This window comes from Zingiber officinale, chromosome 10A (assembly GCF_018446385.1).
Source record: "Zingiber officinale cultivar Zhangliang chromosome 10A, Zo_v1.1, whole genome shotgun sequence".
Taxonomy (NCBI): Eukaryota; Viridiplantae; Streptophyta; class Magnoliopsida; order Zingiberales; family Zingiberaceae; genus Zingiber; species Zingiber officinale.
This window is the reverse complement of record NC_056004.1, coordinates 90,036,278-90,108,366: the sequence shown is the minus strand read 5'-3', so window position 1 is coordinate 90,108,366 and position 72,089 is coordinate 90,036,278.

Genomic DNA, 72,089 nt, shown 5'->3' with positions numbered 1-72,089 from the left:
CAAATCAATTTCAAAATGATTTTAAACCTTTTAATTTAGGATCATAATCTTAGGGCTAAATGTACATGACTTGTACACAAGCTTTCCCTATGATCCTCCATTTCTTGAATTAGGCTCATCTAGGTACAAGAACTATGCACCTTGATCCTAATATCTCACACATATCTAAAGTGTATCAAACACATCCATGGAAATTTTGATGTGAGATATGGGTTTAGGTATCTTAGACTAAGGTCTCATGCATTTTCTAAACACAAATTTGATCTCAATATCAAAATGTGTTTTTCATCCTTAAATCAATTCAATTGATTATTAATGCAAGAGATGATGACATGACATATAATGATATCATAAGTAAAAACATGTGCCAATGTCATGATGTCATGGCATAAAGTTTGAAAACTTAAATAAAGCATGACATGTAAACTAGCCTAAGCATTATCATGACATTTCAAATGATAATAAAACTAAACATGATGTCATGACATGTGAGGGCAATCAATCATGGCAAGATTTAGCATAAATAAATATACCTAGATTACCTATCTAAGTATCCTTAGCCACTTTGCTAACCTAAAATTTAACCCTTGATTGCCCTAAAATGCCAAAATCCTAATTTTGACACTTCTTGAACTCTAGATTAATTCATGCCACTTAAAGATCAAATTTATCCTCAAAACTTGGCATGTTTCATTTTTCCTCGAGAGTTCTCTAGATTTTCCCAAATTGTGCCAATTAAAATCATTCTTTTCCATAATGGCACATTTTACTCTTCCAACGAGTAAATGATAATTCCATTTCATTTTCAAAGGTTCACAAAACCTTGAAAATGCTCCTTGAGTGTCAATTTCCTCAAAGTTGGGTTATCTACCCTTCTTATTGGAGTTGACACTCTCTAACCCATTTATGGGGTAGAGAAGATGCTCCTAGGAATCCAATATCTATGTGAGCTCATTGGGTTCACTAAATATTCACTAGGGATGACTTCCCTAGCAACCCTCCTAATGACCCTCTTAGGCTTTGAAGCCTTGGTCATTTGGGACTCATCAAGATCAACTCTAGGGGTGACTCCCCTTGTGACCTTGGTGATGGTCTTCCTAGCCCTAGGTTTTGTTCCATAATCGAATGGAACACTATGATAAGTGGGCTTGACCACTTGGGACTTAGGTTTGTGACCCAAACCTTTCTTGTCCTTGGACTTAGGTTTTTGACTCTTAAACCCTAGAGATGACTTCTCCATGTTTTTAAGAGCCTTTTCTAAGTTATCAAGTCTTGACCTCAAGACTTGATTTTCCCTCTCTAATACCTCAAGTGTTAATTTGTCATTTTCTCTTGAGATATTCCTAGGCATGTGTCTAGTCTTCTTGGGATTTCTACCTAGGTTTTCCTTAACTTTAGAAGCGTTAATCCTAGGGTTGGTATTTCTAGTGTTATCCTTACCTAGGCTAACATGTTTAGCTCCTAAGCACATGTATTGGTTCCTAAAGTTAACATGCTTATCATTATTAACAATTGCAACAAAACTACTAGCATGAGTTTTATTAGAATTGCAATAATGAACCTTAGAGATTACCTTAGGGTTTGCCTTAGCCCCCCCTATTGATGTGCTTGGTTTCTTGTCCTTGTGAGGTTGCCTCCCCCTCGGACATTGGCTCCTATAGTGTCCCCTTCGCTTGCATTGGAAGCACACCACGTGCTCCTTGCCTTTGCGTATCGGGCCTCCGGCTTCCTTGACCTTAGGCGCCGGTGGAGTCTTCCTAACTCTCTTTGGACATTTGCTCTTGTAATGTCCATACTCCCTACACTCAAAGCATAATATATGTAATTTGCTCGAAATTAAAGTGTTTGAGTTACCTAGGTTTGTGGATGGAGATGAGCTTTCTTCTTCATCCCTTCCGGAGGTAGAATCTTCTTCTTGCTCCGATCTTGAACAAGAGGAACTCTCCTCCTCTTCTTCCTTGGATGTTGAGTAGCCCTCAACTCCCAATTCGCTCCCTCCATGATGTGAGCTACTTGGCTCACTAGGCTCCTCTTCATGGCTTGAAGTGGAGCTCTCCTCATGGTACTTGGCCAAGTTATCCTATAATTCCTTGGCATTGTTGTAACCTATCTTACACAAGATGTTAGTAGGCAATGAAAATTCAATTATTCTCGTTACCTCTTCGTTGATTTCGGATTTGTGAATTTGTTCTCTTGTCCACTCCTTCTTCTCAAGTGGTTTTCCTTCCTTATCCACCGGAGGAATAAAACCTTCTTGTACACAAAACCAATTCATTATGTTAGTCATAAGAAAGTACTTCATCCTTACCTTCCAATACGCGAAGTCACCGCATTCGTAGAATGGTGGAATGGTGACATCTTCTCCGAGTAGATCCATCCTCTAGCTCGTGCTCCCCGGGTGTTAATCCGATGAAGAGCAAACCTTTGCTCTGATACCACTTGTTAGGATCGTTCGTACTCGGCTAGAGAGGGGGGGTGTGAATAGCCGCCCCAAATTCTCGCGTTCTTCCTACAATTAGGGTTAGTGCAGCGGAAACTAAATGCAGAAAGAAAACAGGAGAAGAAATCAAACCTCTACGCAAGGATGTAATGAGGTTCGGAGATGAAACTCCTACTCCTCGGCGTGTCCGTAAGGTGGACGAAGCCTATCAATCCGTCGGTGGATGAGTCCCCAGAAAACCGGCTAAATCAAACTCCTTGTGGGTGGAGAAACCTCGCCATAATCACTTGCAACAGCAAGCTAAGAGTACAAGAGAATAGCAAGAACAAAATACAACAGGAATGTAAACACAGCAGCTTGCCTTCTCGTCGACTGGGGTCCCGGATGAAGTAGCAACTTCACGGACAGATGTAACAAGCAACTCAGCAGCAGCTGATCCAGTAGTGGAATGAAGCTCACGCGAAGCTTCGACAAGGAGGAGCTCAACAAAGCTCAAGCACAACAGCACTTCGCAACAGGAAGGAAGAAGAAGTAGTAATCGCAGCAGCAGCCCTCGACCCCTTTATACCTGCGAAGAAGACACAGCAGAAACTAGCCGTTGCTACGCAACGGCTAGAACCTGGACCGATCAGGCTTCAGCCTGATCGGTCGCGGGGACCGATCAGGCCCTGTGCCGATCAGAAGGCTTCACAGAGAGTTGCCCAACTCTCTGTGTGGAATCTGATCGGTCCCGGACCGATCCAGCGTCCTGATCGGTCCCGGACCGATCAGGCTCCATGCTGATCGGTCCCCAGACCGATCAGTAAGCCTACAGAACTAGACCGATCCAGATACCCAGCGTATCACTGGATCGATCCGCAGACCGATCCAGAGCTTGGTTTTTGCCCAAACCAAGTCCCAAACCTTCCAAACCAATATCCGGTCAACCTTGACCTATTGGTACTTCATCCCTAGCATCTGGTCATTCCCTTGACCTGCTAAAATTCCTCGCCAAGTGTCCGGTCAATCCCTTTGACCTACTTGGACTTTCCTCAACACCAGATGTCCGATCATCCTTGATCTATCTGGATTTTCCCTTGCCCGGCTTCACTCACCAGGACTTTCCACCTGGCTTCACTCACCAGGATTTCCACACTGCCTAACATCCCAGTTAGGACTTTCTCACTGCCTGGCTTCACTCACCAGGACTTTCCAACTGCCTAACATCCCAGTTAGGACTTTCCCACTGCCTGGCTTCACTCACCAGGACTTTCCAACTGCCTAACATCCCAGTTAGGACTTTCCCATTGCCTGGCTTCACTCACCAGGACTTTCCACACTGCCTAACATCCCAGTTAGGACTTTCCCACTGCCTGGCTTCACTCACCAGGACTTTCCAGCTGCCTAACATCCCAGTTAGGACTTTCCCTCGTGCCAAGCTCCCTGCTTGGACTTCTCCGTGCCAAGTCTCCATACTTGGACTTTTCTAGTGCCAAGTCTCCATACTTGGACTTTTCCCGTGCCAAGTCTCCACACTTGGACTTTTCGCGTGCCAAGCTCCCTGCTTGGACTTTTCCAGTGCCAAGTCTCCACACTTGGACTTTTCTGTTGCCAAGTCTCCATACTTGGACTCTTTCCCGAATCAGGTCAACCAGATCAACCTTGACCTACGGTTGCACCAATAATCTCCCAAACATCTATTCTTGTCCCATATCAAGAATAGAACTTCTCTTCTCGTCAAACATCGTCAAACATAACTCGTCAAACATCAAAACACAACTCGAGTCAAGTCAACTCGAGTCTGGTCAACCAGGTCAACCTTGACCTAAGATTGCACCAACAATTCACACCCTGTTTGAAAATAATTTAAGTCATGGAATTGAATTGAATTCCATTATGAGTTGAATTTCATAAGGAATTAAATTCAATTCTCATGTTTGGAATGAATTGCAATTTAAGTTATGGAATTCTTATGTTTTATCATTTTATCCTTCTCTCTTTTTTCTTTTCTTTTTTTACAAAGAAGAGAGAATGAGGGCACAATGGACATAATATGGAGAATTGAATTCCCTATCTAAATCACACATAAAGAGGTGTGATTTACTTTTGCCTTGTTTGATGGAATTAGAATTGAATTCCATATCAATTCTTAGCTAAAAAATCATTCCAAAGTATGAAATTCAATTCCAATTCTTAAAGGAATTGAATTCCATATCATTTCAAACAGGCTGTCAAGGGGCCACTGTTATTTTTTATCATCACACTACAGAAAAATTCTTACAGTATATAGTATATCACACTTAAAATTTAAAACTTAAATATCTAATTAATCATTTGGAGAATTTAATCGTGCACCATAATATCTAATTAATCATTTGTAATATAGAAATGACTCAAGTCGTCTCCCAAAGAATGCAACGATAGGATGATAATCCATGATTACTTGTTATTCTTATTTTTGAGATTTTTAATATGAAAATGGGGGTTTAAATTTTGATTCTAAACCTAACAAATTAAATGTAGAACAAGTAGGAAACTAATCTAATGTTTAAATGAAATTTAACTAAGTGTTAATAATTAATCCACAACGTATTATCACTTTCCACTATGATTTCACCATCAACACAATTAAACTAAGGAATGAAATAGTAAAACATTAAATGAAACCTAATCTAGTAAATGAAAAATAATACAAGTCATGAGAGCTAAGTCTGACCTAACTACAATTGTAGAAAATAAAAGATAAAGCATCAATGAAACTAAGCATAGAACGAAACCTAGAGCATGTAATGAAACCTAAGCTAATCTAGCCTAATTACATTCAAATGAAGAACAAACATCATGGAAACATAAATCACTAAACTAACCAGCATTGCATGGAATTAAACTAAAGAAATTGCATCAACTAAATTTTATCTAATGAAAGAGACAATTCGTCAAACACATTGTAGGTATAAATTGAGTTGAACCAAATGCGGGCAAAGTAAACATGGAAGATCAAGTTTGATACAAGCATTCAATAAGAAACATCAACACAAGAAAATTGACACAATTAATAAACATCAACATGAATAAAACTAAGTTACCACTCCACAATCCACACATCAACTTTCAATTCCAAAACTACCCTTGCTATCACACAAAAGCCTAGAAAAAGAACTCTTAACTTTGGTGAACAGTAGCACACTGTCTATCGGCTGCTTACTTCGACAACGATGTTGATACGAATCTTCCACCGAAGGACCCCCTTGGATGGAAGTTGACAGGACTATGGATGAACTGTCATCGCTACCTCCTTGCTCTGCCGCCTGAATCCCAGAAGATAGAAGTTGTCGGAAGGAAGTCGGAAGATGGAGGTCACACTGGAGAAACCCTCTCCGACGAGATGGGTTGGTTGGAGCTCACTGCCGAAGCTCACACAGAGATAAGGTTAGGATTTTGCTGAGACTCTGTGACTCCATAGTATGTCAACCTTGTTTTCGGTGAACAGAGTTTCTAGGAAGAAAACACCGAGAACTTAGAGAGTGCTCCTTCTGGGTGACATTCATTTTCTTGTTCTTCAACTGTGCTCGGATTTCACAAGAAATACAACTTAAAAATATTATGGCTCGAAAACAAAAAAAAAAAAAAAAGTCGTGCTGCTGTGTTTATAGTTGATGCTCGGAATACATGCAAACAGAAAACAATGATAATAATTGAATAGCAAAGAAGGAACACTAAAATTAATTTAAATCCAATTAAGGACAATTCAAGAAAATTGTCTAACCTCCATCAGCTTAACAAGTTCAATTATGGTGTCTAAGCCTAACTTACAATTCTAGCTGGAAGATCCTAAAGTGTATAAATCAGGAAGAATTACCACTGTGACAACACTATCAACACAAGAGTACCAAATGATTGATTTTGTTAAAATGCAATAGTTCAGTTAATTGCATATACACTAACCTTTAGTCTGCTAAATCACTTGATTAGCTCACAACTTCCCATGAAAGACTGTATTAGGGAGACATAATTGTGGAGACAAAAACAACTCCTGTCTCAGAATCACCCGCAATCAACAGCTGTGACATTAGACACCCAGGCCCAATGATGGATGTGTAATCACAATGACATCCCTTTCCAAATATCTAATCATGGATCCCATTAGGTCCGTTCCAAATACAAATTGTCACAACTCACTTTGATAGTGAGTCAAAACACTTACTCATATTGTTAGTTTCAATCAATGGACCAATACTCAAGCTAACATTGAGAATATCACACTCAAGTGATTATTCTAGAAAGCTTTTTGTCCACAATTCTCTCTATGAGACTAAAGTAGGGTTTCAAAAACATAGATTCATATCAAGGTTAAAAAGGTACAACGAAGACATAGCCTTAACCAACTGGTTTTTGGTTGCATCTTTTAACATGCATACAAACAAAATCAATATCAATATCATTATGGTTAACTATTTGGTGGTGTTAAGAAAGAAAATCAAGCTCAAATGGATAGGTTTTCCCCATTTAAAATTCATTTGATTAATTGAAATTTTGGATACAAGACACCATATTAAAACCCACTCATACAACATTCTTCATATTGGGTTTGTCTTGATGGGATCCACTTCAAGAGAGATGGAATGTGAATTTTTAAGACCCAAAAGAAGATTAAATTCTCGTTATTGGTCGGCAAGCCCAAAATAGAAGGCACTTATGCCTGTAAATTACTTGGTAACCAAACATTATCATGTGTCCAAAAGTTAACAAATTACTCAATTCAATTGGCAAACTAAGCAATAATCAAATTAATTATGTTGCACTGTCATCTAACATATTTGGTAAGTATTAATTGTTAACATTTTGGATCATGGAAAAATTAAATATTGATTTTATTGACATATGCTATCATTTTTCCGGTGCTTATAGTTCAATAATGAGAGTTCGACTACCAAAGTCCAAGGAGTAACCCTTAACTTAGTGGGATGTCAGTGCCTACTATGACAGTAACACTATAGCTCTCATAATCTTACATATAAATGTTCTTCTACAAGTGTTGACAAAGGGTCGAACATTTAAATCTGAATATATATATTTCAAGACCTTAGGTGAATGAACAACATGTGGTCAAGGTCTTGAGCTATATGGTGAGGCCACATCTAATGAGTTGACTATACTCCACCTTGACATCCATTTGGTCAAGGTCTGCTTTTTTGTGGGTTATATATCCCGATATAACTTAAATATTGATTTTATTGACTTATGCCCTGAGGGTGTGTCACTTGATGTGGAGAAGATAGAGCTAGCTACATATCACTTGCGAGATCATGATATTACTTAGTGAAAATTTTAGAAGATGACTTACGAGAGATAGAGAAAATATTTCTTTACCCTTTTGTGTATTTCGTCTTCAGGAGTTCTTGAACCATAAGTGAGGTGACTATAGTATTGGGATATACCTGATACAATGTGTGCTAAAACACATTTCATAAACATGCGCAGCGAAAAATAAAACAATAATAATTCATAAATTATTACATCACACGCACCATATGCATACAAGGATACAACATGTCAAACATGATCGCATAATTAAATTTTTTACGGAAAGTAAATTTACGCTAGGTTACCTTACGGATGATCTGTAACGAGAAGGGCATCAACCGTAATGACATTGTCGAACCTCGTCTCTATTCGTATCCATGCCAACCTCCTCAATACAACTCCTTGTGTACAAGCTTTTCCTTTGAAAGTTACTAGCCTCGAGCGAAGAAGAGGGATCAAGAGGAAGAGAAAGAAAAGCACACAAGGAAGAGATTTCTTCCTTGTGGTGGTCACGACAACAAGGGGAACGGCTTCCCCTTGTTGGCGTTGGTAAAGAGAGAGAGGAGAGGGAGAGGAGAAGAGAAATTGTGTTAAGATTTTCCAAAAACCTTACAACTCAATTAATGATCTCATGTGTATAATTTCTTCTCAACCATATCAATATATAGCATTCATTAATGAGTTGGATTAGAAAGGCCAAATCCAATCCATTATCCCTTAACCAAAAATTAGCTCATTGTCCCCTTCGTTTGATTCACAACTAAACCAAGTTGGTTCATGACTAATTCATGATTAAACCAAATATGGTCCAACTTATCCATAAGAGATGTGACCCATGCATGCTTCCATTGCGACAAATATTTTCATATTTATCTTATGTATGCTCCAACCAAATATTTATCTCTTGATCTAAGAATCCTATTTTTTAACTTGTTTTATGTCTTTTAGAGACTCGTTAGTGCGTGTTGTTGGATCGAGAAGCGCTAGAGGGGGGGGAGGGTGAATAGCGCTCGTGGCTATTTCAGTAATTTAAAACTACGAGTAGAAACGCAGCGGAATAAAGAGAATAATCAAACACAGAGACACGAGGAATTACTTCGTTCGGAGCCTGTGACGACTCCTACTCGAAGGCCCGCGATCCTTGATCGCTTTCCGTGGGCAACAACTATAAGCTCGATGAAATATACAGAATATGAATTACAAATGAGTACGATAATTAAAATTATACCGAACGACAGAATCTAGAGTAATGGCGCTCCGGGTCGTCGGGATCTTGAAACCGCACGTTGAGGTCGTTACGTAAGCAGCTTGTAGCAGAAGGATCGCTTAGAATCAATTGTTAAGAGCTGCTGGTCGAAATCCTCTTATAAAGGGTGTTCAAGGCGCCTCCATCAGGCTCCAATGCGCCTTGAATCCCTAAGTTTTATCCCGGAAATGACTCTGCGATGAAACTTTGACCGCTGCCTTTTATCCATCTCAAGGCGCCTTCATCACTGTCCAAGGTGCCTTAAACCACCTGTTTAAGGCGCCTTGAGCTTCCTTCAAGGCGCCTCCATCCCTTCTGGACATCTAGCTTTGGCTCGCACCCGAGGCGCCTCTAAGCTCCATGGAGGCACCTCGATACTGTTCATCCGAGGCTATTCTTTGCACTTTGGTCCCTGCAAGATACATTAATCCCAAATATACCCTGCAGCACAAAGTTAGCACATAAAACATAATAATATAAGTGAACGACAATCATCGGACTGTCCGAGTCTGACTTCGGGTTTCCGACCGGAAACCCTAGGTCGACTCGACGCCTACTGTTCCCTCTACGAGGAACGCGTGCTCACCTACTCCACTCAGGAGATTTACCTGATGCCAGTGCGATCTTCCAGATCGACTGGACTTTTGCTCGGTGTTCAATGCTTCCGGACTTTCTGCTGGACTTTCGCTTTCCGGCTGGTCTAGTCTTTCACCTGGTTTGCGACACCAGGACTTTCCACCTAGAGTTACCCCCCCTAGGACTTTTGCCTGAAGCACTCGACCCACCAAGACTTTCCGCATAGGGTTACCACCCCCTATGACCTAGGGTTACCACTCCCTAGGGTTTTCACCTTGCCTAACCACAGTTAGGGCTTTTGCCTAAGTACACTTAGGACTTTCCTGCAATCTCATTCAGACCGTTAGATCACCAACCACCTTAACTTTGACTTTTTCCATTATCAAAACTCAGGTTCGATCGTCGGATGCTTCCCGCACCAACAATCTCCTCCTTTTTTTATTATGACAACCGAAATTCAAAGTTAAGTAAAACAAATGCATAAGATACTTAAAAAGTGTAAGTAAGCAAGCTTAAGTACATAAGTTCAAATACAAGCATAACTTAAGATAACACTTAAACTTTGTGAAACTCCCCCTTAATACAGGGCTTTCTTTTTGAATTAGACTGTCTTTTACTTTTTGAATTCCCTACTCTCTCCCTTTGCCATTTATAAAAAATAAGCCAGTTTTAAAGAATTTTTAATTTTTCTTTTTGAAAAACAGATTAGGCTTTGAAAAACGAGATAAGTGCTAAGTTGACTTCGAAAAAAAAAATTTCACCTAAAATTTTGAAAGCAATGAGTTAAAATTTTGCAAAACTATAATTTTTAATACTTTTAGCGAAGTAAAGAATGAATCTGAAAGGTAACTTAGGAAAATATCTTAGCAAGAATTTATAAAGTTAGGTTTCAAGGTTGGCTAAGTTTGAAAAAGTTTGAAAGTTGCTATATGAATCACTTAGGTAAGCCTTTTGCAAACATTGAATTTTGAAAATATAGCTTAAGTGAAAAGGTATTTAGCTTAATTTGAATAAAATAATACTTATTTTTGAAAAATTAGGAGTAAGAACTTGTTAATTTTTAGGATGAAGAGAGAGTAGCTAAAAATTTAATTTAGGTTATTTTTTTCAGTTGGTCCTTAAGTTCAAGCATGAGTCAAGTTAAATAGCAATCAAATTATCTAATTGGCTTTGATTAGGTATCAGAGCCCTAAAGTACAAGCATGCTTAATCTTAATATTTCCATTTCCTTCACCAACTATCTAACCTTTAGCTACTTGCTGATTGCCTAGAGGGCAACAACTTTCACTTGGTTAGTCAAGTTAAGTCATTTAGTCCAGTTAGATTTGACTAAGGCAGGAAGACTTGACTTGATTACTGTTAATAAAGTATTTAACACCCAGACTCATATTGATGCACAGAAATAAGCATTCTTGAGTTCAGGCTGTACCCTATGCATCTCACACCATTCTATGTTTTTCAAACACAAGCAAGGTATACCTAGGTGTTTGTGAGATGCTCTGGCTTAAATATAGGGGAACATGATTTCTAGGGGGAAAGCCTAGGCTAAGTCCATATATGAAAAATCTAAGAAGTCAGGATTTTGAAAAATATATTTGCCTTAGGATTTTCAAAACAATTTTAAAAGCAGTTTTGAAATTATACTCATAATTTTGAAAGTTGACAAATAAGTGCTGAATTAAGGCATAAATTAGCAAAATATAAGATAATTAAATCCAAGAGTATGATAATTTAGATCCAGATCTACTATACAAGCAAAAGAGTGAGTGACATATCCAGATAATCTAAAAAGATAGAGTGTCAAGCAGGGGGATTGCCAGCTGGAGGATCGGCAACTAAGGGATCATCGGCCGGGGGTGGTGCTAGGGGATGCTCGAGTGCATACTATGGCTGTCCCTGGCGTCGGATCTCATCTCGGAGAGAGGCGAACCCAGCAGCCATCTCGGATCGAATAGATCGAAGGAAGCGATGGCTATCTAGCACAGCTCGTCGCGTCTGAGAGGACTGGATCTCGAGCCGAGTGAGTCTGTCCTCGACAGAAAGTGGTGCCGAAGATGAAGGCCCGACTGATGTGGAGGGCCCGGCTGAGGAAGAAGGATCTGTGAAAAAATCCTCGGCTAAGAAGTTGGCCCACTCCTCTCTCTCGCCTAGTATATCCTTGGCCTCTGGAGCGATAGGGGCAGCGGCTGGTTGGGGTCGACCTGTCCAGGCTAGAACTCCATCAGCGTTGACCTCAGCATGGGCTAGTCTACAACTGCGTGACCCTAGTTCGTCGTATATGGTTAAAGGGATAACTGTCCCTCTGGTCACATCTATGCCCTCGATGGTAGAAAAGATGGAAGTCAAAATATGGCAGTAGGGCATATGCACTATACGGGATGTGACTGTACTAGATGTTGAGATAATGTTCTGGATCATGTGTAAGGCTATATGGTATTCTATCATCTGGATCGATGGGTGACAGAACTGACTAAAAAAGAGCATATTTAGGTATCTAGGTTTGATAGGGTTAAATGTGAAGCTAGCAAATGTAGCCCTAAGTTGTTCGGTCGGGAATCTGAGGTCGGCTGATGGGAGTCTAGTCGGATTGGGATCGACTTGATGTCGTTTCCTATTTTCAATGATTTTACACAAAAATTGGTAAAATAAGCACAAAGATTATGTAAAAATTGACTGGGAAGTGATTAGAGTTTACCTAGGAGGCATTGTGGGGTGTAGAAGGGGAGGAATAGAATGAAGGCGCCTTAGATTGGGAAGAAATCGCACGAGTATCTCGTGCTTGGCGTCGGCAGAAAAACGAACAGAAACGCTTCTGTTTGGTGTAATATAATGAATTGAAGGCGCCTTAAACAGGAGTTAAGGTGCCTTATAAAGATATTGGAGGCGCCTCGGACATGATCCGAGGCGCCTTAGTCTCAGGCGACGGGAGTTTTCCCGCCACTTTCTAGGGCGCCTCCCATGCATGGGAGGCGCCTCCGACAGGTGCCACGTGTTCTGTTTTTTTTTTTTGTGATAAAAAATGTGTAAGTTTAATTAATTTGAAAGAGTGTGATTAATTAAGGAAAATAATTAAGTTTAATTAATTTGAAAGAGAATTAAGTTTTATTTGAAAAAATAATTAGGTTTAATTAATTTTGAAAATAATTTTAAGTTAATTAATTTTGAAAGTAATTTTAAGTTAATTAATTTTGAAAATAATTTTAAGTTAATTAATTTGGAAAATTAATTTTAAGTTAATTAATTTTGAAAAAAATAATTTTAAGTTAATTAATTTGAAAAAATAATTTTAAGTTAATTAATTTGAAAAAATAATTTTAAGTTAATTAATTTAAAAAAAATAATTTTAAGTTAATTAATTTTTGAAAAATAATTTTAAGTTGATTAATTTGAAAAATAATTTTAAGTTGAAAAAATAATTTTAAGTTAATTAATTTGAAAAATAATTTTAAGTTGATTAATTTTGAAAAATAATTTTAAGTTAATTAATTTTGAAAAATAATTTTAAGTTGATTAATTTTGACAAAATAATTTTAAGTTAATTAATTTTGAAAAATAATTTTAAGTTGATTAATTTTGAAAAATAATTTTAAGTTGATTAATTTTGAAAAATAATTTTAAGTTTTAAAAGATTTTTAAAATGATTTTTCAAATAATTTTGAAATTAAGTTTTTTAAAAAAAATATTAATTTCGAATTTAATTTTGAATTTGAATTTCAAATTTGATTCTCTTTAATTTTTTATTCCTTAGTCATCTCACCCGATCTAAATTTTCAATCAGGTAATCCTACAATTTTTGTGAGATGAATTAGTTTCAATTTAAGAGTTTTGTTTAACTTTGTGTTAGATTTAGATTTAGTTTTGGATTCAACAAGTAGGCGTTCTTTGGATAAACTTTTGGGCTATGGTGAGTCATAAGGATATCATTAAAGTAACCATGTCTTCGAGGTTTTCCAAATAGTCCTACCCATTGAACTTAGTACAAAACCTTGGTCTAACTGGTTAGGATCCATAAAGGGTAGCTTCGGTCAGTTCCACTTAGCCAAATGCACCAGGTCGAAGCCATATCTTCCTAGACATGCGATGACTAAGTTTCCCCAACGTACTATCATCTAATACTTCACCAGTACCATGGGTCAAGTTAAACTTAGCCCCTTTTTAATCTACCCTTAATTACCCTACCGGGTAGTCTACTCTTGTTTATCCTTATCGGGTGGATTAATTTCGGAGGTGCCAGCTATTCTGGATCCTTCTTCTACCTTTATTTGATTTAAGTTGAATTTTAATTTAGAATTAAATTTCAAATTTTTAATTAAATTTTGAATTTTTAATTTTTAATTTAATTTTGAATTTTTAATTGTATTTTGATTTTGAGTTTTTTAATTTAATTTCAAATTTAATTGAATTTTGAATTTTAAAATTTTTAATTTAATTCCAAATTTAATTGAATTTTGAATTTTGAATTTTTTTAATTTAATTTCGTTTTTCTTTTTTGCTCCCCCTGGATCATAGCCTCGATATGGTCTATCGAGGTAGTGTATTTGATCCTTCGGGATCCAATATTGACCAAGTCCAACTTGATTAATCAATTTGGACTTGGGGACCCATGCTTGGACTGTTTTTCTATTTGCTCTTTGTACAAGAGATAAATAAGATTTATATTTTTTCTTTGGTTTAAATCCTAGACCAGTTCTATTGTAAACGACTCTTTGTGTCCCAAGAATTAGGTCAAGATTCTTGGAACCTAAAGAAAACCATTCTAGTGTTTTCTCCAGATCCTTGACTTGAGTTTTCAGACTGGAATTCTCTTCTTCAAGTTTATGGACTTGAGTTGAGTTTCCAGTTTGAACTGGTTCAATCAAAGATTCGGAGTTAGTCACTTCTTTAAGGACTTCTACTTCCTTTAGAAGTGACTTAACTCTAAAGTTTGATTTAGCTAACTTTCGCAATAAATAATTAACTAGATTATTAAGTCTAGAAATACTCACAGCGGGGTCTGGCCCTTCGGAAACGGATACGGATCCGTGGCTTCGCTTGGACTCAGCCTCCGACTCACTCTCGCTCTCGGACACATCGATCTGGTCCCGGGCCATCAGTGCGAGGAGACTCGTCTGATCGAGTTCGTCGTCGGTATCTTCTTCTGAGGATTCGTCCCATGTCACCTTCAGGGCCTTCTTCTTTCGCTTCTTTACATCCTTCAGACTTGGGAAGTTGGCCTTGATGTGCCCCTTCTGGTTGCACCCGTAGCAGATAACCTCGAACTTACCCTTCGAACTCGGTTGAACCTCCTTGGATTGTACTGCCTTCTTTAGATCTCTCTTGTTGAAGCCCTTCTTCTTCTTGTAGAGCTTCTTTACAAGGTTCACGAGCTCGGTTGTTAATTCATCGTCTTCAACGTCTGAGTCGGGTTCTTCTTCCAACTTCGGTTCAGTTCTTCGTCGTGATCTCGGTTCGCGTGTTCGACTAGTACCTGCAACCAAAGCAACCCCCTTCTCGGTTGGCTGTGCATTAGTATGCTCGTGAAGTTCGAATTCCGAAAATAATTCATCTAATTTAATATAAGATAGATCCTTAGAGACTTTGTAGGCATCTACCATTGATGCCCACAATGTACTCCTTGGAAATGAGTTAAGAGCGTACCTTATGATATCCCTATTTTCTACCTTCTGCCCGATTCGGTGGAGGGAGTTGAAGATGTCTTGAATTCTTGCATGCAGTGAACTCACCGTCTCACCTTCTTGCATCTTTAGATTATACAATTTATTAAGCAACAAGTCATGTTTACTTACTTTTGTGTCGGAGGTTCCCTCGTGGAGTTCGATCAGCTTCTCCCAGAGCTCCTTTGCTGATGTGAACGGGCCAACTCGATTGAGCTCCTCTTTGGTCAGTCCGCATTGGAGGGTGCAGGTCGCTTTGGCATCAGCTTCCACCTTCTTGATTATTGTCGGTTCCCATTTTTCACAGGGTGTCGGCTTGCCGTCTTCGTCGGATGGGAGTTGTAGTCTAGTCTTGACGATCATCCAAGTCTCGAACTGGGTTTTGAGGAATGTTTCCATTCGCTCCTTCCAGTACCCGAAGTCTTCCCCGGTGAAGAGCGGGGGACGAACGATGCTATAACCCTCTTGATGGGCCATTTGAACTTCTGCACGACAAAAACAACGAAAATATGTTCCAAGACTAAGTCTTGGATTAGTAGTGCGGGAATAATTTAAAAGAAAACGTACTCGAGTGGTGTTGCACCAACTTCGAGCAAAAATCGATTTGAGAAAAGAATTAGAATATAGCTATAAGCTAAATTCTAATTAACTCCGAAAAATCTGAAAATACCACGAAAATTTGTTTTGAAAGGTGGTTGCACCGATTCAAAACGACCCCGCTCTGATACCAATTGTTGGATCGAGAAGCGCTAGAGGAGGGTGAATAGCGCTCGTGGTTATTTCACTAATTTAAAACTACGAGTAGAAACGCAGCGGAATAAAGAGAACAATCAAACACAGAGACACGAGGAATTACTTCGTTCGGAGCTTGTGACGACTCCTACTCGAAGGCCCGCGATCCTTGATCGCTTTCCGTGGGCAACAACTATAAGCTCGATGAAATGTACAAAATATGAATTACAAATGAGTACGATAATTAAAATTATACCGAACGACAGAATCTAGAGTAATGGCGCTCCGGGTCGTCGGAATCTTGAAATCGCACGTTGAGGTCGTTACGTAAGTAGCTTGTAGCAGAAGGATCGCTTAGAATCAATTGTTAAGAGCTGCTGGTCGAGATCCTCTTATAAAGGGTGTTCAAGGTGTAGGACCGTTAGGCCGGCTAGAAGGGGGGGTTGAATAGCCATGCAAAAATCAAAACACAAACCAACCCTTCTCGAACTCTTAAACTGACACTTGTAAAATAATCAAAGCAATAAACTAAGATCAGAACAGAAAACGAGGCACCAGGTTTTGACTTGGTTACAACCTGGGAGGCTGTTAATCCAAGAAAGATGATCGTACTAGAATTTCTCCTTCAGGCGGAGAAGCCTCTTACAAAGTTGAAGCGCACAACAGAAGCTAACTACAGAAAGTGTACAAGTGTTTGAAAGAAATGCGTGAGTTCTGAATTGATGAAAAGCTTCTGGACTAAGGCTATATTTATAGCCTTGGTCGGGGTGCCTGGAAGGGTCCCGGGCGCCCTGGGGGGGATAAATTTTATCCCCCAACGTTCAGATCGAGTTTTGACTCGATCTGGTGAAAATACTGGGTCCGGGGCGCCCGGAAGGGTTCCGGGCGCCCCGGGCTGCTCCGGGCGCCTCGGACTGTGCCGGGCGCCCCGGAGCCCAAAGTCAACAGCCGTTGACTTTTTCGTCCGGGACCTCTTCTCTGGTTTAGTCCCATCTCGGTCCGGTTCTTCTCCTTCGGATCCGTTCACTTAGGTGATCTCTGCCATCCGGAAAAGGGCTCACCCGAACCCAACTTCTGGTCTTCTCGAGCGGGCTTCCCTCCGGCTTCTCGTCCCTCGGAATCGCCGCGTGTTTCCTTCTTGTCCGCCGGCGTACTCATCCGCAGTCTTCGTCACTCAGACGCACCACGTGCCGTCCTTTTCGCTAGCTGCGTCTCTTGCTCCCTGAGCAATCTTCCGCTCCGGCTTTCGTCCCTCGGAACCACCGCACGCTTCCTTCTCGTCCACTGGGGTACTCTTCCGCAGCACCTCGTCCCTCAGACTGTCGTCCTTCTCATTAGCTGCGTCTTCCGCTCGACTACTTGTGTTCCTAAGCTCCTGCACACTTAGACACAAGGTTAGAAACACACAGGACCTAACTTAACTTGTTGATCACACCAAAACAACCTTCGGGTTCCAACACAAGGTGCCTCCATCAGGCTCCAATGCGCCTTGAATCCCTAAGTTTTATCCCGGAAATGCGCCTTGAGCTTCCTTCAAGGCGCCTCCATCCCTTCTAGACAGCTGGCTTCGGCTCGCACCCGAGGCGCCTCCAAGCTCCATGGAGGCGCCTCAGTACTGTTCATCCGAGGCTATTCTTTGAACTTTGGTCCCTGCAAGATACATTAATCCCAAATATACCCTGTAGCACAAAGTTAGCACATAAAACATAATAATATAAGTGAACGACAATCATCGGACTGTCCGAGTCTGACTTCGAGTTTTCGATCGGAAACCCTATGTCGACTCAACGCCTACCGTTCCCTCTACGGGGAACGCGTCCTCACCTACTCCACTCAGGAGATTTACTTGATGCCAGTGCGATCCTCCAGATCGACTGGACTTTTGCTCGGTGCTTGATGCTTCTGGACTTTCTGCTGGACTTCCGCTTCCCGGCTGGTCTAGTCTTTCACCTGGTTCGTGACACCAGGACTTTCCACCTAGGGTTACCCCCCTAGGACTTTTGCCTGAAGCACTCGACCCACCAAGACTTTCCGCATAGGGTTACCACCCCCTATGACCTAGGGTTACCACCTCCTAGGGTTTTCACCTTGCCTAACCACAATTAGGGCTTTTGCCTAAGTACACTTAGGACTTTCCTGCAATCTCATTCAGACCATTAGATCACCAACCACCTTAACTTTGAGTCTTTTGTCATTATCAAAACTCAGGTTCGATCGTCGGATGTTTCCCACACCAACACTTGTAACCCAATAGGGTCCCGATTTATCTTGGTCATCCATAATTAACTATTTAATTATAGAACGATCATGAGTGAGACATAGTAGTACATCATGATCCCCAATTAGTCAAAAAATTATAGTTGATCTTAGAATTAATTCTAAACCCTTCAGAAGCTACAGTGAGTCGTGCCTTGTTCCTTTCACTCATCTTATACCCACTTGGTTCAGGACATGGTCTATGTGTCTTGTCCCCACTAGGTTGATTATGTCACACCTAGCCTAAGTAATACTTCCTCATTCTGCGGATTCAAATTAATCATACATGTGTACAAGAGTCTTGCACTCTTAACATGTGATGTTTTTGCCAAAAACATTGAGTAATAATCATAACGAGTGACCATAGGTTATACATCTCCTCGCAAGGAGCAGTGAATCCTCTGTGGGCTATCCAAACATCTTTGGGCACTTCAACTTATACCCAATCATCCCGGATTCACACCTCAATGAGATGCTTGCTTAAGATGTCAAAGTATAAGTCTCCATGACCAAGATGACTTGTATACCTCAAGTCAAAGGAAACTTGTACTCATGTTCAATAAGAACTTCACAAACATATCTATATATATGTAGAGAACCATATGAAGTGTTACAGTGAATCACTCCAATGAACTAGTTACCATAACCAACATCCACATTTAACTCTCGACATCCCAATGTCTCCAGCTAGTGAGAAAACAGCCGCTTGGCCAAACCAAGGAGTATAATCCGTGCTAGCCTTACAGAATTGATGATGCCTGAATGCATCAATTCGACGACTAGGAAAATTTCAATATATTCATAATTACACATGTAGAGATAATCAATAGTTGCGATCCAATCACAAATTCTCTCATGCTATGAATTATATTACAGACATTCAGTAAATGAGTTTAAGGCAATCAAACATATAATATGTACTCAAATAGTGAATCTATACTTATCAAATAAATAGAAAAAATTGTAAGACGAATCGCCTTATGACAACTCTCAAATTCTAACATATAGTATAATGGACCATAAGGCAGAGTTTAGTCGACTCGTCGAAAAGCTGCCCCCACCTAGTAGATCAAGATTGAGACCTTTCTCTTGCTCCTATTTTTTAACGTAACAAGGCCATAGTATTAGATAACAATTAATTAAAATAAAAAATAATAACATAAAAAAGTAAGAAAACTAAGGAATTTTTACTTAGTTATAATGTAGGAGGTCGTTAATCCAAAATAGTTGAAAATCTCTACTAAAAATCTCTTTCGTGAAGGCGGAGTAGCCTCTTACCGATTTTGAAAGCTCAAAATCAACTTAGAAGATTAATACAATGATTGTTATTGAACTCCTAGCTCTAGGGTACTATTTATAGTGTTTAAGAAAAAGTTACTGTTTGCTAACGTGAATTGGAGACGCCTCCAAAAACATATGCTAAGTGGATAAAACATTATCTCAATACAATGGCTACTGTTTATTGGAGGAACCTTTGATAAGCTATGTTAGAGTGTATACTAAAAGTCTAGATTTCTCTATAAATAATTATTTTGAAATAAGAATCACATTGGTCAAATGTCTACATTTATGCTAAGTGTAGTTGTTCATTTAATTTATATTGTAGATAACATAGTGTGAGGAGACACATAAAAGATCATGTTATCAGTTCTTTATAAATTATAAAAAGTTACTCACAACCAATATGGAATGGGGCAAACCATTAGAATGATTATAGTGTAATTTGGTATTAGTTTATCTTAATTATAAAATTACACTAGTACACTCTGAGTGTATTGAGCAGGACCATTTGAGGTAGTTTCTTTTTATACTGATTATATAAAAGAACAAAACTTCTGTTATTACGGAAGTACGTACTCTTAATCATAATATAATAACAAGCACGTATACTTAATATTTATTTATTTAATTTATCAAAGGGTGTGATTTAGTTTGATAAATCAATATATCCGATAAATTGAGAAATGATATTATTTATATAGTGTGTTGTTGATTATAGAATGAAATTATGTCCTAGTAATCTAGGTTGATGATGTCCCCTTGAGGAGGTCATAAGGATTGTCATGTAAACCCTGTAGGTGGACTTAGTCCGACATGACAATAAGGTTGAGTGGTACTACTCTTGGAGCTAGATATTAATTAAGTAAGTTGTCATTAACTCATTTAATTAGTGGGCATTCAATATCTTAAACACAGGGAGACTAACACACTCATGATAAAAAGGAGCCCATATTATAATATGGGATTGATGCGGTAGTGCAATAATAACTCTTTAGTGGAATGAGATATTATTGGTGAATTTGAGTTGGGTGTTCCGGGTGAACACGGGAAGCTCTGTAGGTGCAATATTCCCCAGGTCAAGGTTGACCAAGTTGACTGAGCTTGGACTGGGTCAAGCTCGAGTCTTGATGTTTGGGTTTCGATGTTTGACAATACATGTAGACAACACATGAAGATTGCAGGTGCAATTGTTCATGTGGGAAGATTGTGAAGGAAAGTCAAGTAGGTCAAGGTTGACTGGATACTTGACTGGAAATCCTAGTGAGTGAAGCTAGGTGAAAGTCCTGGTGAGTGAAGCCAGGCAGATGGAAAGTCCTAACTGGGAAGTTAGGCAATGGGAAGTCTTGGTGAGTGAAGCCAGGCAGATGAAAATCCTGGTGAGTGAAGCCAGGTGAAAGTCCTGGTGAGTGAAGCCATGCAATTGGGAAAATCCTGGTGAGTGAAGCCAGGTGAAAGACCTAGTGAGTGAAGCTAGGTGTTAGGACCTTCGGATGGCTAGAGAGGGGGGGTGTGAATAGCCTCCTCTACGACTCAATCAATTTTCTCACAAAACTTTGTTAGCACAGCGGAAATAAACAAAAAGAAACTGATGCAAAGAAGGAAAACAATCACCACTAACAAAACGATGTACGAGGTTCGGGGATAACTTGCCCCTACTCCTCGGCGTGTCCGTAAGATGGACAATCCCTTGATCTTTCGGTAGATCACACCCCGGACAAATTCCGGCTAAGTATTCCTCCTTCTCGGTGGAGTAACCTCTCCACAAAAGTCACAGAATAGATTTGAAAGTAAAGCACAATGACTTACAGAGTTCAGTGGCTAAAGGATTGAACAAATGAAACTTACAGCCACAAAGCAAAGCGCACGCAAAGACAGAAGGAAGTCTTCAGCCAAGAGCTCAACAACACACAGCCTCTTGCTTGATCGACAGAGAGAGTTTTTTCAGAGCCTTAGCAAACCTCTCTTCTTCCTTCTTCTTATTCTGCTTTCTCACTGTCCCGAATCACTGTCACCTGTGTCGAATCGCTGCAACCAACTCAGGCGTCGCCAATCACTCTTCCTTCTCATCTGGTTCTCTGAACTCACACCAATACCATCCATGGTCTTCACTGGTGTCTCTGAGCTCGAACCAATGAGCAAGAGTCCAACTGATCGCGGCCAGTGAACGTTGAAGCTCGAATTGCATCACTTGCAGTGAAATACAGCATAAAGGGCACTTGTTCTTATTCTTCTGATGGAGCTTCATTTGAAATTAACCAATGGCACGATACCTGCAACCTGTAACTTAAAAATCTCACAGCAGATGATTTGATGAGGTGAATCAGAAGTGAATCAGAAATGTCAGAGAAGCAGCAGAAACAAACGACATGTTGTGGATCGGTCAACAGACCGATCAGGACTCATCCTGATCGGTCTGGGAAGAGTCTGGTCTGTAGACCGATCAGATAACCCACAGAATGCTTCTGTGTGGTTACTGATCGGTCCCCAGACCGATCAGATAACCCACAGAGACTTTCTGTGTGGTCACTGATCGGTCACGAGACCGATCAGGTGACTCATGTATCACTGGATCGGTCTGCCGACCGATCCAGACAACCAGAGTATCACTGGATTGGTCAACAGACCGATCCAATGTCCTTGTGTTAGTTTTAGAGCCTCCCAGCCCTAAACACTAACGTCTTCCTGGTCCAGAGAACGAGCTCCCAAGCCCTCTCTGTCCTAGTCCGGAGAACGAGCTACCGAGCCCTCTCCGACTTTGTCCGGTTCAGAGAACGAGCTACCGAGCCCTCTCCGACTTTGTCCGGTTCAGAGAACGAGCTACCGAGCCCTCTCTGACCTAGTCTGGAGAACGAGCTGCCGAGCCCTCTCCGACTTCGTCCGGTCCAGAGAACGAGCTACCGAGCCCTCTCTGACCTAGTCTGGAGAACGAGCTGCTGAGCCCTCTCCGACTTCGTCCGGTCCAGAGAACGAGCTACCGAGCCCTCTCTGACTTTGCGTGCCAAGTATCCGTACTTGGACTTTTCCTCTCCTCATGATCATCCTTGATCATCAATCAGTCTGAGTTTAATTAATATCTGATACAAACTTAAATCAGTGTCAACATCAAAATAACAGCCAGGTCAGACTGTATCAACAATCTCTCCCTTTTTGTTGTTTGACAACACGATTTAAGTTTAGACCAGACATGTTCATATTTCCATATTTCCCTAATTTTAGGGGAATCAAGATCCTCCCCCTAAGACAGATACAACACCATGTAAGGATAGGGGAATCAAGGTCCTCCCCCTAAAGCCAAACTTTCATTTATCTCTAAACTTAGGGGAATCAAGGTCCTCCCCCTAAAGCCAAACTTTCATTTATCTCTAAACTTAGTTATTCTCTCCCCCTTTGTCAAACACCGAAAAGGTACAAATTAGGTAAGAAAACTTTAAAAAACTCCCCCTTAACCCATACTGTCTTTTTCTTAATTCACCTAGAACACCCTCTAAATGTATTATAAGACAGTGATAAAGAAATAAGAGACATACAAGACATGGCATATGAACAGCATATTAAAAACCAATAAGGAGTGAAACATAAAGAAAGAAAATAAACATCATAAATAGAAGAAATTAGTAAGTATCCAGGACAGACATACATATCCAACAACCAACATCCAAAACATAGACAGTCAAAATGACATCATAGAACAATGTATATCAATCAGCCTCCTCATCATGAGGAGCATCAGCATCATCAACGGGAGGAATGGGTCCCTGAGGTGGCATGTCGCTGCTCGAGGATGGATAGCCCGGGAAATCCTGCGGAGGTGGGTATCTGGCCATCCAACCCATAATCGCCTGATGTGTCACCAGCTGCTGACTGCGTAAATCATCGTAGCGCTGGTCAATCCAGACGCGCAGCCCGTGAAGCTCAGCAACCAGCAGCTCATCGTGCCGATCAAAGTGACTCTCCATCTCGGCGATCTGCCAGCGCAGATCAGGATCGGCCTCTCCATCGTCAGCAGCAGGAGGAGCAACAACAGGAGCAGCTGCAACCTGTCGTGGAGGTCCCCGTGGTAACTCACCTAGAGCTCTCCCATCCTTCCACCAAACATCCCCATTTTGTCCTATGATTCCAGACTTGGAAAATGCCCGCTTCCCAAGTCTGCAATCTTGTCTGACCATCTTGACTATTCTACCCTTAGAGACATCAATCTGAAGGGTCTCGAGCCAATCTGTAATTATATGCCCATAAGGCATATAAACAGTGTAGCCGCTCGGCTCACTATAGGAGATGATTGAAGAGTAGATGCTAGATATGATGTCAAAGTCGAGACGCCGACGCAATCCATAAAGCATCAGGCAATGATATGGTCGGATCTCAGACAATGGTTTAGATGTGATAGGCAGAAGGCAGTTTGTGACAATTTTAAAAAGAATGTAGTCTTGAGGAGATAATCTCAAGGCTGCAAAAGTAGGAAAGTCAACATCTAGCTCATCAAGGCCACCCGGTCTAGGATGTCTGAAGAAGTACTCATAAATATCGTCAGATGAGATATCAAAGGGTGGAGGTAAAGGATCTAGTAAATCAGGAAATATCGAAAAGACATTATCGGAACACCTCCGACAACCGAGATAGTCAAAGAAGGATGAGAAACTGAAATCAAGAGTCCGCTTAGCAACTCTTGTTTTATAACCTACATCATTAGTCTGATGAAGGTTGTTATAAAACTCAGAGACCAAGTCATAGTTGATATCCTGTTCTAAGTAGACAAGTGAGTCAAGTTTGTAGTAGGCAATGATTTCAGACACAGTTGGACAAAATTCATCCATGAATTTACGATCTACAGACCTACAAGGGAGTAATTTAAAGGTTCTTTGTCTAAAGGCTTCCTCAAAATTGTGGTTCGGGAATCTCCCAGAAACAGATGGTTGAGGTCGGGAAGGAGCCTTAGACTTCGACTTCTCAGTTGACTTAGATGTCCCCTCACCCACTGGTTTCTTTCTAAGAGTTAACAAAGTGATATAATGGGGCAAGTAAGTGAGCACCGGAGCCACCCGAAACAAAAACCACAGATATGGTGAGAAATGAGACCGAAATGCCAAGTTCTAGAGAAGTAGGAGTTACCTTGGTGCCATTGAAGTTTTGGCTAGAGCTTTGGCTAGGGTTCCGGCATGCAAAGAGAAGAGAAGAGGTGAGGTGTAGGGAAGAGTCGGCTAGGGCATTCGCGTGAAGAGGGAAAAGAAAGGATCGGGAAGTTTTAAGGGTTTTCTGATGGGTGTACAGTTGATGAAATGATCGGACGGCTGTCCGATCAGGAGGTATCAGGAGCCTCCTGATCGGTCCATGGACCGATCCAGGAACATCCTGATCGGTCTGTAGACCGATCAGGAGACGATTAGTACTCGCTGATCGGTCCCTGGACCGATTATGGAACTCCCTGATCGGTCTGTAGACCGATCAGAAAGTGATCAGTAGCGGGCTCTGCGTGCCAGGCTGACCTGATCGGTCCGTAGACCGATCAGTGTCTGATACTTAGATCTCTCCAGTAATTTCAGTAACTGAAATTAGTAATTTCAGTAACTGAAATTCATAGAGATGTTCGATAGTTCGTGGAAGTTTCTCTAGGAAAACCTCCAAGTTCAGAACCTAGAGCCTGGAGGATCTACAAGCATAACGATTACCTAAAAATTATGGTTTGAACTTGTTTATAGCCCTAAAGTTGCAGACATTTAGAAAACAAACAACTTAAGACCTGAAAACTAAAATTTTTGACCTTTGTTATGTTCAGTTTCAAGTTTGTCAAAATATAACCAACTTGCTATCATTCTTTCAAGGACTTGTCCTAGTATCAATCAAAATCATGAAAAGCATCGTTCAAGTGTATCAAACAGTCCATCAACCAAAGTTTCATAACTTCTAGGTAAAGGTCCAACCAAGTTTCCTTGGTTGGAATATATGAGTAAGATCTAGGAACCAAATACACATGAATTATGTAATGGTCTTCCCCATACTCAATTTATGTCTCTTCAACCTAATTATTCAAGGGATGCATGATACATTTTGAATAATTCGGCTGATCCTAGCATCTCACCCCATTTCTAGCAAACAAAAATCATTTGTTAAACCTTATAGTTTGTGTGAGATGTTCCCAAGTTGCCCAAATTAATTTCCCTATTTCTCTTGTTGTTTTAATTGTCCTTATTGATCATGATGAAGTCCTAATGGCCTATTGAGCCAAACACATTCCCAATTCTCTCCTCAAATGACTAAATTCATTTTCCGGAAGAGGTTTGGTGAAAATATCGGCTAGGTTTGACTTTGACTCAACATAGGTGAGTGCAATGTCTCCCCTAGCTACGTGATCTCTAATGAAGTGGTGACGCACTTCAATATGTTTGGTCCTTGAATGATGGACTGGGTTTTTTGTTAGGTTTATTGTGCTGATGTTGTCACACAACACTTGCACTCCCTTATACGAAAGTCCATAATCTTCTAGAGTGTGGATCATCCACAACAATTGTGATACACTCTCTCCCATGGCAATGTATTCAGCCTCGGTCGTGGAGAGAGCAACACAATGTTGATTCCGACTTGACCAACTAACTAATGATGAACCTAAAAATTGGCAACCCCCACTAGTGCTTTTCCGATCCAATTTTCACCCAGCGTAATCGGAGTCGGTATAACCTATCAAGTCAAAAGACTCCGTGCGAGGGTACCATAGACCTACTCGAATTGTGCCCTTAAGGTATCTCAGAATTCTCTTAACTACAATTAAATGAGATTCCTTGGCACAGACTTGATATCTAGCGCACATGCCCACAGCAAAAAGTATGTCCGACCTACTAGCTGTGAGATATAGAAGACTACCAATCATGCTTCTATATTGCGTTAGATCAACTGGTTTTCCACTCTCATCATTGTCAAGGTGAGTGTTTGTCGCCATTGGAGTGGATACTTCCTTAGAGTCATTCATTTTGAATTTCTTGAGCATCTCTTGAGTATATTTTGTTTGATGGACATAAATGTCATCTCGAGTTTGTTTGATTTCAAGTCCAAGGAAGAATGTCAATTCTCCTACCAGACTCATTTCAAACTCACTTTCCATGTGAGTGATAAATTCATTCAAATAACCCTTGTTATTTGAGCCACAAATTATGTCATCGACATACACCTGGGCTACAAATATGTTTTCACCATCTCTACGCAGAAATAGTGTTGGGTCTATTTGACCTCTCACAAAACCCTTTTCTAATAGGTAAGTTGACAACCTTTCGTACCAAGCTCGAGGTGCTTGTTTAAGCCCATAAAGAGCTTTCTTGAGCTTGTACACGTGGTTTGGAACTTCGGTATTCACAAACCCCGGTGGTTGTTCAACATAGACCTCTTCTTTAATGAAACCATTTAAGAAGGCTGATTTGACGTCCATTTGATAGAGCTTGAAGCCTCTATGTGCAGCAAAAGCTAGCATTAAGCGGATGGATTCTAATCGAGCCACGGGAGTATAAGTCTCATCATAATCGAGGCTTTCGACTTGACTATAGCCCTTGGCTATGAGTCTTGCCTTGTTTCTTACTACTTCTCCCTTTTGGTTTAACTTATTTTTGAAGACCCATTTGGTTCCAATAATGGTGGTCTTCTTAGGTCTAGGAACTAAGTCCCACACTTGGCTCCTTTCAAATTGACCTAACTTATCTTGCATAGCTATGATCCAATCAGGATCGTGCAATGCCTCATCAACTAATTTTGGTTCGATTTCTGAGATCAAGGCGACCTCATTAGACTCATTTCTAAAGAATGACCTAGTCCTAACCCCTTGTTGAATGTCTCCCACAATCTGGTCTTGGAGATGACTAGAGGCTATCCTAGATTGCCTTGGTGTTGGCGGTGCCTCATGAATGGTCTCACTAGACACAGGCAAGGTCTCAGTATCAGGTAAAGGATCAGACTGAGTCCTCTCTTGCCTTTGCTCATCGTCATCGGAGTCAACTTCGACTCTTTCTATGTTTTGATCATTTAAACTTAGCTTTCTAAGTTCAAATTGAATTTCTCCTACATCCTTTGATTGATCATTCGATTTAGGGATTTCTTCAAATGCTACATCCGAGGACTCTTCAATCAACTTAGTCCTAGTGTTGTAGACTCGATAGGCTTTGCTGGTTAGAGAGTACCTGACTAGTATCCCTTCGTCAGCCTTAGCCGTGAACTTTCCAAGATGATCCTTGGTGTTCAAGATAAACACCTTACAACCAAACACCCTAAGATGTTTAATTGTAGGGGGTTTCCCAAACCAAAGTTCATGGGGAGTCTTTCCTAAAAACCTATGTATCAAGACTCGGTTTTGCACAGAGCAAGCGGTATTTACCGCTTCAGCCCATAAGTAGCTCGGTAATGAGTACTCATTGAGCATGCTTCGTGCAGCCTCTTGCAAGACTCGGTTCTTTCTCTCCACAACCCCATTTTGTTGTGGGGTCCTTGGAGTAGAGAACTCATGCCTATATCCTTTTTCTTGACAAAATTCTAAAAATCTATGATTTTGAAATTCTCCACCATGATCACTTCTAATTGTTTTAATTGTTGTCGATTTTTCATTTTCATTTTCAGTTCTTCTACAAAAAGAAACAAAAACATCTATGGTTTGATCCTTATTTTTCAAAAAGAAGGTCCATGTATATCTAGTAAAATCATCAATGATCACTAAACAGTATCTACTCCCATTCAATGAAATAACATTACTGCAATCAAACAAATCCATATGCAATAAATCTAAAGCAGTAGATGTACTTACAACACTTTTACCTTTATGAGCCGCTTTTGTTTGCTTACCCTTTTGACATGCATCACATAATTTTGTCTTTTGATACTTGATGCTTGGTAAGTCTCGCACTAATCCTTTGTTGGTCAGCTTTCGAATATTCTTCATGTTTACGTGGGCCAATCTTCTATGCCACAACCATGATTCTTCTTCTTTTGACATGAAACACTTAGCAGAGGCATTAGTAGCACTTTTAAAGGATACTTGGTAAATGTTATCTACCCTTGTGCCTACTAGTACCGTGTCAAGTGTGTCAATGTGTTTGACTAGACATTGACTTGAATGAAACTCAATTGTGTAACCCGTATCACACAATTGGCTGACACTTAGGAGATTAAAAGTCATCCCCTTGACTAGAAGGACATTTTTGATTTGGAGACATTCGGATATTTGAATATCTCCAACTCCTATAACCTTAAGGCTACCATTATTACCAAAAGACACATTACCTCTATTTTTGTTTTGAAGGGTGGTAAAGAGTGACTTGTCCCCGGTCATGTGCTTGGAGCATCCACTATCAACAAACCAAGTTGATAGATGCTCCCCCTTGACAAATGCCTATAAGACACGAAAGATAGATGTTTTAGGTACCCAAATCTTGGGACCTAATGCATCTACAATGAAAGACCTAGGAACCCATGCCTTGATCACACCCTTCCTAGTCTCATGAACCCTAGAAGCATGTGATCTATGAAATTGGGTTCTAGACACTAAGGAAATGAAACTAGACTCCTTAGGTTGGTATCCTAATCCAGCCTTGTTGTAGACCGCCCTTTGGGCATTTAGAATCATATCTAAGGTCTTAGAGCTAGTTGAGAATTTCTCAAGCATTTTCTTGAGTTTTCAACTTCACTCTTTAGGGCATTATTTTCATCCTCAAGAAGCTCTTGATGAAGGTCATCAACCTCATCTTCCCTAAGAGTCTTCAAGTGTTCTACTTCTTCTTTTAATAATTTGATTTCAGTTTTTGATTTCTTAAGCAGTGTAGATAAATGAGCAATAGTCTTATAGCATTTTTCTAAATGTGGAGAGGTTACCTCTTCATCATCTGAAGATGATGAAGCCGCGGCTGATGTATCACTTCCGGAGTCCGATTCCTCCCTTGCCATGAGTGCTAATTGACGAGTGCTTTTCTCCTTCTCTTCCTCCGATGAGATTGAGGAGGATTCATCCCAAGAAGCTTTGAGAGCTTTCTTCTTCTTGGCCCTTTCTTCCTTCTTCTTGAGTTTCGAACACTCGCTCCGATAGTGTCCTTTCTTGCTACACTCATAACAAGTAACGTTAGTCTTATCAATATTTTGATCAATAGACTTACCTTTCCCTTTGTATCTTCGGCTCCTTCTCATGATTCTTCTCACGAAGTTGGCCATCTCGCTTGATGATGATCCTCCTTCATAATCGGACTCGGAGGAGGATGAGGATGTAGGAATTTCTTTCTCCTTCTTCTTTTCTTTCTTCCTCCTTCCATCCTTGCTCTTTTCTCCTGCAACTAAAGCAATACCTTTCTCTTTTTGACCCTTGTTAGCAAGCTCATGAAGTTCCATTTCATAAAAGAATTCATCTAACTTAACAATTGAGAGGTCCTTGGAGACCTTGTAGGCATCTACCATAGATGACCACAAGGCATTCCTTGGAAAAGCTTTGAGAGCGTACCTTACGAGATCGCGATTTTCTACGCGTTCATCCACGGAATGAAGACCATTGATGATCTCCTTGAACCTTCCGTGTAGTTCACTTACCGTTTCGTTCTCCTTCATGGTGAGATTTTGTAGTTGGTTTAGGAACAAGTCTCTCTTGGCGATCCGAGAGTCTCGAGTTCCTTCTTGGAGCTCGATGAGCTTGTTCCACAAATCCTTTGCACTCACGAATGGACCTACCTTGACAAACTGATCTTTGGCTATTCCACATTGTAGTGTGACCACCGCCTTGGCATCGGCTTGTCCTTTGCGAGTTTGCTCGGCGGACCACCTCGACGACTCTAGTTTCTTACCTTCTTCATCCTTCGGAGGTGTGAAACCTTCCTTGACCTAGAACCACATGGAGATGTCGGTCTTGAGATAATACTCCATACGACTCTTCCAATATTGGAAATATGCTCCATCGAAGTAGGGTGGGCGATTGGTACTAAAACCTTCCTTCATAGCCATCTTCTTGCTCTTTAGGGTGTTAATCCGGATGAAGAGCGCCTTGCTCTGATACCACTTGTTAGGACCTTCGGATGGCTAGAGAGGGGGGGGGTGTGAATAGCCTCCTCTACGACTCAATCAATTTTCTCACAAAACTTTGTTAGCACAGTGAAAATAAACAAAAAGAAAACTGATGCAAAGAAGGAAAACAATCACCACTAACAAAACGATGTACGAGGTTCGGGGATAACTTGTCCCTACTCCTCGGCGTGTCCGTAAAGTGGACGATCCCTTGATCTTTCGGTAGATCACACCCCAGACAAATTCCGGCTAAGTATTCCTCCTCGGTGGAGTAACCTCTCCACAAAAGTCACAGAATAGATTTGAAAGTAAAGCACAATGACTTACAGAGTTCATTGGCTAAAGGATTGAACAAATGAAACTTACAGCCACAAAGCAAAGCGCACGCAAAGACAGAAGGAAGTCTTCAGCCAAGAGCTCAACAACACACAGCCTCTTGCTTGATCGACAGAGAGAGTTTTTTCAGAGCCTTAGCAAACCTCTCTTCTTCCTTCTTATTCTGCTTTCTCACTGTCCCGAATCACAGTCAACCTACCCAGGCACGCCAATCACTCTTCCTTCTCATCTGGTTCTCTCAACTCACACCAATACCATCCATGGTCTTCACTGGTGTCTCGAGCTCGAACCAATGAGCAAGAGTCCAACCGATCGCGGCCAGTGAACGTTGAAGCTCGAATTGCATCACTTGCGGTGAAATACAACATAAAGGGCACTTGTTCTTATTCTTCGATGGAGCTTCATTTAAAATTAACCAATGGCACGATACCGCAACCTGTAACTTAAAAATCTTACGCAGATGATTTGATCGGGTGAATCAGAAATGTCGAGAAGCAGCAGAAACAACGACATGTTATGGATCGGTCAGCCGATCCATAGTTCTGGCAGCTGATCGATCCACAGACCGATCAGGAAAAGTCCGATCGGTTTGTGGACCGATCAGAGATGAGATTGGTCCACGACCGATCCCCTATCACTTTGAGTCCATCTTTCGATCGCTTTTTCGACCGATCAGATAACCCAGAATGCTTACGTGGTTACTAATCGGTCCCCGACCGATCGGATAACCACGAGACTTTCAGGTCACCGATCGTCACGAGACCGATCAGGTGACTCATGTATCACTGGATCGGTCTGCCGACCGATCCAGACAACCAGAATATCACTGGATCGGTCAACAGACCGATCCAATGTCCTTGTGTTAGTTTTAGAGCCTCCCAGCCCTAAACCCTAATGTCTTCCTGGTCCAGAGAACGAGCTCCCAAGCCCTCTCTGACCTAGTCCGGAGAACGAGCTGCCGAGCCCTCTCCGACTTTGTCCGGTTCAGAGAACGAGCTACCGAGCCCTCTCCGACTTTGTCCGGTTCAGAGAACGAGCTACCGATCCCTCTCTGACCTAGTCCGGAGAACGAGCTGCCGAGCCCTCTCCGACTTCGTCTGGTCCAGAGAACGAGCTACCGAGCCCTCTCTGACTTTGCGTGCCAAGTATCCGTACTTGGACTTTTCCTCTCCACATGATCATCCTTGATTATCAATCAGTTTGAGTTTAATTAATATCTGATACAAACTTAAATCAGTGTCAACATCAAAACAACAGCCAGGTCAGACTGTATCAACACTAGGCAGTATGGAAAGTCGTGGTGAGTGAAGCCCGGCACGAGGAAATCCAGATGGATCAAGGCTGATCGGACATCTGGTGTTGGGAAGACCAAGTAGGTCAAGGGGATTGACCGGATACTTGGCATGAGGAGGAAAGTCTAAGTAGGTCAAAGAGATTGACCAGATATTTGGCACGAGGAGGAAAGTCCAAGTGGGTCAAAGGGATTGACCGGACACTTGGTGAGCGAGTCCTAGCAGGTCAAGGGTGATCGGATGCTAGGCATGATGAACCAACAGGTCATGGTTGACCAGATGTTGGTTTATGGGACTTTGGACTTGTTTTTGGGCAAAAACAAGAAGCTGGATCGATCAGCCGATCGATTGGCACATGCCCAATCGATCGGCCGATCGACTGGGTGAGTCCCCGCTACAAGCTTTCTCCTAATCGATCCACCGATCGATTGGGGAGAAGTATCGCGTGAACAGAAGAGCTCTGGATCGATCGACCGATCGATCCAGAGCCCCCAATCGATCGGGCGATCGATTGGGAGGTGCGATTTCTCACGATAAGGCCTGGATCGATCAGCCGATCGATCCAGGCAATTCCCGAGAGCACAGAGGCGCTCTGGATCGATCGGCCGATTGATCCAAAGCCTCCCCGATCGATTGGGAGCAATCCAATCGATCGGGATCCGACCGTTGGCGTTGGATAAAGCCGTTGGCGTGCGATTCCTTCGAAAGGGCTCGCACTGTTCATCTCCGATCTTCACAGCAGCTTCTCCACAGCATTTTCCACTCTCACCGCCAGTTCTTGAAGGATCTTGGAGAGACATCCAAGTCAAGAGGCGTGACTACAACAAGAGGAAGAAGCTAGGGTTAGAGTTTTCACTGCATATCTTGTAAGATATTTCTTGTATTTGTCTTCCCTTATTTTCTTGTTGTATTGAGAGTATCGTAGGACTTCTCCGCCTTTGGTAGTTACCATAAAGGAGTATTTTTCATAGTGGAGGGTGTGTGAGTGTGTGGATCCTTGGATTAGTCACCTCTTGTGAGGTGGATACCAAGTAAATCCTTTTGTTAGCGTTGTATGTGTGTGTTTCTTTGTATTTTCGCTGCATATCCGTGAAGAAACAAGCAACGTCGAGCACATGATCGTGAAGAGCTATTCACCCCCCCTCTAGCTACATAATCGGTCCCAACAAGCTCAAGCTCATCGGGAGACCAAAACCAATTCCTCCTCTCGGTCCCTATTGTAGCCTCTTATTTATAAAGCCATATATCCACTTAGAGCCAAGCTTCTTACCCATCTCTTTGTGGCCGGCCAAGCCAAGCTTGGAGCCCAATCTACGGTCGGCCAAGCCAAAAGATGGAGCCAAGATTAATGGTCGGCCAAGCTTAGAGCCCAAGCAAGGTGGCCGACCACATCATATCAAAAGGGTGTTTTAATTTTTAAAATCTTTCCTTTTGTGGAAGTCATGGTTTTAAAAGAGAGTTTTAAAAATTTTAAATCTTTCTTTTTATAGCTTTCTACAAAAGATTAAGAGAAAGGTTTGATATCTTTTCTTATTTGTAGTTAAAAGAAATATTTTAATTTTTGATAAAACTTTCCTTTTTGTAACCATCCACATGTTTTAAAAGAGAGATTTTAATTTTTAAAACTTTCCTTTTATAACCAACAAGGGATTTAAAAGATAAATTTTTATTTTAAAATTTTTCTTATCGGAAATAAATAAGGAAATTTTAATTTCATGTTTAAAACTTTCCTTGTTTGGAGCAATAGGAGTGGCCGACCATGACAAGAAAAAGAGAAAGTTTTTTTTTTTTTGTTTTAAAACTTTCCCCTTTAGTCATTGGAAAGGAATATAAAGAAGTTTTAATTATGTTTAAAACTTTCCTTTTTTGCCAAGACCAAGGATTATAAAAGAGGAGGGGGTGCCTCACCTTAAAATACATCTTCTATTCCTCTCTTCCAATCCTTGGTGGCCGACCCTTTGTCCTTCTCTCTTCTCCTTTTGTTTTCTCTCTTGGTGGCTGGCGGCATCTTGTGTGGGGATCTCTTGGTGGCAGGTTGCTTGAAGGAGAAGAAGAAGAGAAGGAAGCTGTCTTGTCTAGCATCCCTTGGAGGTTGGTTGGTGGCCGAATCTTGGGAGCCTTGGAAGAAACTTGGGTGGATTTCATCTTGGAAGACCGTTGCCCACACAACGTCTAAGAGAAGGAGAGGAATACAATTGAAGATCAAGAGGTCTATAAGCTACAAAAGGTATAACTAGTTATTAGTTTTCACATCATGACTAGTTCATCCTTTTGTATAGATCTTAAAAAACCAAACACAAGAGGTTAACGGTTTTAGGTTATCATTTTTGTTATCGATTTTATTGTTCGATTTCATGTTTTGATATTGTGTTTCTATTGAGGTCTCTAAAGTTAAACCTAGTTTACTATAAGAAGTTAAATATCTGATTTCTTTATGAGGCTTTGTCTAGGAAGTGGTGGATGATCCCATACCCAAGAAGTCCTAGTACCTCACCATGTTTAACCTGGAAGCTGATCATAGAAATAGATATTTGATTAACTTCTGTAATATGGTTTAACTTAGGAAGATCACATCAGTTAAACTTGGAGTAAAAATGTTAAGTATCGTTTTCAATCCAAGTTTAACTTCTGAAGGATAATTTGGATTAATAATGTTAAGCATCGGTTGCAATCCAAATTTAACTTTAGTAGAGCACATGGGTAGCTAGGATAGTTCTATGCTTGTACAAATTTTTGTACAGGGGAACTAGGACGGTATTCTGAGTAGCAACCAACAATTAGTATCAAAGCTAGGTTATACCTCTATGTGTTTGGTTTTTAGTTTAATTATGCACATGTCATATATATTTTAGGCAGGATAATAGTAGGATGTACAAATAGATTAACTCTGTGATTGCAGGCTCCAACTATTATGGCCTATTGTGATTATGTGTGATTGGACCCTCGGACATGTCGAGGTCATTTTATGTGTGTGCATGATTGTATATATTAAATACAGCAGGTGTTGTATTAGTTTTATGATTTTACATTTTGTTCAATCTAGACTTTATGTACATTCCTTTGTGGAATATAGGATCGATATTGTAACACCCATAGGATATCTAGCAAGTTTGCATATTTTTACCATGGTTTAAAATAGGCCTTAGGTGGAAATTAGTAAAAATAATAAAATAGAACCAAAAAGAGATGACCAAGGTTTGAACCTTGGACCTCTTACTAGATACATGTATGTGATAACCAATGAATCAAGAGAATGTATTGTTAGGAAAAGAAGGGACAATATAGTTAAGAGTAAGAGAAGGTTTCTTTCATTTAGGAAGAGAAGTTGGAATTGCCTTCTCTCTCTCAAAGGAAAAGATGATTCTTACTCTCTCTTTTCATTAAGGGTTGAGTAAAAGAAAAGAGAAGGAAAAATTCATTTTCCCTTCTTCTTTTCATGAGGAATAAAAGGAGAAAAGAAAGAGAAAACATTCATTTTGCTTCTCTTCCTCCTCCCTCCTCCTCTCCACCGAAACCTCTCCTCTCCCTCACCATTGCCAAACCAAGCCAAGAAGAAAGCTCCTCTCTAGGAAGGCTCCACAAGCAAGGTTTCTTCCCTAAGTAAATCAAGCAAGGATGTGAGTATCCCCTCACTGCAGTACAAGTAGTTGTCGGTTTGTTTTTGTATGAAAATGTTTTTTTGAAATCTTATAGTTTTCTTGTAAGCTATGGCCAAGATAGATTGGTGATCACCTAGGATTAACAAGTTTACAAATTATGATTTATGTTGTACAAAAAAAAAAAAAAAGAGTTTAGAACCTCACCTTGAAGTTTCGGCCAAGACAAAAAGAGGTCTAGGGCAAAGTTTCTTTTGGTAACATGCTTGCTTATGCTCTTATATGATGTAGGATCTTTCATATGTTGTTAGTTTAAGTTTTAAGGCTTTATATGTTATTGAAAGATTTGGAACCCTAACCTAATGTTTCGGCCAAGATGGATCATAGGGTTTAGGGCAAAGTTTTGAAAAGAAAACATATTTTTTATGCTCCTTCATGATGCATGTTTTTCATAGGTTTATAGTTTAGTTTTTTTCCATGCTCCATGTTGGATAAAATTGGAGAAATCTATCTTCAAGTCTCGTCCAAGGATAGAAATGAAGTTTAGAATAAGGTTCTTTTTTTTTATGATAACATGCTTTGATGAATGAACTTTATGTGATGATAGTTTTAAGTGTTATGCTTCATGTTGTATAAAAAAAAATATATGAAAACCCTAGTAGAAGTTTCGGCCAAGACAAGATATGAAGCTTAGGGACAAGATTTTAAACCTAATCATGCTTGTTTATGCTTATTCATGAGGTATGGTATCTTGTATGTGGTTAAGTGAAGTCTTTATATTACATGTTTCACTAGAAGAAATGGAATCACATTTGTAAGTCTCAGCCAAGAATAGAAATGAAGTTAGAACAAGATTTCTTTTATGATAACATGCTTTGATGAATGAACTATTATGTGATGATAGTTTGGGTTTATGTTTCATGTTGTATAAAAAAAAAAAAATGAAAACCCTAGTGAAGTTTCGGCCAAGGTAAGATATGAGGCTTAGGGTTAGAATTTAAAACCTAAACATGCTTGTTTATGTTCATTCATGAAGTATGATACCTTGTATGAAATTAGGTTAAGGCTTTATGCACTAGAAGAATTGAAACCCTACTTGTAGGTTTCGGCCAAGGTAGAGTGTAAGCTTAGAGTTAAGTTTTTCTAACCTAATTATGCTTAGTTATGTTTCTACATGTTGTATGATCTTGTGTATGAGAATAGATAAGTCTCCATGCTACATGTTGTACAAATGAATCATAGAACCTCACTCTAGGGTTCGGCCAAACAAGTACATGAGCTAAGAACATGGTCTTGAACTTTAACTATGCTTGTTTATGCTTCTTTATGTTGTATGATTATTTATCTATAGTTGGTTGAAGTTTCATGCTCTTTATGGTGGCCAAATTCTAGAATTGATGCTAGTAAGGTTTCGGCCAAGAATGAAAGAATGGGTTTAAGAAAAGTTTTTGAACTTAACTATGCATGCTTATGTTTCCTCATGTTGTATGATTCTTGATATATATGCTTCATGATATGACAAGATATGTTATGCTCCATGATATGAGATGATATGTTATGATATAGGCTATGCTTCATGATATGATATGTGCTATGCTTCATGATATGATATATGCTAAGTTTCATGATATGATATGCTATGCTTCATGATATTATATATGCTAAGTTTCATGAAATGATATGCTATGCTTCATGATATGATAAATGCTATGTTCCATGTAATATGTTATGCTTTATGTTATGATAAGAACATGTTATGGTTTATGAGATATGTTATGAAAGGCTTATGTAAGAAGAAAAGCCTAAGAGATGCTTCCCTTAAGTTGGGATAAAGAGCACTCTTTATGATACGATAAAGAGATGCTTCCCTTAAGTTGGGATCAAGAGCTCTCTTCATGATATGACATGTATGAAAAGACAAGAACATGATATGTATGATGACATGATAAGAAATATGATACATGATATGTATGACATGCTATTTTACTTTTTGTATGGCTTGTACCAAGGGTGGGCTCCATAAGTGCCCCGAGGTCGATGGTCTATGAAACGGGCCTCGTAAAAAGGGATGGGCTCCTTAGTACGACCCTAGTTCGACGGACTATGAACGGACCTAGATCCCTAGTAAGTTTGGGGCTAGCTACCCTGTCCTAGGGATTGCACGCATTATGTATGTATGTGGTACAAGCCGGGCCCTTATGTTGATATTATGTTCAAGTATGTATATGATATGAAAAAAAAAACACATGTTGCATATGTTCATTTCATTATGCATGTTTTCAAAGGAACATCTTGCATCTACATGTACATGTTATATGATTTCCTTCACACTTATTTACTTTTGGAATCATGTTTATGATGTTGGATGATCATGTTATTAGTTCATGTTATGTATTCACATGTTATGATATGCTTCATGTTATGACCTCACATGCTATGATATGTTTCATGATATGTCCTCACATGCTATGATATGTTTTATGTTATGTCCTCACATGCTATGATATGGTTATGTTATGTTTTCACATGCTATGATATGCTTTATGTGTACGTATGATTTATGATTTTATGAGTAGGAAAGGAACTTACTAAGCCTTAGGGCTTATAGTTTTTATGTTTCCTTGTACTGTAGAGAAAGACAAGGAATGGATGAACTAAGGGGAGCAGCAGGAAAGACAGGAAGTGTGTGTGGAAGTGGCATGGTGGATAGATCTAATTTAGTTTAAAAACTTTATTTGGTTGAATTGTGCATGTGAACTAAGTTTGGACCTTATGTTTATGCTGATAACTTGAACTAGTATGTTATGCATTTATGATGTTTTATTTCATGTAAGTAGATTTATAAGATCATGATTCATGTTCAAGTAGTAAATATAGATTAAATTATGCATGAGTATTAGTATGATTTACGGTTCACATGCCATGTTAAAAAGAAAGGATGCATATGATTAAATAGAATGAAAATTTGATAAGTATCTTCCGCTGCCATGAGATCATATGCACATGTATGTTAAGTAGGTGTAAGTAACCCTGTCCCTTAGGGTAGCCTTAGCGCCCCCGGAAGGGGCGGGCGTTACAGATATATGTAAAATTTTATTTTTATCGCGGATCGTATCCTTGCGAGGCGTGGTGCTATTTGAGGACCAGAGGCGCAGCGAAAAAAGAAGTAAGATAGATGCGACGACTAGACCCGATTGCGGTGGCTAAAGATGGCAGCAACTAGGTTTGGCAGCACACGGAGGACAATGATGGAAGAGGCCATAATAATTAGAAAATTATTTTTCCATATTTATTGCTTTTAATTGCTGTGATGTGTGTGTGCATGTTAAAATCCTCATCTTAAATAACTAAGTGGGAGAGGGATTTATAAATAAATTCCACGGTCTCCATTACTGGTTTGTAAGTGATGCAAATAAACTTGCACGTTGGCTTTGAGTGCCTTCCTCCATATCGGATGAGTTTGTTTGCGGATCACTAGATTAAACTTCCTAAATGGATAATTATAGGAAATTATTTAGGATGCGTGTGATCTTCTTCATCTGAAGGGGCACAATCCTATTTAGTGGACTTAGTATCAAATAATGGTATACACTTAGGCACATTTAATAGTATCATCCCCATTGGAGTCACTGCTATTATTTGTGTGACCAAAGGAATACCAACTATTAATTTTATTTGTCATAAAGTTAGGTTGACAAGAATAAAATTAATGGGTAAAACCTTCTCTTACAAATGTTTGAATTTGTATACGTCCACACTATCGTGGCATACAAAATTCATGGTGTTTTGAGGTGTTGGTCAATTTAAATAATATTATTTAAGGACTCAATATTATTCTAAATTCTAAAGTTTTGACCAATACTTATTTTGTGATTCTTAGGATGACTTTCAACCCACTGACTATTATTCTGAAAGAGAACAAACTTACTAGTCCCAATTACATAGATTGGAAAAGAAACCTGGGCATTGCCCTAACTGCTGAAAGCTATAAGTTTATACTGTTAGAGGTCTGCCCTAATGAGCCTAATAGTGATTCTAGTGAAGAAGAGATTGAGTATCATAAGAAATGGGTCAAGGCAGATGAGATGGCACGGTGTTACATTCTGGCTTCTACGTCAAATGTACTACAATATCAGCATCAGAATATGCCTATTGCCTATAACATGATGTACAATCTCAAGGAACTCTTCGGACACCAGAATAGGGCTGCTAGGCAAGACGCTATGAGAAACTTAATGATAGCCACCATGTCAGAGGGGACACCCGTAAGGGATCATATCCTCAAAATGATGACTTACTTGAACGAGATACAAATCCTTGGAGCTGAAATCGATGGGGAAACCCAGGTCGATATTATTCTCCAATTGCTACCCAAATGTTTTGAGTAGTTCCTCCTGAACTACAATATGAATAAAAAGATTTATTCATTGGCGAAACTACTGACAGAACTTCAGGTAGCAGAAGGGCTATTTCGCCATAATTCTCAAATTTACTTTGCTAAAAATATTTCTACTTCTAAGACGAAAGGCAAGAAGAAGAAGAAGAAATAAGCTGGTTCAGCAAAGAAAGTGAATCGATCTCTAAGTACTGGACTAAAAGCAGGAGTAAAGAAGTCGAAGGGCAAGTGCTTTATTTGCAAGCAGTCTGGACATTGGAAGGAGGGCTGCCCTCATAGGAAAGAGAACAATAAAGGTATATCTTATTCTCTAGTAGTTGAAACATGTTTAGCGGTGTTATCTACCAGTACCTGGTGTGCAGATACAGGAGCTACTGATCATGTATGCAATTCATTGCAGGGGTTCCAGGAAACCCGACGACTATATGAGGGAGAGATAACCGTCTACATGTTCAATGCTAAGAAAGTGACTGCTATTGCAGTGGGAGATGTCTACTTATCATTTGATAGGAATAGAACTTTGATTTTGAGAAATTATCTTTATGTACCAAGTTTTAGAAAAAATTTAATTTCAGTTTCTAAACTATTTTTAGATGGATATGCTGTTTCTTTTAATGACAAAGTGGTTATCAAGAAAAATAGGGTTATTATCTATTCTGGTACATTAGTTGGCAATTTGTGTACTCTAAATCCAATAACTCCTGTAAAACAACAAATGAAAATTAATAACACATCCTCTAATTCTAATAAGAGAAAGGAACCTTCAAAATTGAACCAAACATATCTTTGGTATCTAAGACTTGGTCATATTAACTTGAGTATGATTCAAAGGCAAATAGCCGATGGACTTTTGGGTTCATTAGTGTTTGAAAACTTTCCAACCTACGAATCTTGCTTGGAAGGAAAAATAACCAAGAGACCTTTTAAGACCAAGGGGTATAGAGCAAAAGATGTGTTGGAATTTGTTCATTCTGATTTGTGTGGACTTATGACTATCCAAGCGAGAGGTGGTTTCGAATATTTTGTCTCTTTTATAGATGACTATTCGAGATATGGATATATTTACTTGATGCGCCGCAAGTCTGAGTGCTTTAATAAGTTCAAAGAGTACAAGGCTGATGTGGAGAAACGTCATGGTAAAAGTATCAAGACACTACGGTCGGATCGTGGTGGCGAGTACCTCTCAGGAGAGTTTAGGAATTACTTATCAGAGGTTGGGATTCAATCCCAATTGTCTGCACATGGTACACCCCAACAGAATGGTGTGGTAGAACCAAGGAATATGACTGTTATAGAAATGGTTAGATCGATGATGAGTTATTCAGAATTACCAAATTCAGTCTGGGGATATGCTTTAGAAACGGTAGTGTACATTTTGAATTTGGTACCTTCTAAATTAGTACCCTCTACTCCCACAGAATTGTGGAACAAGCAAAAGCCTAGTTTGAGTCATATTTGGATTTGGGGTAGTCCAACACATGTACTAAAGGGAGATGCTGATAAGTTGGAATCTCGTACAGAAGTTCACCTATTTATAGGTTATCCTAAAGGAACAAAAGGTGGTTTGTTTTATAGTCCTAAAGATCAGAAGGTCATTGTTAGCACGAATGCTCGATTTTTAGAAGAGAAATATAAAATAAACCATAGGCCCATGAGTGAAATTGTTCTAGAAGAAATGAGAGAGGACACATCTACTTTAGTACCAAGAGTGCAAGATGAAATATCACAAGAAACTACAACACATATCACAAATGATACACAACTACAAACAGTACTTCGTCGTAGTGGGAGGGTTGTGAGGCAACCTGAAAGGTTCATGTTTTTGGGAGAGTCTTCGGACTTGATCCTAGGTAAACATGAACATGATCCCCGAACATATGACAAAGCATTCCAAGATAAAGATGTGACATCTTGGCAAAGAGCAATGAATTCAGAAATAGAATCTATGTATTCTAACAAAGTCTGAGAGCTAGTAGAACCATCAAACGGTGCAAAAGCTATTAGATGTAAATGGATCTATAAAAGAAAAAGAGGGACAGACGGGAAGGTGGAAACCTTCAAAGCAAGGCTTGTTGCGAAGGGGTATACTTAGAAAGAGGGAATCGATTATGAGGAAACATTTTCGCCAGTAGCTATGCTTAAGTCTATCCAAATACTCTTATCTATTGCTGCTCATATGGACTATGAGGTTTGGCAAATGGATGTCAAGATAGATTTCCTTAACGGAAGTCTTGAAGAAAACATCCATATTAAGCAACCAGAGGGGTTTATTGCAAAGGGCAAAGAGCATCTTGTATGTAAGCTCAATCATTCTATTTATGGATTGAAGCAAGCTTCAAGATCTTGGAACATCTGGTTTAATGAAGTAATTTAGTCTTATGGATTATTCAAAGTCCGGATGAGTCTTGTGTATACAAGAAGTGTGATGGAAACGTGGTGGTATTTCTTGTACTATATGTAGATGACATTTTGTTAGTTGGCAACAATATCAAAGTGTTGTCGAAAGTAAGGTTATGGTTGTCCAAGCAATTCGATATGAAGGACTTGGGAGAACGTGCACATATTCTTGGGATCAAATTAATAAGGGATCGCAAGAAAAGAATGTTGTGTTTATCCCAAGCTTCATATATCGATACTATCCTAGCTCGTTTTAGCATGCAAGACTCTAAGAAAGGTTTTCTACCTTTTCGGCATGGAGTATCTTTATCTAAAGAGATGTCTCCGAAGACATCAAAAGAGATACAAGAAATGTAGGCAGTTCTTTATGCTTCAGCTGTAGGAAGCCTAATGTATGTTATGTTATGCACGAGACCGGGTATCTGTTTTGCTGTGGGTATGGTTAGCAGATATCAAAGTAATCCACGATAGGGACATTGGACTGCCATAAAGCATATATTAAAGTACCTGAGAAGGACTAGAGATTATATGCTGATTTACCAAGCAGATGATTTGCTCCCTGTGGGTTACACGGATTCTGACTTCCAATCAGATAGCGACAATAGTAAGTCTACATCAGGCTATGTGTTTACTTTAAGTGGTGGAGCCATAGCATGGAGGAGTGTTAAGCAGAAATGCGTCTCAGACTCAACCATGGAAGTTGAGTATGTCTCAATATGGAATGGGGCAAACCATTGGAAAAGTTATGGTGTAATTTGATATTAGTTTATCTTGACTATAAAATTATACTAGTACACTCTGAGTGTATTGAGCAGGACCATTTGAAGTAGTTTCTTTTTATACAGACTATATAAAAGAACAAAACCTCTGTTATTATGGAAGTGCGTACTCTTAATCATAATATAATAACAAACACATATACTTAATATTTATTTCTTTAATTTATCAAAGGGTGAGATTTAGTTCGATAAATCAATAGGCCCGATAAGTTGGGAAATGATATTATTTATATGGTGTGTTGTTGATTATAGAATGAAACTGTATCCTAGTAATCTAGGTTGATGATATCCCCTTGAGGAGCTCATAAGGATTGTCATGGAAACCCTACAGGTGGACTTAGTCTGACATGACAATAAGGTTGAGTGGTACTACTGTTGGAGCTAGATATTAATTAAGTGAGTTGTCGGTAACTCATTTAATTAGTGGGCATTCAATATCTTAAACACAGGGAGATTAACACACTCATGATAAGAAGGAGCCCATATTGTAATATAGGATTGGTGTAGTAGTGCAATAATCACTCTTTAGTGGAATGAGATATTATTGGTGAACTTGAGTTGGGTGTTCGGGGCAAACATGGGAAGCTCAAGCTCATCGAAAGACCAAAACCAATTCCTCCTCTCAGCCCCTATTGTAGCCTCTTATTTATAAAACCTTATATCCACTTAGAGCCAAGCTTCTTACCCATCTCTTTGTGGTCGGCCAAGCCAAGCTTGGAGCCCAAGCTACGGCCGGCCAAGCCAAAGGATGGAGCTAAGATTAATGGCTGACCAAGCTTGGAGCACAAGCAAGGTCGCTGGCCACATCTTATTAAAAGGGTGTTTTAATTTTTAAAATCTTTCCTTTTGTAGAAGCCATGATTTTAAAAGAGAGTTTTAAAAATTTAAAATCTCTCCTTTTATAGCTTTCTACAAAAGATTAAGAGAAAAGTTTGATATCTTTCCTTATTTGTAGTCAAAAGAAAGATTTTAATTTTTGATAAAACTTTCCCTTTTTGTAACCATCCAAATGTTTTAAAAGAGAGATTTTAATTTATAAAACTTTCCTTTTATAACCAACAAGGGATTTAAAAGAGAAATTTTTATTTTAAAATTTTTCTTATCGGAAACAAATAAGGAAGTTTTAATTTCATGTTTAAAACATTCCTTTTTTTGGATCAATAGGGGTGGCCGGCCATGACAAGAAGTAGAGGAAGTTTAAATTTTTTTTTGTTTTAAAACTTTCCCATTTAGTCATTGGCAAGGAATATAAGGAAGTTTTAATTATGTTTAAAACTTTCCTTTTTTGCCAAGACCAAGGATTATAAAAGAGAAGGAGGGGGTGCCTCACCTTACAATACATCTTCTATTCCTCTCTTCCAATCCTTGTGTTGGGACTTTCGAGCCACAAAAACTGCTTTTTGCGTTGTGGAAACCCAGAAGTCCCATGCCACAGGATCCGTGCGAAGATAAAATTTTCATGTACTTGTTTTCTATCCTAGATCTACATTAGATTTACATGGTTAAGAGATTACCCTTGTAGCGAAGCCCATCGCGAATCCCGCTCGTCCAAAATTTACCGGATCTCAAGCATGTTCAAGTGGACACACCTCTATATGTATCCACATGAACAATAGAGATGGAGAAAACACTTAGAGTGTGGTAGCACTCTAAAGGTGTTCGGCCAAGGAGGAGGAGAGGGAGAGAAGAGAAGAGAGGAGGAAGAAGATGGAGTTACACAAGCACACCAAATGCACACTTAAGTGGCCGACCACTTAATGGAGGAGCTTTTGTCTCCATGGTATACCAAGGGTCACAACTCTTGGTCTCCCTCATGAGATGGCACACACTCATGTAACCTTTGATGATGTGGCACATCATCATTGGGCGGCCCTATGCCATGTCACAATGACATGACATTTGGTCAAGTCAAGGTCAAGTCAAACTTGACTCTTCATCTTCCCTCTCAAGTCAAGTCAAACTTGACTTAAATTCTCCCATGGTTGATCAAATCCAACCTTTGATTCAAGTCAATTTAATTTATTGAATCTCTATCCATTAAATTAAATTGATTCAATGAGTCATAATCTAAATTAGACTCATTGGACACATGAATCAAATTGAGTCCAACTCAATTAGTCTAGTTTGGATTACTCTTAATCTAATTTGGTTCATCACATGAACCTAATCCTCTTTAGTTCATCATATGAACCTAATCTCCATCTAATTGTCCTTTGTGTGTGACCCTATAGGTTCTTGTAACGTTGGCAATGCTCCTAAACCCATTTAGAAGTATAAGTAATGAGCGGTATCTAGCAACACATCATTACTACCCAAGTTACAAGAATGTTGAGATCCAACATCACCTTGTGACTACTAATTGTGACCCTTCACAATATATGATAATGTCCTTCTATCCTTGACATTAAGATTAATCAATGTGAGGCATAGACCGTGCCATCCTCTAATCAATCTAAATCTTGAACTCCAAGTAGACTCACTCTAATCAAATGAGCTCAATATCTCATATTGACTCATTTGGGCATGACCATGCACTTAGTGGTCTCACTCTATCAAAAATAACGATGTCACTCCCGTTATATAGGAGGGATAGATCCCATCTACATCACTCACATCCCTCCGCATAATTTGTTACATACCCAGTAATCGCCTTTATAGTCCACCCAGTTACGGGTGACGTTTGACGAAGCCAAAGTATGCAACTCCTTATGTAGGGAACCATGGTGACTTCAGGTCCAGGGACTAATAGTCATACTAATAGCCACATGAGAAAGTATATGACACTCATATAACGATCCATGATACTTTCTCATAGCGCGTCATTCAGTATACATTCTCCAATGCATACCCATGTGTCAACTTGATATCTCTATATCCATGACTTGTGAGATCAAGTCTTCGAGTTGACCTACATGCTAGTCTCGTCGCATTAACATTGTCCCTGAATGTTAATACTTGACTAGGAATGATTAAGAGTAGTGTTCTCTATATCATCTCACTATCGATTCATTATACTTAGTTATTTAGCACTAATACAAGTAAGTATAATAACCAAAACAAATGCCTTTATATACATAGGAATATGATACAATGAGTCTATACAACAATCATCATATGATTGGCTCTAGGACTCTAACTAACAATCTCCCACTAGCACTAGTGTCAATCAGTGTAAGCTCTAAGGCCCAATGACCTAGTGTGATCATCATACTTTCTCTGTGCCAAAGCCTTGGTCAAGGGATCAACGATGTTAGCCTCTGTGGGTACTCTGCAAATATTCACATCTCCTCTATCGATGATCTCTCGAATGAGATGGAAGCGTTGTAGTATGTGTTTGGTTCGCTGGTGTGAGCGAGGTTCCTTCGCCTGTGCAATTGCTCATTGTTGTCACAATAGAGCTCTATCGGATCAGCTATGCTAGAAACCACCCCAAGCTCAGTAATGAACTTGTGGATCCAAACTACCTCCTTTGCTGCTTCTGATGCAGCAATATACTCGGCCTCTGTTGTAGAATCAACAACTGTGTCCTACTTCGAACTCTTCCAACTCACAGCACCACCATTTAAGCAAAACACGAACCCAGACTGTGATCTATAATCATCCTAGTCAGTTTGGAAGCTGACATCACTATAACCCTTTACAGCTAGCTCATCATCGCCTCCATATATCAAGAAATATTCTTTAGTTCTTCTCAAGTACTTAAGAATATTCTTGACTGCTATCCAGTGACTTTCACCTGGATCTGACTGGTATCTGCTCGTCATGCTCAAAGCATACGAAACGTCAGGACGAGTACATATCATGGCGTACATGATAGATCCTATGGCTGAGGCATAAGTGATCGTATCCATGCAGTCTCTCTTCTCTCTAGAAGAGGGACTTTGAGTCTTCGAAAGACTCACACCATGTGACATCGACAGAAATCCCTTCTTGGAGTTCTGCATGGCAAACCGTAGTAATACCTTGTCAATATATGTATTCTGACTTAGGCCAAGCAATCTCTTAGATCTATCTCTATAGATCTGTATGCCTAGAATACGGGTTGCTTCACCTAAGTCTTTCATTGAGAAACAATTCCCTAGCCAAGTCTTTACATACTGCAACAAAGGGATGTCGTTCCCAATGAGTAGTATGTCATCCACATACAACACAAGGAAGACAACTGTGTTCCCTACAACCTTCTTATAGACACAAGGTTCATCTTCATTCTTGATGAAACCAAACTATTTGATCGCATCATCGAATCAAAGATTCCAACTCCGAGAAGCTTGCTTTAGTCCATAAATGGACTTATGCAGCTTGCATACTCTGTTAGTATGCTGTGGGTCTAAAAAACCCTCAAGTTGTCTCATGTACACATCCTCGAACAAGTTTCCATTCAGAAACGCGGTTTTGACATCCATCTGCCAGATCTTATAATCGTGGTATGCTGCAATAGCAAGCATGATCCGAATGGACTTAAACATCGCTACTGGAGAAAAGGTTTCATCATAGTCAATACCATGAATTTGTTTGAAACATTTAGCTACCAGACAACCCTTATATATCAGTCCATCCATGTCAGTCTTTCTCTTAAAGACCCACTTACACCCAATGGGTTTTATGCCTTCAGGTGGATCAACCAAAGTCCATACTTAGTTGGTGTACATGGATTCTATTTCGGATCTCATGGCCTCTAGCCATTTCTCAGAATCTGGTCTTATCACAACTTCCTGATAAGAGGTATGCTCATTCTTAATGAGCATAATGTCATCATGGTCAGACAAGAGAAACGAGTATCTCTCAAGCTAACGACGTACCCTATCAGACATGCGAAGAGGTATGTCTACTTGAACTGGTTGTTGTTCCTCAACTCCTTGTGGAATAATCTCATCATCCACAACACTTTGTGGTTCCAGTTCAACTTCTATCAAGGCTTCAGTGCTATGGTCCATGTCCTGAACTTCTTCAAGATTGAACGTACTCCCACTAGTTTTTCTAGAAACAAAGTCCCTTTCTAGAAAAACCCAGTCTTAGGCACAACTACTTTGTGTTGACTGGTAATGTAGAAGTAATATCCCTTCGTTCCCTTGGGATATCCTATAAAATAGCACTTATCGGATTGGGGTCCAAGTTTGTCTGAGACTTGACATCGAACGTAAGCCTCACAAGCCCAAATCCTCATAAAAGACACCTGGGCATCTCTCCCAGTTCATATCTTATATGGTGTCTTTATCGTAGCCTTGGATGGAACACGGTTGAGTATGAAGGCTGCTGTGTCCAGAGCATAGCCCCAAAGAGATATAGGAAGATCTGTGTGACTCATCATAGATCGTATCTGTAAAATACTGAAAATAGGCAAATATTAATAAGAGAATTTTTTAAAATTTTTGGAAATTTTTCGGAGCTCGTATGGACGAGTTAACGGGGATAAAATTTGGGTTCCGGGAAAGCCTGTTTAGGCTACCCATTTAAGTGAGGAAAAGATTTATTTATTTATTTCTTTTCTCTTTTTCTTATTTATTTTCTTTTCCTCCCCATACTGTGTGTGCCCAATTCTTTTCTCCACGCGCCCTCTTCCCTTCTTCTTCCCTGTCGCCGACTCTTAGCCCTAACCGGTGCCGACAATCTTTTTTTCTCCACTGCCCGCACCGGCGCCCTCTCCGATCTCCTCACGGCGCCACCTTTTCCCTGTGCCCTAGCCGCCAGCCACCGAGACCTTTCTTCTTCCTCTTTCGAGCACCGGAGCCAATCCCCAGCAGCGTCGCCGCCACTCCGACCCGACGCCACTGTCGCCGGCGACGCACGGAGCAGCGCCTCACCTCTGGTGCCCCAGCATCGACCACCACAGTGTAGCGAGCCTTGACGCTGATTTCCTCTCCTCCGACACCCTCTGCCCCTCGTCTAGCCGCGTGCCCTAGCCGGAAACCCATGGCCACCATCTCTCTCCGGTGGCCACAGCTTTGCATTCCTCAGCCCTAGCCACTGCCTACTTCTTGAAGTGGTGCCGACGTCGACTTCTTCTTCTCTGTGCCCTGTTTCCCTTTGTGCTACACTGCCCTTCCAGCGCTGGATCTCAGCCTCGGGTTGCTGTGAAGTGCAGACAGTGAGTAAGGTGATCAGACCCCCAAGGTGAGCCTTGATTTGGTCTTGCATGGTTGAGCATGTACACACTGTGAATTAGACGTCTGATTTGTCTAGGTGCTGATTTGAAAGGGCTGACTTGCTAGGCAACGGTTCCACCTCGCTCCGGATAGGATTATTGGCAGCAACTTCGTCTACTGTGCTGCAACAGCGAATCTTCTCTAGCTGTGATTTGAGGTGAAAATGTGTTTTATGTATGAATTGATACGTACCTAATTTGGTTATAGGATGATACATTGATGGCGGATCCTTGTTGTAGATTGAGTTGGTTTTAAATGAATCTAATGGAACAATTAGGGTTAAGACCATTAACCTTAGTCAATGGTTAGATTTAATTTTGGGTAGGCAATTGGTTATGTTAATTAGGGTTTTCCCTGATTTAGTTTGTGGATTTTATTAAGCTATTTAAATTCATTTGAATTGTAGCTAAATAAAATATATCTATATGTTCGACACAGGACTTTGATTCGGGACGGTATCTCGACGAGTATCTTGATTACCGGATTGGACCTTTCTTTTATCAGAGGTGGGTACTTTTGACTTATGTCATTTGATATACATAGTAGTGAATTTAACAAATTGCATTAATTATGTTTCTCATTCTGTTTCGGTTAATCACTACCCAAGACTTGATATATGCTTGATTGATTGATTGATTTGCATCTCATGTATACTTTACCTGTTTATACATGCTTGTAGGGGTAGTGATATACCATGCTTCACCATGTTCAGGACCTAGGTTTTATACATTCTGTGTACCTTTGATTTGATTTGATTCGTTGGCCTATGATGCACTTTTATATATATATGGATTAGGTCAGGATATTTTATGGTTAGTGCCATGCACCATTTGCATGATTGCATACTGTGCGATAGTCCGCTCCATTATTATTGAGCACATCGCTAGTTACATGGATCTGCACACACCACCACTCATGGGTTAGTGGTCGATTCAGGCAGAGTGTGTTGCAGCAGGGACTCTGTTAGGCACCGTTGGTCCGCTTATGGGTAGTGTGACACAACGTGTTATCCGACAGGGATTCCTCCCCGTCATTGTGTACCGGGAGATGAGAGCATTGCGCTCCCCCATTTATGATTTGGGGTAGGAGGATAGGTGTACTCCGACAGCATCCCGTCCACTCGGTCACTCATCAGGAGTAGTGACGACAGAGTGCACGGTTGTCACAGCCCTACCCACTCGGCCTCACTATTGTGTGTGGGATGATCGACTGGTGTCAGGGGTGACCAGGACGCATCATTGGCATCATATGCATGATGTATTTATTACTTGTGTTCGTGCTTGCTGCATTTATATGCTGCATATTGTTGGATACCTATGTTTGACATGCATACAGGATTTCCATATCTCTCGGACTGCTTGTCTTTATACCCAGGTCCTGGTTAGTACAGTATTCTGCTGTTTACTTCAGTTTGCATTTACCTTTATTACATCAGGAGACTGTACGCATGATTAGTGCTAGGTGTTATTTCCTTACTTTGTATATCAGTTGTACCTGCTGAGTGTTGGACTCACCCCGCCTCTATTGTTGATATTTTCAGGTTGATGCTGTCAGGAGAGAGTTCCAGTTGCTGGTCCCTGCAGACCTCGAGGATATGATTGGTTTTCTTTTGGTTTCTTTTCTGTTCTAGACTGTTTTGAACTTGTTATGTTTTGGAGTATTTTACTTATGGACATTGTATGGATTTTTTTATGTCGATGGATTTGGATTTGGATTTATTCTACTACATGCCTGCCTGGATGGTAGAAGAGGTGAGTTCATCAGATTTGAGCTTTACGAGTGTAGTGGAGTAGGGTTGATTTCGAGTTAGGGTATTATCTTTCTGTTTACTTGTTATATAAACTGCGTGGAATGTGTGGTTGTATTTTTATTATTTTTTATTATTCCAGCCGCCTATGGCTGAGGTATGTGAGGATGTAGAAAAGTTTCAGATTGTCCACCGTACAGGGGAGATGCTGCCGAAATTTTCTCAGACAGGGACTCCTCTGGGGCATGACAGTATCATATCTAATAGGGTACGATTCCTCCTTTCGGATACACCATTCCACTGTGGTGTTCCAAGAGGAGTGAGTTGGGATAATCCCACACTTTGCTAGATAGTCACGAAACTCATGGCTAAGGTATTCACCACCTCGATCTGATCGAAGTATCTTAATACTCTTGTCAAGCTGGTTTTGTACTTCATTCTTGAATTCTTTAAACTTTTCAAAGGATTCTGACTTATGTGTCATTAAATACATATAACCATATCTACTGAAGTCATCAGTAAAGGTAATGAAGTACCTATAACCACCTCTGGCAGCGACATTGAGAGGGTCACATACATCACTATGTATAAGTCCTAACAAGTCAGTCGCTCTCTCATTGTGTCCACTAAAGGGAGTCTTGGTCATCTTTCCCAGTGGGCATGACTCGCATGTCTCATATGATTCAAAATCAAATGAGTCCAGCAAACCATCTTTATGGAACTGGGATAAACGTTTGTCATTTATATGACCTAAGCGACAATGCCAGAGATAGGTTTGGTTCATTTCATTTGATTTGAACCTCTTGGTATTTATGTTATAGATGGGGTTCTCTAAGTCTAGAATGTAGAGTCTGTTCATTAGAGGTGCACTACAATAGAACATATCATTTAAATAAACTGAACAACATTTGTTCTTTATTATAAATGAAAAACATTTCTTGTCCAAACAAGAAACTGAAATTATGTTCTTAGTAAAAGCAGGCACATAACAACATTCATCTAGTTCTAATACAAGCCCAAAGGGTAGAGATAGATAGTAAGTCCCTACAGCAACAACAGTAACCCGTGCTCCATTGCCTACTCGTAGGTCCACCTCGCCCTTCGTTAATGCCCTGCTATTTCTCAATGCCTGCACATTAGTACAAATGTGAGAAGCACATCTGGTATCTAATACCCATGATGAAGAAATAGAGAGATTAACTTCTATAACATATATACCTAAAGTAGAAGTTTCACTTCTCTTCTTCTTAAGATCTTCCAGGTAGACTTTGCAATTCCTCTTCCAGTGCCCGGTCTGAGCGCAGTGGAAGCAGGTAGCATCCTTGGCGACCCCTCCTTTGGGTTTCAGTGCCTTGCCTTTGCCCTTGGTTTGGGACTTTCCCTTACCTTTAGGCTTGCCCTTGCCTTTGCCCTTTTGCACCATCAAAATGGAGTTGGGCTTAACCTTCTTAAGGTTGAGCTCAGCAGTTCTTAACATGCTTAGCAGCTCAGGCAGTGGCTTGTCAATTTCGTTCATGTTGTAGTTCATGACGAATTGACTGTAGCTCTCCGGCAAGGATTGCAAGATCAAGTCAGTAGCCAGCTCTTAGCCAAGGGGAAATCCCAACCTCTATAGGTTTTCTATGTACCCAATCATCTTGAGTACATATGGACCTACGGGAGTCCCATCTTGCATCTTGCACTGAAACAGTGCCTTAGAGATATCGAATCTCTCGTGCCTAGCATATCCCTGATATAGTTGATGAAGATGTTCAACCATATCATAAGCACCCATCAACTCGTGTTGCTTCTGAAGCTCAGAGTTCATGGTCGCGAGCATGAGACAGGACACATCTAATGCGCCATCTTGATGCTTCTTGTAAGCATCTCGGTCAGCTCGCGTGGCAGTGGCAGGAGGTGCCTCAGGAATGGGCAGCTCTAGGACATACAGTTTTCATTCCTGTGTGAGAACAATTCTCAGGTTCTTGTACCAGTCCAGGAAGTTAGCTCCATTGAGCTTGTCCTTATCAAGGACAGAACGCAGGGAGAAGGTGTTCGTGTTTGACGAGTGTTAGAGTGTATACTGAAAGCCTAAGCTTTTGTAAATATTTATTATGAATAAAAAATCACATTTGGTCAAATTATCTACATTTGTTTGTAGTTGTTCAATTAATTTATATTGTAGATAAAATAGTATGTGGTGTCACATACAGAAGATGATGTTATCAGTACCTTGTAAATTATAAACAGTAGCTCACGACCAAAATGGAAAGGAACAAACCATTGAAAGGTCGTAGTGTAATTAGGAATTAGTTTATCTTAACTATATAACTACACTAGTACACTTAGAGTGTATTGAGTAGGACCATTAGAGGTCGTTTCTTTTATACTGACTTTATAAAGGAACAAAGACCTCAGTTATTATGGAAGTGTGTGCTCTTAATCCTAATATAATAACAAGCACATATATTTGATATTTATTTCTTTAATTTATCAATGGGTGAGATTTAGTTCGATAAATCAATAAGCCCGATAAGTTGGGAAATGATATCACTTATAGTGTGTGTTGTTGATTATAGAAGGAAACTGTGTCCTAGTGATCTAGGTTGATAATGTCCCCAAGAAGAGCTCATAAGGATTGTCATGTTAAACCCTGCAGGTGGACTTAGTCCGACATGACGATAAGGTTGAGTGGTACTATTCTTGGACTAAGATATTAATTAAATGAGTTGTCAGTAACTCACTTAATTAGTGGACATTCGACATCTTAAACACAGGGAGACTAACACACTCATAATAAGAAGGAGCCCAAAAATGTAATTTGGGATTGGTGCGGTAGTTCAATAATAGTTCTCTAGTGGAATGAATTATTATTGATAAAATTAAGTTGTGTGTTCGGGGCGAACACGGGATGCTTAATTTTACCGGGAGACCAAAACTAATTCCTCCTCTCGGTCCTTATCGTAGCCTCTTATTTATAGAGTACTATACCCACCTATACCCACCTTCATACCCATGGTGTAGGGGCTGGCCAAGCTAGCTTGTGGATTAAGCTAGGGCCGGCCAAACCATTGGTTCATGGGTGGCCGACCCTAGCTTGAACCCAAGCTTAGGTGGCTGGCCCTATTTAATTAAAAAAGAATTTTAATTTTAAATTTTTTTTATGTGAAAGATATAATTTATTTGAGAGATTAAAAATTAAAATATCTCTTTTATAAGGTTCTACAAAAGATTAAAGAAAGAGATTAAATCTCTTTCCTTATTTATAGATTGGAAAGATATTTTATTTTTCTTCTTTATAAATTATTCACATGTTGAAAAATTAAAATTATAGAAATTTCTTTTTATCAACCATGAAGGGATTTTAAAGGGAAATTTTATTTTTTAAAATTTCCGAAGACAAATAAGGAATTTTTAATTGTTGATTGAAAATTGTCTTGTTTGCTCTCCATGAGGTGGCCGACCATGACATGAGGGATTAGGAAATTTTGTTCAATTTTTATTAATTAATTCATGTCAAGGAAAGTTAAGGAAATTTTATTGTAATTAAATTTCCTTATTTTCCAAAGCTAAGGATTATAAAAGAGGGGATTTTGGGAGCCTTCAAGGTGAACAACCTCTATTATTTTCTCCCTCTTTTCTTCCTTGGTGTGGCCGGCACTTCTCTTTCTCTTCTCTCCATCCTTGTGGTCGAACCTTTCTTCTTCCTTGGAGATATTGTGGTGGCCGGATTTTAGCTTGGAGAAGAAGGAGAGAAAGCTTACATCCCTTGGAGCTTGGTTGGTGGAAAAAGATCTTCATCTTTTGGAAGCATTGTGCTTGGCCGAAACTTGAAGAAAGGAGAAGAAGGTGCTTTGGTGGTTTCTCATCTCGGAAGATCGTTGCCCACATAACGTCCGAGGTTAGAAGAGGAATACGGTAGAAGACCTAGAGGTTTTTGCTTGCAAAAGAAAAGGTATACTAGTATTTAATTTCCGCATCATACTAGTTTTACTTCTTTGTAAAAATACCAAATACAAGAGGCATGCGATTCTAGTATTTTGAATTTATTTTCGATGTTGTGTTCTTTTGTTTTTTTTCTTTTCCTTGTTATTTGATTGTTCTTTTCGGTTGACCTAAAGTTATTTAAGGAAATTAAATATTAGCTTTCCTTAAAAGGCTTTGTCTAGGCGGTGGTGGTTGTTCCCATATCTAAGAAGGCCATGTGCCTCGCCATGCAGTCCTGGAATCCAATTTTGGAAATTAATATTTAATGGAATTAATAACCTAGGTGATTTGGATCGAACGTGTTAAGTTCCGCAAGAGATCCAAATCTAAACCTAAAAGAACAAATAGATTAAACTTTGGATCAAACGTGTTAAGTTCCGCAGGCGATCCAAGTTTAATTTAAAAGAACACATGATAGCTAGGAAAAGGTTCAGACCTTTGTACAAAATTTTTGTACAGTGGAACCATTAGGTTTTCCGAGTAGCAACCAACAATTGGTATCAGAACTAGGGTTTTGCCTCTGTGTATTTGGTATTAGTTTAATTATGCACATGTCATGCATAATTTAGGCAGGTTAATAGTAGGATGTGCTAACTTTGTGGATGCAGGATCCAATTATTATGACTTTTAGTTATTATGTGTGTGATTGGACCCTTGGACATGTCAAGGGCATTTATTGTGTGTGCATGATTGTATTACAAAATACAGCAGGAGCTGTATTTAGTTTTATTAGGATTTTATTTTTGATCTAGTTACATGTACATTCCTTTTATGGAATATAGGATCGATGGATGTAAATTTTATTTTATGTTCGATCTAGTTTACATTTACATTCCTTCGAGGAATATAGGATCAAAAATATAAAATTCTATTTATGTCATGGATCGAATCTTGCAAGGCGTGGAACCTTTTGAGGACCAGAGGCGCAGCGGAACAAGGAGCAAGATGAATGCGACAACTAGACCGGTGGCAGTGTCCAAAGATGGTAGCAGCTAGGGATGACGACACACGGAGGACAACAATAGATAAAAATCATAATAGTTGAAAATTAGTTTTTCTATTTATTGCTTTTATATTGTGCTGTGTGTGCATGTTAGTATACATGTTTAGTAGACTAGCATAGTGAAAATTCCTCACTTTAAATAACTAAGTGGGAGAGGGATTTTAAATAAATTCCACGGTCTCCATTACTGATTTGTAAGTGATGCAAACAAGCTTGCGCGTTGGCTCTGAGTGCCTTCCTCCATATCGGATGAGCTTGTTTGTGGATCACTAGAACAAACTTCCATTTTGGATGACTATAGGAAATTAATTAAGAGCGTGTGATCTTCCCCATCGGAAGGGGCACAATCTTATTAATGGACTTAGTGTCAAGTAATGGTATACACTTAGGCACGTCTAATAGTATCCTCCCCATCGGAGTACTGCTATTATTCGTGTGACCAAAGGAAACCAACTATTAATTTTATTTGTCAAAAAGTTAGGTTGACAAGATAATAAAATTAATGGGTTAAACCCTCCTTTTACAAATGTTGAATTTGTATACGTCCACACTATCGTGGCATACAAAATTCACGGTGTTTTAAGGTGTTGGTTAATTTAAAATAGTATTGTTTGAGAAATCAATATTATTCTAAATTTAGAGTTCTTACCAAAAGTTATTTATGATTCTTAGGATGATTTTCAACCCACTGGCCATCATACTAAAAGAGAACAGACTTATTGGTCCTAACTACATAGATTGGAAAAGGAACCTGGACATTGTTCTTACTGCTGAAAGCTATAAGTTTGTACTGACTGAACCTTGCCCTGATACACCCAATGGTGAATCTACCCAAGAGGAAATTGAGTATCATAGGAAATGGGTAAAAGCAGATGAGATGGCGCGGTGTTACATTTTGGCTTCAATGTCAAATGTATTGCAACATCAGCATCAAGATTTACCAACAACCTATGATATTATGAACAATCTCAAGGAACTCTTTGGTCACCAGGATCGGGCTTCTAGGCAAGAAGCCATGAGAAAGATAATGATGGCCACCATGCAAGAGGGTACTCCCGTGAGGGATCATATCCTAAAGATGATGGCTTATCTAAATGAAATACAAATTCTTGGAGGAGAAATTGATGGGGAAACCCAGATTGATATGATCCTCCAAACACTACCTAGAAGTTTTGAGCAATTCCGCCTGAATTACAACATGAATAAAAGGGTATATTCATTGGCGGAACTACTGATAGAACTTCAGGCAGCAGAAGGTTTGTTCCGTCATAATTCTCATATTCACTATGCTGAAAATGGTTCTACTTCTAAACCGAAAGGAAAGAAGAAGAAGAAACAAGTTAGCTCTGCAAAGAAAGTGAATAAATCTCAGAGTACAGGACCTAAAGCTGGAATGAAGAAGCCGAAGGGCAAGTGCTTCATCTGCAAGAAGTAAGGGCATTGGAAGGCGGATTGTCCTCGTAGGAATCAAAATAACAAAGGTATATCTCATGCTCTAGTTGTTGAAACATGTTTAGCGGTGTTATCTACCAGCACCTGGTGTGTAGATACGGGAGTCACTGATCATGTCTGCAATTCCTTGCAGGGGTTCCAGGAAACCCGACGACTAATTGAAGGAGAGATTACCATCTACATAGGCAATGCTACTAAGGTGGCGGCTGTTGTAGTGGGAGACGTCTACTTATCTTTTAATAGGAATAGAAATTTGGTTTTAAGAAATTGTCTTTATGTACCCAGTTTTAGAAAGAATTTAATTTCAGTTTCTAAACTATTTTTGGATGGATATTCAGTTTCCTTTAGTAACGATGTAGTTATTAAGAGAAATAAAGTGATTATCTATTCTGGTACATTAGTTGACAATTTGTATACTTTAAATCCAATTTCTCCCACAAAGCAAAATATGAAAAATTAATAACACATCTTCTAACTCAAATAAGAGAAAAGAACCTTCGGAAATGAACCAAGCATATCTTTGGCATCTAAGGCTTGGTCATATTAACTTAAGTAGGATTCAAAGGCTTATAGCTGATGGACTCTTGGGTTTATTAGAGTTGGAAAATTTTCCAACCTGTGAATCTTGCTTGGAAGGTAAAATGACCAAGAGGCCTTTTAAGACCAAGGGGTATAGAGCCAAAGAAGTGTTAGAATTGGTTCATTCTGATTTGTGTGGTCCTATGTCTATCCAGGCGAGAGGTGATTTTGAATATTTTGTCTCTTTTATAGACGATTATTCATGATACGGATACATTTACCTAATGCGCCGCAAGTCCGAGTGCTTTGATAAGTTCAAAGAGTACAAGGCTGGTGTGGAGAAACGACTAGGTAAAATTATCAAGACACTACGGTCTGATCGTGGTGGCGAATACCTCTTAGGAGAGTTTAGGAATTACTTATCAGAGGCCGGGATTCAATCCCAATTGTCTGCACCTGGTACACCCCAACAGAATGGTGTGGCAGAACGAAGGAATATGACTCTTATGGAGATGGTTAGATCGATGATGAGTTATTTAGAATTACCAAATTCGTTTTGGGGATACGCTCTGGAAACGACAGCGCACATTCTGAACTTAGTACCTTCTAAATCAGTATCTTCTACTCCCACAGAATTGTGGAATGGGCGAAAACCCAGTCTAAGACATATTCGGATTTGGGATAGTCCAGCACATGTGCTGAAACCAGATGTTGATAAGTTAAAATCTCGTACATAAGTTCGCGTGTTTGTGGGTTATCCCAGAGGAATGAAAGGTGGTTTATTTTATAGTCCTAAAGACCAGAAGGTCATTGTTAACACCAATGCCCAGTTTTTAGAAGAAGACTATATAATGGATCACAAGCCCAGTAGCAAAGTTGTTTTAGAAGAACTTAGAGAGGACACGTCTACTTTAGTACCAACAATACAAGATGAAGTACCACAAGAGACTGCAACACGTGTCATACATGATACACAACCACAGACGGTTCCTCGTCGTAGTGGGAGAGTTGTGAGGGAACCTGAAAGATTCATGTTTTTGGGAGAGTCTTCGGACTTGATCCCGGATAAACATGAACCTGATCCCCGAACATATGACGAAGCACTCCAACATATAGATGCAGCATCTTGGCAAAAGGCAATGAATTCTGAAATAGAGTTTATGTACTCTAATAAGGTTTGGGAGCTTGTAGAACCACCCGATGGTGTAAAAGTCATTGGATGTAAGTGGATCTAAAAAAGGAAAAGAGGGACAAACAGGAAGGTAGAAAACTTCAAAGCTAGGCTTGTTGCGAAAGGGTACACTTAGAAAGAGGGAATCGATTATGAGGAGACCTTTTCACCGGTAGCCATGCTTAAGTCTATCCGGATACTCTTATCCATTGCTGCTCATATGAATTATGAGATTTGGCAAATGGATGTCAAGACAGCTTTCCTTAATGGAAGTCTTGAAGAGAACATCCATATGAAGCAACCAGAAGGGTTCATTGAAAAAGGCAAAGAGCATCTAGTGTGCAAGCTCAATCGGTCCATTTATGGCCTGAAACAAGCTTCAAGGTCTTGGAACATCCGGTTTAATGAAGTAATCCAGTCATATGGATTTATTCAGTGCCCGGATGAGTCTTGTGTATACAAGAAGTGTACCGGAAACGTGGTGGTATTTCTTGTACTATACGTAGATGATATTTTGTTAATTGGCAACAATGTCAAGGTATTATCGGACGTAAGGGTATGGTTGTCCAAACAATTTGATATGAAGGACTTAGGAGATTGTGCACACATTCTTGGGATCAAAGTTATAAGGGATCACAAGAAAAGAATGTTGTGTCTGTCCCAAGCTTCATATATAGATACAATCCTTGCTTGTTTTAGCATGCAAGATTCCAAGAAAGGTTTCTTACCTTTTAGGCATGGAGTAGCTCTATCTAAAGAGATGTCTCCGAAGACATCAAAAGAGATAGAGGACATGAAAGTAGTTCCTTATGCCTCGGCTGTAGGAAGCCTTATGTATGCAATGCTGTGTACGAGACCTGATATCTATTTTGCCGTGGGCATGGTTAGCAGATATCAGAGTAACCCTGGACAAGGACATTGTACTGCAGTAAAGCATATATTAAAGTACCTGAGAAGGACTAGAGATTATATGCTAGTTTACCAGACAGACAATTTGCTCCATGTGGGTTTCACAGATTCAGATTTTCAATCAGATAGGGACAACAACAAGTCTACATCAGGCTGTGTGTTTACTGTAGGAGGTGGAGCTATTGCATGGAGGAGTGTTAAGCAGAAATGCGATTCAGACTCAACCATGGAAGCTGAGTATGTAGCAGCCTCTGAGGCAGCTAAAGAAGCAGTATGGCTCAGGAACTTTCTAATGGACTTAGATGTGATTCCTGGTTTGCCCAAAATCATCACAATTTATTGTGATAATAGCGGTGCAGTTGCAAACTCGAAGGAACCACGAGCTCATAAGGCAAGTAAACAAATAGAGCGCAAGTACCACCTGATACGAGATATCGTGAAGCGAGGAGAAGTTGTCATCGCCAAGATTGCATCAGCAGATAACTTGGCAGATCCTTTCACTAAGGCCCTTCCGGCAAAAGCTTTTGATCGGCATGTGGAGGGAATGAGAATCAGATGTATGGCAGAAGATATGGCAGCTTAGTCATTAGTATAAGTGGGAGATTGTTAGAGTGCATACTGAAAGCCTAAGCTTTTGTAAACATTTATTATGAATAAAGAATCACATTTGGTCAAATATCTACATTTGTTTGTAGTTGTTCAATTAATTTATATTGTAGATAACATAGTATGTGGTGTCACATACAGAAGATGATGTTATCAGTACCTTGTAAATTATAAACAGTAGCTCACGACCAAAATGGAAAGGAACAAACCATTGGAAGGTCGTAGCGTAATTAGGAATTAGTTTATCTTAACTATATAATTACACTAGTACACTTAGAGTGTATTGAGTAGGACCATTAGAGGTCGTTTCTTTTATACTGACTTTATAAAGGAACAAAGGCCTCAGTTATTATGGAAGTGTGTGCTCTTAATCCTAATATAATAATAAGCACATATATTTGATATTTATTTCTTTAATTTATCAATGGGTGAGATTTAGTTCGATAAATCAATAAGCCCGATAAGTTGGGAAATGATATCACTTATAGTGTGTGTTGTTGATTATAGAAGGAAACTGTGTCCTAGTGATCTAGGTTGATAATGTCCCCAAGAAGAGCTCATAAGGATTGTCATGTTAAACCCTGCAGGTGGACTTAGTCCGACAAGACGATAAGGTTGAGTGGTACTATTCTTGGACTAAGATATTAATTAAATGAGTTGTCAGTAACTCACTTAATTAGTGGACATTCGACATCTTAAACACAGGGAGACTAACACACTCATAATAAGAAGAGCCCAAAAATGTAATTTGGGATTGGTGCGGTAGTTCAATAATAGTTCTCTAGTGAAGTGAATTATTATTGATAAAATTAAGTTGTGTGTTCGGGGCGAACATGGGATGCTTAATTTTATCGGGAGACCAAAACCAATTCCTCCTCTCGGTCCCTATCGTAGCCTCTTATTTATAGAGTACTATACCCACCTATACCCACCTTCATACCCATGGTGTAGGGGCCGGCCAAGCTAGCTTGTGGATCAAGCTAGGGCCGACCAAACCATTGGTTCATGGGTGGCCGGCCCTAGCTTGAACCCAAGCTTAGGTGGCCGGCCCTATTTAATTAAAAAAGAATTTTAATTTTAAAATTTTCTTATGTGAAAGATATAATTTATTTGAGAGATTAAAAATTAAAATATCTCTTTTATAAGGTTCTATAAAAGATTAAAGAAAGAGATTAAATCTCTTTCCTTATTTGTAGATTGGAAAGATATTTTATTTTTCTTCTTTATAAATTATTCACATGTTGAAAAATTAAAATTATAAAAATTTCTTTATATCAACCATAAAGGGATTTTAAAGGGAAATTTTATTTTTTAAAATTTCATGAGGTGGCCGGCCATGACATGAGGGATTAGGAAATTTTGTTTAATTTTTATTAATTAATTCATGTCAAGGAAAGTTAAGGAAATTTTATTGTAATTAAATTTCCTTATTTGCCAAAGCTAAGGATTATAAAAGAGGGGGTTTTGGGAGCCTTCAATGTGAACAACCTCTATTATTTTTTCCCTCTTTTCTTCCTTGGTGTGGCCGGCACTTCTCTTTCTCTTCTCTCCATCCTTGTGGCCGAACCTTTCTTCTTACTTGGAGATCTTGTGGTGGCCGGATTTTAGCTTGGAGAGGAAGGAGAGAAAGCTTACATCCCTTGGAGCTTAGTTGGTGGAAAAAGATCTTCATCTTTTGGAAGCATTGTGCTTGGCCGAAACTTGAAGAAAGGAGAAGAAGGTGCTTTGGTGGTTTCTCATCTCGGAATCGTTGCCCACACAACGTCCGAGGTTAGAAGAGGAATACGGTAGAAGACCTAGAGGTTTTTGCTTGCAAAAGAAAAGGTATACTAGTATTTAATTTCCGCATCATACTAGTTTTACTTCTTTGTAAAAATACCAAATACAAGAGGCATGTGATTCTAGTATTTCGAATTTGTTTTCGATGTTGTATTCTTTTAGTTTTTTTTCTTTTCCTTGTGATTTGATTGTTCTTTTCAGTTGACCTAAAGTTATTTAAGGAAATTAAATATTAGCTTTCCTTAAAAGGCTTTGTCTAGGCGGTGGTGGTTGTTCTCATATCCAAGAAGGCCATGTGCCTCGCCATGAAGTCGTGGAAGCCAATTTTGGAAATTAATATTTAATGGAATTAATAACCTAGGTGATTTGGATCGAACGTGTTAAGTTCCGCAGGAGATCCAAGTCTAAACCTAAAAGAACAAATAGATTAAACTTTGGATCAAACGTGTTAAGTTCCGCAGGCGATCCAAGTTTAATTTAAAAGAACACATGGTAGCTAGGAAAAGGTTCAGACCTTTGTACAAAATTTTTGGACAGTGGAGCCATTAGGTTTTCCGAGTAGCAACGACATGGCAATCTACAACAGAAAATGTAGAAAATAAATATCATATTCCACTAATCATTTAAATAGGCCTTTAATTAAACGATGCTCCCACTGAATTATAGAACTTTTGTAGAATCAAGTCATGGATGTGATCAAACCACACTCACTAGATTCTAACCAACTAGCTATAATTCTTGTGGGACAAGATCCACATCATACTATGCCTTGAGTTAGCTTTGGCTAAATCGCCCAAGACTTAGTATGATCGGTAGGTAACTAATTACCAATTACATCTCTATACAACTCTTGTTTATAGGATTAAGATCCGCATGTATATTAAAACTTGAGTTAGCTTTGGCTAAATCGCCCAAGAGTTAATATAAATGTGATTTTGACCTATCTACCAACCATTGAAAAATGCCTATAGTTAAACCTGATCTAATTGAGTTTAACTAGTTTTACTCAATCTGATTGAGTTTGCACTCACCCAGGCGTTGATAGGAGGGACCAAGATTGTCCCTCCGCACCCTACCAAGATAATATGCATTGCTCTGCTTTGGTAAATTCAACAACAACATGTGATCGAGGTAGTGATGGGTATCACGGCATGGTAGGCATTTTGAGTTGACGCGATTAAGATCTAATCTAATCGTTGATGTGTATCATAAACACGATTTAGATCTAATCTAATCGTTAAGGCACTAATTAATTACTCTACTCTAGCATGCATCACATACACACACACAAGTAATTAATTAAATTGTGATTAGTCATGGCCCTACTACGATCTTCTCAAGCCAATGAGAAGATCGGATGGTCAACCTAGGGTCAACAGCTTCTCCAAGCTCCTCCCCTTGACCGCCATGTGTTGCTCGTACCCTCCTCGTAACTCCTCCTCAAGTGGACCTTCCACAGCTCCATTTTGTACATTACAAAGATGAAACTTGAGTTACATTCGAGTCTAAACTATTTTACAACAAGAAATAAAATAGAAAGGCACGACTCACAGGTTGCGTATCAAATATACAACACGCACAATCACACAAAAAAATGGCGCGCAGGCCATATTATGAATTACAACACATGTATCCAATCCAATTGGGGGGGTTTTTTGGGACATGACCATCAAAAATGCATACATAATTCTAAATTTTGTATTTTATATAAATTTCTGCAATTTTACTACTATTTTTACAATTTTATGAGTTACAATTTCCCGGCAGTTCCGTTTAGCAATTTTCGGGCGCGATCGCGGGACAATGCCCCTTGCGAGGTTAGGGAAAGTGCCCCTACTCGTGAAATGAGTCTCACGAGTGTCCTACTACAATCTTATAGCGCCTTAAGTCGCTGTCCCAAAACTATTTGGGCGAAACCTTGCCATTTCAGAAGGTTTTTCTCAGTATACGAAGCCTACAAGTGACCAAGCACTTGTTGCTTCCCATCTCTAAAAAAAATACTCATAAAAACTATAAAAAACATAAATTTACAAAAACTTACAGATCTGATATTTCTCATAAAAATACAAACGAAACATGTACACGCTTCGCACGTGGCTCTGATATCACTGTTGGGACTTTTGAGCCGCAAAAACCGCTTTTTACGTTGCGGAAACCCCGAAGTCCCATGCCACCGGATCCGTGCGAAGATAAAATTTTCATGTACTTGTTTTCTATCCTAGATTTATATTAGATCTACATGGTTAAGAGATTACCCTTGTAGCGAAGCCCTTCGCGAATTCCACTCGTCCAAAATTTACCGGATCTCAAGTGTGTTCAAGTGGGCACACCTCTATATGTATCGACACGAACAATAGAGATAGAGAAAACACTTAGAGTGTGCTAGCACTCTAAAGGTGTTCGGCCAAGGAGGAGGAGAGGGAGAGAAGAGAAGAGAGGAGGAAGAAGATGGAGTTACATAAGCACACCAAATGCACACTTAAGTGGTCAGCCACTTAATGGAGGAGTTTTTATCTCCATGGTATACCAAGGGTCACAACTCTTGGTCTTCCTCATGAGGTGGCACACACTCATGTAACCTTTGATGATGTGGCACATCATCATTGGTCGGCCCTATGCCAAGTCACAATGACATGGCATTTGGTCAAGTCAAGGTCAAGTCAAACTTGACTCTTCATCTTCCCACTCAAGTCAAGTCAAACTTGACTTAAATTCTCCCATGGTTGATCAAATCAAACCTTTGATTCAAGTCAATTTAATTTATTGAATCTCTATCCATTAAATTAAATTAATTCAATGAGTCATAATCTAAATTAGACTCATTGGACACATGAATCAAATTGAGTCCAACTCAATTAGTCTAGTTTGGATTACTCTTAATCCAATTTGATTCATCACATGAACCTAATCCTCTTTGGTTCATTATATGAACCTAATCTCGATCTAATTACCCTTTGTGTGTGACCCTATAGGTTCTTGTAACGTTGACAATGCTCCTAAACCCATTTAGAAGCACAAGTAATGAGCGGTATCTAGAAACACATCATTACTACCCAAGTTACAAGAATGTTGAGATCCAACATCACCTTGTGACTACTAATTGTGACCCTTCACAATATATGACAATGTCCTTCTATCCTTGACATCTAGATTAATCAATGTGAGGCATAGACCGTGTCATCCTCTAATCAATCTAAATCTTGAACTCCAAGTAGACTCACTTTAATCAAATGAGCTCAATATCTCATATTGACTCATTTGGGCATGACCATGCACTTAGTGGTCTCACTCTATCAAGAATAACGATGTCACTTCCATTATATAGGAGGGATAGATCCCATCTACATCACTCACATCCCTCCGCATAATTTATTACATACCCAGTAATCGCCTTTATAGTCCACCCAGTTACGGGTGACGTTTGACGAAATCAAAGCATGCAACTCCTTATGTAGGGAACCATGGTGACTTCAGGTCCAAGGTCTAATAGTCATACTAATAGCCACATGAGAAAGTATATGACACTCATATAACGATCCATGATACTTTCTCATGGCGGGTCATTCAGTATACATTCTCCAATGCATACCCATGTGTCAACTTGATATCTCTATATCCATGACTTGTGAGATCAAGTCATCGAGTTGACCTACATGTTAGTCTCATCGCATTAACATTGTCCCTGAATGTTAATACTTAACTAGGAATGATTAAGAGTAGTGTTCTCTATATCATCTCACTATCGATTCAACCAATCGATTAATATAGATAAGAACCTTCTACTCAAGGATATTATTATACTTAGTTATTTGGCACCAATACAAGTAAGTATAATAACCATAACAAATGCCTTTATATACATAGAAATATGATACAATGAGTCTATACAACAAACATCATATGATTGGCTCTAGGGCTCTAACTAACATGTTGGTGGCCGACCCTTTGTCCTTCTCTCTTCTCCTTTTGTTTTCTCTCTTGGTGGCCGGTGGCATCTTGTGTGGAGATCTCTTGGTGGCCGGTTGCTTGAAGGAGAAGAAGAAGAGAAGGAAGCTCTCTTGTCTAGCATCCCTTGGAGGTTGGTTGGTGGCCGGATCTTAGAAGCCTTGGAAGAAGCTTGGGTGGATTTCATCTTGGAAGACCGTCGCCCACACGACGTCCAAGAGAATGAGAGGAATACAATAGAAGATCAAGAGGTTTATAAGCTACAAAATGTATAACTAATTATTAGTTTCCGCATCATGACTAGTTCATCCTTTTGTATAGATCTTGAAAAACCAAACACAAGAGGTTAACAGTTCTAGGTTATTATTTTTGTTATCGATTTTATTGTTCAATTTCATGTTTCGATATTATATTTTTATTGAGGTCTCTATAGTTAAACCATATCTGATTTCTTTGTGAGGCTTTGTCTAGGAAGTGGTGAATGATATCATACCCAAGAAGGCCTAGTGCCTCGCCATGTTTAATCTGGAAGCCGATCATAGAAATAGATATTTGATTAACTTCTGTAATATGGTTTAACTTAGGAAGATCATGTTGGTGCAACATCCCTCAGGTAAAGGTTGACCTGGTTGACCAAGCTGAGTCTTGGTTTGGGTTTAGATGTTTGACAATAAGATATTGATTGAAGAAGAGTCAAGTAGGTCAAGGATGACCGGATACTTGACTGGGAAGTCCTAACTGGGATGTTAGGCAGGAGGAAAATCCTGGTGAGTGAAGCCAGGTGAAAGACCTAGTGAGTGAAGCTAGACAATTGGGAAGTCCTAGTGAGTGAAGCTAGGCAGGAAAAAAAATCCTGGTGAGTGAAGCCAGGTGAAAGACCTAGTGAGTGAATCTAGGCAATTGGGAAAGTCCTGGTGAGTGAAGCCAGGCAAGAGAAATCCAGATGGGTCAAGGTTGACCAGACATCTGGTGAGAGTCCAAGTAGGTCAAAGGGATTGACCGGATACTTGGCACGAGGAAGAAAAGTCCAAGTAGGTCTTAGGGAGTGACCGGATACTTGGCAAGAAGAGAAAAGTCCAAGTGGGTCAAAGGGATTGACCAGACACTTGGTGAGAGAGTCCTAGCTGGCCAAGGGTGACCGGATGCTAGGTCTTATGTACCAACAAGTCATGGTTGACTAGATGTTGGTTTAGGGGGCTTTGGGCTTGGTTTTGGGCAAAAACCAAGGTTTGGATTGATCCGTGGATTGATCGCAGTTTGGATTGATCCGTGGATTGATCCAAGAGGTTGATCGATCGGTGGATCGATCCAGAAGATCCGGATCGATCCACCGATCGATCCGGTGAGTCCCCACAGAACCTCTTTGGATCGATCCGTGATCGATTCAGAGGTCCCAATCGATCGCTGGATCGATTGGGACGCCGTCGTGAGTGGCCGGATCGATCCGTGGATCGATCCAAGTTTTTCCCAGCGGAGCGCCCGGATCGATCCGTGGATCGATCCAGCCTCCCAATCGATTGGGAGCAATCCAATCGATTGGGATTCGACCGTTAGCGTCGTTTATAGCTGTTGGCGTGCGATTTCTTCTCCAGATTCATCACAGCTCCTCCCCAGCCCTCTCTAAGCTCCTCACCGCCAGTTCTTGAAGGTTCTTGGAGGTTCATCCAAGTCAAGAGGTGAGTTGCAACGAGAAGAAGAAGAAGCTAGGGTTTTTACTGCATTTCTTGTAAGCTTTTCGCTTATATTTTGTTTCCCTTTCCTTTCTTCTTGTACTGAGAGTCTTGTAGGGCTTCTCCGCCCTCGGTAGTTACCGAAAAGGAGTGTTTTCATAGTGGAGGGTGCGTGCGTGGTGTGGATCCTTGGATTAGTCATCTCCGTTGGAGGTGGATACCAAGTAAACTCCTAGTGTTAGCGTGTTTGTGTTTGTTTATGTATTTTCCGCTGCGCATTCTTGAAGAAACAAGCAACACCGAGCAACGAGCACGCGACGAGCTATTCACCCCCCCCCCTCTAGCTACTTTTGGTCCTAACAAGTGGTATCAGAGCGAGGCCGCTCTTCACCGGAATCATCGCCGGAAGGGTCAAGCATATCAAGAAAAGCTAGAGGGTGAAGAAGTTGGAGCAAAATTTTCAAGTTCAAGACTTTATCAAGCTCAACTTCAAGATGCAATTCCAAGATGGGCTTGGATTTGACACAAGGGTGGCTCCACCATACACTTCTACGAGTTTCGATTCTTGGAAATCAAGAATCAAAAATTTTCTTATGATGGAGATAGAGCAATGGTTTGCTCTAATGGAAGGCTTCAAGGCTCCAAGAAATTCAAAGGGCAAAGTTCTAAAGAAAAGCAAATGGAGCCCGGAGCAAGTCCAAAGGTGCGAGGCCAATGACAAAGTGACCAAGCTTTTGGTCAATTTATTGTCAAGCACCATCCTTTGCAAAATTGGAGAGTTTGAAGATGCAAAGGAGCTATGGAGCAAATTGGCCAAGCTTCATGAAGAGATCCCCTCCACTGTACAAGATCATGAAGAATCCAGAGAGGGTGACTCTTTGGAGCAAGACCAAGAGGAGGACTCCGAAGTTGAGAGATGCTCAACCTCCGAAGAAGAGGAAATCCAAGAAGCTTCATCCTCAAGGGAATGCAACGAAGGGAACAAGGAGGGAGCATACTCCTTGTTTCATGTTCAAGATGATGAAGCCTCCACCTCTAGGATTGAGGGGGAGCAATCCTTGGTGACGCCGGATCAAGAAGAAGGAGAAGCTTCTACATCCGGGTCAAGTGAAGAAGAAGAAGATGGTGCCACCTCCGAAATTCAAGAAATAGCAAATGGAGGAGCAAGTGCCATCCCTACACAAGAAGGTATAAATGTTTCAATTAAAAATAAAAATCATATAATATGTTTTGAGTGTAGGGAAAGTGGGCACTACAAGAGCAAGTGTCCCAACTTGGCCAAGAAGAAGGGTCAAGGAGCGCAAAAGGGCAAGGAGAAGCCCGAGGAGACCATTCCCGAACAAAGAAGAGCAAGGAGCATATCATATGCTTCTCTTGCAATCAAAGGGCATTACCGAGTCAATGCCTCAAGGGGAAGAAGATTGTCAAGGCTCAAGGAGGCATTAGTCAAGGGGGAGCCTCCAAGGTAAAGAAGAAGGTAACATTTATTGAGCCTATTCCTTTACATTATGGTAAAAAGCATGATAGTTCTAATTTTTATCATTTTAATGCGATTTACCATAAGAATAGGAAGCATGAGGGCTTTAAGGAAAAGCATGTGGCCCTACATGCCAAAACTACTACACCTAAGGCTAGGAATGTAGGTAAAAGTCTAGGCAAGAACTCTAAGGATTGTAGCTACAAGCCTAGAAACAAAAATGCTCATGGACTTAATGGAAAACCAAAAACTAAGGACTTAGTGATGGAAAATCAAGTCTTGAGGTCAAGACTTGATAAAATGGAAAAGACCCTAAGAAGGATGGAAAATATCTTATTAGGCCAAAATGAGCATAGCCTAGGTCTAGGAGCACAAAGGTCATCCAATGGTCATAGAGGTTTGGGATACAAACCCAAAGCTAAAAAGGATGTGCCTAGTTATCATAGGGTTCCATATAGCTATGGAACAAACCCTAAGTCTAGAGGTCAAGTCCAAGATACAAGGGAAGATATCTGTAACGCCCGCCCTTCTTACCCAACCCAAAGGCGGCGCTACGTTCTTTATACTACTTACGTACATGCTTTAGTTATAACAGCGGAAGAATAAAAAATTTAAACCATTCATTTTATTTAAATAAGCATGATATCACAGATTAAATATGCATATATTGATTCTATAACTAATCATATCAATCTATCCGAATCGTTCTTTGCCGAGCCACCACCACACACATCATTATCCGCTCCTCCTGTTGCTCCTCTAGTTCATCCAGTTCTTTTATCTGCGGTACAAGGAAAGTAAGCTGTGAGCACTCATGGCTCATGGCATCATATAATTCAAGCACATATGTAGGCAATGCATCATGAATTTGAAAACTTATACTTATAAGTACTTAAAATTAATATCATCATCATAGGGGATCCGGTTTGTACCACATACATCATGCGCAGGTTCAAGGTAGGTCTTGAACCCTACCATACATACATACTAGGCCCGAGTCTTATTATCACATATCATGGCATTCACATAATTTCATTCTTCTCATTATGTATAGCATTTCATATGCTATCACATATCATGGCATTTACATACATTTCATTCTTCTCATTATGTATAGCATTTCATATGCTATCACATATCATGGCATTTACATAAATTTCATTCTTCTCATTATGTATAGCATATCTTATGCTATACATAATGAGAAGAATGAAATTTATGTAAATGCCATGATATGTGATAGCATATGAAATGCTATACATAATGAGAAGAATGAAATGTATGTAAATGCCATGATATGTGATAGCATATGAAATGCTATACATAATGAGAAGAATGAAATTATGTGAATGCCATGATATGTGATAGCATATGAAATGCTATACATAATGAGAAGAATGAAAAATGAAATGCATGAAAGATTGTTAGGGATATGATATGATAGTTATGCATGATAAATTACTTTGTATGGTTGCCCTAGGTCGATGGAATAAGACTCGGGCCTCACAGAATGCCTCTGATGCCCCAGGTCGATGGAGTAAGACTAGTATGTATGTATGGTAGGGTTCAAGACTTGCTACCTCACGTATGATGTATGTGGTACAAACCGATCCCCAATGATGATGATATTAATTTCAAGTACTTATAAGTATAAGTTTTCAAATTCATGATGCATTGCCTGACATATGTGCTTGAATTAGCTAATGATTTGATATGATGCTCATAGCTTACTTTCCTTGTACCGCAGATAAAAGAACTGGATGAACTAGAGGAGCAACAGGAGGAGCGGATAATGATGTGTGGTGGTGGCTCGCAAAGAACGATTCGGATAGATTGATATGATTAGTTATAGAATCAATATATGCATATTTAATCTGTGATATCATGCTTATTTAAATAAATGAATGGTTTAAATTTTTTATTCTTCCGCGTGGTATCAGAGCGAAGTTTTGCCAGCTCACTACACACACATCAAGCTCCTTCCTGCCGCTCCAAGTAAGTACAGTTGCTTAATTTATTTATATGCAAATATTTGTATGATACTCTAGGATGCATGAATGGTAGCCTAGGAAGGATACCTTAAACTATACCCTAGAGAATGGTGCATAATGATAAGTAGGTGATATGCTAAGATGCATGAATGGTAGCCTAGATACAAGAACCTTAGGCTATAACATAAGAGGAATAATGAATCTTTAAAATCTCGTAGAAATGGACTATATCCCGTTCGAATATGATTCCGAGGATGTGGAATATTCTGGCGAATACCTCGAGTTCGCGAATGAACCTGAGATGCTGGAATACTTAGCCGCGGGATCTTCGGAACACGGCGAGTTCGGAGAGGAAGATCTCGAGGAAATCGAGGAAGGAAATTTGAACGATTATGAAGATGAAAATGAAGAAATTATGGAATACTATGAAGAAGAGAACG